The sequence below is a fragment of the Ictidomys tridecemlineatus genome, chromosome 1 (genome assembly GCF_052094955.1).
Source record: "Ictidomys tridecemlineatus isolate mIctTri1 chromosome 1, mIctTri1.hap1, whole genome shotgun sequence".
NCBI classification, from domain to species: domain Eukaryota; kingdom Metazoa; phylum Chordata; class Mammalia; order Rodentia; family Sciuridae; genus Ictidomys; species Ictidomys tridecemlineatus.
Genome location: NC_135477.1, coordinates 191311862 through 191383950, shown reverse-complemented (window position 1 = coordinate 191383950; position 72089 = coordinate 191311862). Strand labels below are relative to the sequence as shown.

General features: G+C 34.5%; 1 long non-coding RNA gene across 2 annotated transcripts; it reads left to right on the top strand.

The window, feature by feature from the left end:
* The first annotated feature begins 39571 nt into the window (after window positions 1–39571).
* On the top strand, window positions 39572–69074 carry LOC144364861 (uncharacterized). 2 transcript variants are annotated; one of them, XR_013422961.1, is made up of 5 exons: window positions 39572–39948; window positions 61520–61644; window positions 62309–62384; window positions 62533–62647; window positions 66047–69074. It is a non-coding gene; the product is annotated as an uncharacterized LOC144364861 (long non-coding RNA). The 2 variants fall into 2 exon arrangements; XR_013422962.1 differs by lacking the exon at window positions 66047–69074 and adding an exon at window positions 63168–66015.
* The last annotated feature ends 3015 nt before the right edge of the window (window positions 69075–72089 follow it).

Below are 72089 nucleotides of genomic sequence, written 5' to 3'. Positions count from 1 at the left end.
GTTTAGCACAGTGCCTAGTAAATAGCAGAAGCTCAATGAAAATTTAGTACAAGCTCAATGAATATTTACCAACTAATAAACTGCCTCTCCACTTGGGTTGCCAAATTAAGATTATTGGACTGACGCTCTGGACACTTTCTCGGTTTCACAACTCTGTATGATTTTTTTGCCTCCTAAATTTAATCCCAAGCAATAGATTTCACATATTACTTCATCTCTATTCCAACCACTAGTTTGCTAGTTCAAGATTTCACTGCCTCTCTCTTATGCTAACATTAATTCTGTTCTCTCCATTTTCATTCTCTCTTTTCCCAATCTCTTCTAAACACTGCTGCCAGATAAAATATTCCAAAGGCACAGAATTTACTCTGCCATTTTCTTAGGTAGACATTTTAAAATCTTTTTCACATCCAAAGAATAGAGTTCAATCTTCTTTGTATTCAAGGGCTTCTGTAATGCAGTCTCAGTCACCTCATTTTAGGACTTCGAGGTTATCTATTAATCTTCCCAATTTCGTGCAATTGCATAGAACACATATAGTTTGGGAAAGTGGATAATTTCCTTCTCCAAGATTATAACTGAACTTGATATTTTTTTCTAATACAACTCAGGTTAATTCTATCCCTCCTGGTAACAAGTCCTGGCACATGAATGTATTATTTGTCTTCTGAAATAAATATTTGAGAATTCATTCATTTTAAAAAGGAGTCTGGTTTCAGGAAGATTGAAAGCTTTCTGTGTAATATAATCACATTCGCCCTTGGGTCTCTGCTACTCACTGAGAAAATTACACAGCTCCACTTTTAGTAGACACTCTTAATCCAAGTTGTTCATATCCCATAGGTTTACATGATTCATAAATTTCTTGAATAACCCTTGACTTTAGACTCAGTATTTTTGTTGAATCCACTCCCTCTCATTCAGCTTCCCCAGATCTTTAAAGATTTTCAAGACACTCGCTGTAGCAAAGCAGCACTTAATTGTAGCTATCAATCCACTATCCAAGATTTTACCTCATTTTTCAATTATATCTTGTTGCAAGTTAGACATATGGTGAATCTCTATGGAAACAAATACACTAACACAGTTTTCCAGTTGTCTTACACAGAGCAAAACAATGTAGCCAATAGATATACATAACAAACTTCTGACTTTCATAACTTATTGCTTTCATTCATTAATTTTATTAGCTCAAAATTTTATTTGAAATTTATAAATCATTTTAGGTCTTTTATGCTCTTATACTTTCTTCTTAGACTTTATTTTTTTTTAATTGTAGATGGACACAATACATTTATTTATTTATTTATTTTTATGTGGTGCTGAGGATCGAACACAGTGCCTGACACATGGTAGGCAAGTGCTCTACCACTGAGCTCCAGCTCCAGCCCCTTCTTAGACTTTTTAATCCTCTTGGAAGATATGTTCACTCAACAGAGAGAAGATGATATGAAGATGCACAACATGCAAGTGATTTTAGTTAAGAGATAATGGTAGCCACAACTACATCATTGTATTTGTAAGTTAATTGTAGCAGGTTTTCCCATTCAGCTTAAAATTCTGAGTAAAATTTGTGAGTTATTTTGGTAAATATGGACATTTAGCTTGGAACAGAGAGGGGGCAGCTGGAGGGTTGAAACAAGGTTAGAGATGTAAAGGTTTGGGATGGGGGAGGAGGCATTGATTCAAATAGGCTTTTCTAGGCCATAGTAGGATAGTAAGTGGTTTTCTTTTTACTCTGAGGACTTGGAAAATCATCACATGATTTTGAACACAGGTGTAGTATGTTCTTTCTACTCTATGGAGAATAGATTGGCATGGCCAAAAGCAGAGCAAGGGGATCAGGAAGAAAGGTCTTGCAAGGATTTAGGCATGATAGAATTCACAGTGGCCTGGACCACGCTAGCAGGAGAGCAGATGTAAGAATGGGTCTGTTTTTAAATAATATTTTGAACGTATGGTTTCAAATTGGTGGTGGACTATCTGTGGGATCAGGAGAAAATTAAAAGGATAAAAAAATGATTCTAAAGATTTGAAGTGGAAGAACTGGAGGAATCAGGTGGAATTTTTAAGAATGCATGTAGCAGAGATTGGAGGGATATTTAGTGCTCAATTTTGAACAAGTTAACTGGTGTGATATGTAAAAGCCTGATTGGAATGAATTCAAGAGGAAATTGGAGAGGGGAAAAAAAAAGTCTAGCAGTAAGTACAACTAATTCTTCTGAGAAATTTTGCTGAAAAAGGAGCAGAAAGGTATAGAGCTGCTATGGAGAGGGCAGAAGTAAAAGAAAGAAGCTACTTTTCTAAGATAGGAGAAATAAGAACATTATACACTGGTGAAATGTTCCAATAGAAGAGGAAACACTGATGTTACTGGAGAATCAGGAAAGGATTACTCAGGAGATATTTTCAGGTAGATAAAGAGGAGATGGGCAGTTGAGCAAAAATGGAGGAACTGATCATAGCTAAGCAGGAGAGTTCACTGATAGTAACAAAGAGAAAGGCAAAGGATGTGGGTACTGGTACTAGTGGGTGATTATATATGATACTGGGAATTTGAGGGAAATGTCTGATCACCTTTTTTTTTTTTTTCTTTTAGAAGTAAAAAAGTATGGCTGTGAGCTGAGGATAAATGTGAGAAGTTTCAAAAAGAGGTCTGAATCATCCTTCTAGAAACGTGGATGCCCATGTGGTTTAAGAACTAGAATGTGCTCAGGGGTAATAGTGAGGAACCCTTGGTTTAGTGGTCATAGATTTGAAGTGAGGCCAGACAGTGAGATTCTGTTTTTCAACAGTCCTGTCTACCTGTGTGGATTCAGGCAGGAAGTAGGTGGGTAAGAGTGGGAGGAAGTTTCCTGTGTTACAGAATTTGAGGTTTATTCTTAGAGTAATATTCATATCCAGAGGGCTTTTTGAGAGAGAGTGAAGCACATTTAGAGATGGATGTGATGAGTAGAGTCTTCCTAAAATAGTGGTCAATGTGAATGGTCTTATCAGGAGGAAAAATAACAATATTGATTTTAGGAGCCTGTTAATAATAGCTATTTTATCCCCAAATTGTTCCAAGCAGTTTCATTCCCTTTCTGCTTTTGGATTTGCACAGGTAGTTTTTTCTCTTTGTCTGACTTTATCTCAGTTCATTACTTTTTGTTTACATTTAATAAAACCAGAGAATGATTTTATACAGTGTAATGTATTTCAATGGTGTTACAATTCTGTGACAGTATTTTGTTTTTATAGTGCCATGTTACATCCCATTGAGATGGGCTTAGCTCAAAATAATGTTTGCACAAGCAGAGGCTTGTGGCTTCAGGTCTTGCTTACTACCACACAATAAAAATTTAGGTATTTCATTCAGAGAAGCAGTATGTTTTAAAATGCAAACTAGGCATTCATTTTAATCACAAGTGGTTTTGAAAATACCAATTTTGCTTATTAGTACCGTATTATATTGTAGTAAGAAGCAGGGCTGTGGGAAAAACAATGAGGTCACAAAGACCCTCACAAATGAGATTAGTCCCCATGTAGAGAGGGTGGAGGGATCTTGTCCATTCAGTCCATCATGTGAGAATGCACAAAGAAGACACTTTCTATAAGCAGGGGCAACCCTTTCTGGAAACCTAATCTTCTGGTACCTTGGTGGTGGATTTCCTAACCTCTGGAACTGTAAGTGATAAATTCCCATTGTTTATAAATTACTCAGTGTAAAATACTCCCTTTAAGTAACCTGAACAGATTAAAACATTCTGGGGTCTGAATCATCAACAAAATTGTCAAATAGGCTAAAAATGATATGTTTTCCTTTTCCTATATGTTTATACAACACTTACTTAGAATTACTATGTTCAAGTATTTGTGATGTGGAACATAAAAATTAGACTGCTCTCAAATATTAAAATTCATTGGGAGAGAAAACTGCCCACAGAAACAATGCAAGGGAGTAAACTGAGACAAAGGGGAGTAACTTGCTGAGTTTGGGTAAAGTGCAGAATTGGAATGTGGGTGTGGAGTCAGGGAGGTTGTTTGCTTAAAATTCCATCAAATAAACACAATTATACTAGAACTCATCCAAACTCACTGGACATAGGCTATATATTTATTCTCAATTTTATATATTTAGTATTAATTATTAACTAGACTCTTTTGGACCCCATGGAATTAATTTTGAATAAACCCTAAATAGAAGGAATAATCAGTCCTAGGAGAAAAAAACATGTAATTAAGACTAAGGCAATTCACTTGAATCCACATGCCTTTTAGTTGACAAATATAAATTGGAATAGTCTCAATAGATCAGCATCTCTTGAAAATGGACTCTTTCCTGAAAAATATTTACATAAAAAGTACCTTTCATACTAATCCCAGTGTCTTTACTTTTCTCTATTCCAGTTCACTACCCAATGCAGAAGTGGTTATCAATACAAATCTGATTCTATCACTCCTCACTTAACATTTTGAAACAACTTCCAATATTAATAAGATAGCTTCAGGGCTGGAGTTGTGGCTCAGTGGTAGAGTGCTTGCCTAGCATGCATGAGGCACCAGGTTCGATCCTCTACACCACATAAAAATAAAGATATTGTGTCCACCTAAAACTAAAAAATATTTTTAAAAAAGATAGCTTCAAAACACACTTATAATAGGGCATCATGGTCTTTCAAGTCTTATTTCTTATGCTTTTCTCAAGGAATAAATGTCCTCTTCCCTCTCTGGCCCATTGTGTATGGCACCTTGATTTCATGATTCCACAATAGAATGAATATCCGTGCCTAATCTTACCTCAATACCATCTCTACTACTGCTGCTGTGTTACTCCTACTCCTACTCCTCCTCCTCCTCCGAATACTACTACTAATACTACAGCACAAAGACACACACACACTCCATTCAGTATAACATCTCATTTCATTAAAATGTTAACATCTCTCAGAAATATTACCTGACCTCCCATTTTGGATCAAGCTCTGTTTTTCAGATGTGTTCCTATTGTGCCGTATTCATCCATTTTTTACTATATTGAAAATGCCTTTTATACTTCCCTTTTCCTTATAAGATTTCAACTTACTGTTTTTTTTTGTGACCAAGTACTGTGTCTTTTTTACTATTGTTTTCTCAGTGATTATCATAGTACTTAGTTCCTTCAATTATTTCTTGATGATTCAAACCCCAGGATGGTTTCCAGTGTTACAATAATTTTTGCAGAGTTCAGTTGAAAGGATTTGATGATCATCCTCTCTTATACCATGACACTTTTCTTGCCTCTAGAAAACTAAACTTTAAGTTATGATTGCCTACTCTATTTTTTTAAACAGCAATACACACTGTAATAATTTCTGTACTATTCAGGACACATTAAAATATGCTTCAATAAAAATCCCCAATATCAGTGGTTTATACCTTAAAAAAAAAAAAAGGTTTATTTCTCACATTGTACATTGTCTGTTGAGAGTCAGTAGAAAGCTTTGCTCTGCTAACCTTACTCAGAAATGCAGAATGATGGAGAATCCTTTATCTGGAATGCAGCTAGTTGCTCAGGAAGTGGAAAGGGGTTTTAGTAAATCATATGCTCTCACTTTGGTAGTGACCCACAAATATTTCACATGTATTTCATTGGCCATAGAAAATTGCACAGCTACATTTAACTTTACAAGGATGAAGAAGTGATATCCTAGATGGTTCAGAAAGGGAAGGACCAGGAATAAAACCCACAGTTTCAATAAGTATCATAACAATTAAACCAGAGTAGATAATACCATGGTAGAAAGATTAATTTTACTCTATATTTAATTTCAACTTCAAGCTGGGATATCTTTTGATCTCATGATGATGAAATCTATCCCCCAAATTCTTTATAAAACAAAAACAAATAAGAAGGAGGTACAGTCATTTGATTCTATGAAGCATTCAAATTTGCCACCCAGAATATATTTTATATTTTGAAACAATATTTAATCATGTCCAAAGGCTAACAATCTGCTTGTTTATAATAAAATAAATTTAAACTGCATGTCATTTAGGGAAAATGGATTTTTCCAGTTTGTATTTTTAAAGAATTTTCATTTGGTATTCTTTCCTACACCCTGTGGGGATTCAATTATTTTAATGCTCATATCTATGTGTAGTACATACTTTTTAAAAAGGAAGTTTCAATTTTTATATTTACACAAAATCTCAAAGTATTTATATGCTAAATTTACGTAAACATAAATAAATAAAACTCAGAATATATTTTTGGAATATGTTGGGCAATCTGGCATATTTCTTTTTTTCTTGTTAATGGAGTTTGGTTTTTTGAAAATAGTAAATTTAAGCAATTATTTTCTAATTATATATTAACATTGGAAAAAATGGAATCAGGTTCTTGAATGAAAATCATTAAAAATGGCATGATAAGTTAGAAATTGCATTTTTATGAATTAGAAATTACATTTTTATCTAGAAATATCTAATTAGTTATAAGTATATGCAATAAAATTTAAGATGTGAATACAAATTATTTCCTTTAATTTTGACTCACTGTCTTTGTAAAAAATAGAGAAAATATTTATTTTGTTTATTGCTAAAAATTTCTTACATAATCATTGTTCATGTAATAATAATTGTTCAGAACATACATTTACTAAGAGATCATCAAGACTTTTTTCAAAGAAGTATCTTCAGCATAATGAATTTTACTTATCAAGCACATATAGTTCCCTAACTATTTTGGACCTTATGTCTGTGTTAGTCTGCTTGGGATGCTAATACCATAGACTGTGTGACTTAAACAACAGAATTGTTTTCTTACAGTTCTGGAAAAATCAAGATTTCCATATCTGATGAGTTTTCTTCCTGGCTGGTAGACTCCCAACCCCTCCCTGTACCTCACATGACCTTTCCCCTGTAGTAATCCTGGGCAGCAGCAGGGGTGAGAGAGGAGAGTCAAAATTTCAGAGAAAGACAAAGATTTGAAAGATTAGAAAGATTTCTCTAATTATAAATTCATCAATCCAGCATAAGGCCCCCACCCTCCTGACTTAATCTGACCCACTTTGTCTCACAAATCATATTCATTAAGGATTAATGCATATGATTAATGAATTTGAGAAGACATAGACATTCATTCCACAGCATGGCCCAAAAATATAAAAGAAATGGGCACATTTAATAAAATCTTGGTTTATCTACTGTAGATAAAAATCCATTAATTCAACAAATAAGTCCCTCGAATATGTTCTATAATAGGTAGTGAGGAAGTCAGCAAAATAAAAAAATCCAAGTACATAAATCATATTGTATGTTAGAATATGATATATTCTAAAGAGAAAATACATTATGGAGAATAGTTCGGCAAGATAGTAAGAGTGCAGTATTGAATAGAGGGTCTACAACCCATTGTGGCATTGACTCATCTAAATGTTTTATTTGTTCCACTACTAACATGCATTGTGTCCATTTTTAAGCCATTATGAAGTTTATTGTTGATTTGTGTGAGTTTATCACAAATAAAAAGTGGGTAAGGAATTACATCTGTAAAGAAAATGGAAAAAACAGAATTAATTTTAGAGTAGTTAAAATGTATTCATAGTAAATTTACAGTGTAAACTGCTAGTATAATTTTAGTTACTAAATGACTATGCTCAGGTTTGCAATATTTTGTTCAGCAAAATGCTAATTAATAATGGTTTGGAGGAACAATATCAGAAACTTATTCAAGTCACAAAATACCTAAGGTGGGGTCAAAGAAAATGATTTTTTTTTTGCTAAATTTTAAATGGGGGACAATTCATCTTTAAAATTAATTTGAACAGTTTTTATTTTACTTGTTTTATATTTTATAAAACTATGGTGTGCAGTGTGATAATTCAATAAATAAAATGTATAATGATCAAATAAAGGTAGTTGACATTTCCATCTCAAGCATTTTTTAAAACATTTTTTATTAGTCAAAAGCAGTGGTGCATGACCATTATCCAAATGACTCAGGAGACCCAGGTTGTAGGATCACAAGATCTGGACCAGCCACTACAACTTAGTTTCACAATAAAAAATGGTAATGGGACTGACAGACTCAGAAAACTTCAAGGGTCAAATGTTTTCTCTCATATACATAATTTAGAGAAAATTGGAGAAAAAAGTGGGGGATCAGATATCACAAATGTATAGGGAAGATCACTGATGAGTGAAATAGAAGGAGATTGAGAGGGAGGGAAGATGGATGGAAAAAGGGAAGAAAAGCATACTGAGTTTTTCTCTACATCATTACATCATTGCCAGAATTTGTTACCTTTTTGTCTTTTTAATAACTGTAATTCTAATGAGTGAAATGATATATCATTGTGGTTTTAAATTCCATTTCCTTGATAGCCAAGGAAGTTGAGCATTTTTATTACTGTTCCATATTCTTCTTCCCTCTTGAAACTATGGTTGTGAATAGGGTTGAATAAAATAGTATATGTGGGACTAGGAGTGTATATCAGTTGTAGAACATTTGTCTAGCATACTGGACTAGAGGCTCTGGATTCGATCCCCAGCACTGGGAAACACACTCACACACAGAGACACTCTCTCTCTCTCTCTCTCTCTCTCTCTCTCTCTCTCTCTCTCTCTCTCTCACACACACACACACACACACACACACACACACACACACACACATACACACACACATTTAAGCAAACAATGTTGAAGTATCATCATACTCCTCAGATCACAGGTGAACTTCAAAATTGGTCCTAGGGAAAACACAACCAGAAAATACCTTCCAAAATGAGTTTGAATAAGGAGTCTATTATATTAGGAATTTGTCCTTCTTTCATTCTTTATTTATTGACTCAGTACCTTCTTACATCCTTTTCACATTCATTCTTCCCCCTTCCCACCCCTCCCCATTCAAAATATTTGTTTTGAGCTTAGGCTCACTGACTTCATGAGAAACCACTTTTATAATTTTATCCCTCCCCCCATTGTAAAGTTTTTTTTTTCTTTTGGTAAGCTTCAGAAATGACAATTATTAAGTTATAGCCCCTTATTCAATCCACCTTTTGCTCTTTCCTTAAAATGCATCTTCATTGATGAGTCACATTCTCCTATTCCTTTCAACCCATTAATCATTACATCATTTCTATCATGTAATTACACATGCTGCCTTCATTTAGTTACTGGAAGAAGAATCATAAAATTAGTGAATTTCTCTTGAAAATGATAACTGAGATTATGTCCATTTTTAGTGTGATTTCTTGGGTATTTTCTCTTATTGTGTTATTACATACAAAGAGAATGTATCAACCATTTTAACCCATTATTTTATAAAATAAACATCTTGACTGCATCGTTTCTTTACACAGCATCTCTTAACTGACCATTTATAAAGACTTCACAATTCTATTTTATTTTATTTACTCATTTATTTATTTGCAGTGCTGAGGATCAAACCCAGAAACTTGTGCATCAGGATCAGATTTCAAATACAATATACAAAAAATATGATATAGCTATAATAATGAGAACAAATATATTTTGCTAGACAAAATACATTTTTTAAGTTGATACCCAAGGAAACTAATAATGAACAATAACATAAGCTGTGGTTTGAAAAACTATCCAGGATATTTGCAGCATTAGTTAAGTTTCAGATTGCTAAAATGCAGAAGATATCAAGAAGTTGTTTTAATTTCTTCCAAAGAGATAATATTCTTGGTTATAAGTCTGTTAACTAATGTATCTTTTTGTTCCTTTCTTATTAAAATATTTTCTAATTAGATTTGCTTTAATTATAAATAGAAAATAAAGTAAAGCAGAAATAGAGCATCTTTGTTAAATATGACCTTGTTGTCATTTATTGTAAATACAAACACATAATCATTCAAAGTATCTGGTAATTAAAATTTCTATAGTATTAGAAACATAATCCTACAGGTAAGATGTGGTCATCTTATTTATTGCTACATATCTGAATATTGTTCCAATATTCATTCTGAATAATGCAATTAAAACAGGATAAGTTGAAAAAAATCTCAGCTTTATTTATTAATAGTTGCATTGTGGTATTCTGGTTTGGACATTAGTTCTGGGAATCAACATTTTCCTTGTTTAAATTTATGTTCCTACTACTCAATTTTAAGGAGACTTGGGTAATGCATTGAGCCTATTGGTTTTTCAATATCCTTTCCTGTGTGAAAATGATAGTAATGTGTACCTTACAGAACTATAATAAGAATATGGCATGCTTTGGATATTTTAAGTCTAGATAGAAGTGTAGGATGTAGGTTAAGTATAAGAAAAGAGACTAGGAATGTGAGTTACTTGTAGAAAATAAAAGATCTTATTTGCCAAAGTAGAAATACAGATTTTAGGATTGGCTGAATACCCCTTGCTACATAATAATAGTAGGAGTACTGTGATCATTTTGCATTTTAGGATATGATCCTTAATAATGAATGGCAATGGTCTTGAGGAAAAATGATAAGGGATGGCATCTCATGTGATGAAAATGGAGGAAAAGATGAAATTAGGAAATATACTATATAGGAAACAGTTTTGGGAAGAGGTTAAGTAGACAACCTTTGGAATTAAATATGCTGGATGATTTTCCTGCTGGGTCGCTAATACCTGTTGATCTCTGTGTCCATTAGTTAAAGTAAAACGTACTTCCTTCATGTATAAAATGTAGATATTAATAAAAATTTTTTCATAAGGCTATGGTAAAAATGAAATGAGATAATGCATTTATGATGTTTAGTAAAATGCACAGTGCTTATAATTGTGCAGTAAACTACTAACCAATTGGTGTTATTATTAGAATCAAAATAACTGTATTTTCTGATTGAAGAAGATGAGAAAGGAGCTTAGGAAAATTCATGTTTATGACATTAACAGTTAAAGTGGAGTTGACATAAAGCCTATCAATCATTTATCTTTGTTTGTTTATCATATAATTTATATCTTTGTTTTCCTTTTTGGTGTGGGGAGAGGAAGGTTGTGGAGATCAGTCTGAGGGCCTTGTGCATGTTAAGCTCTACCACTAAGCTGTACCTGAGACACACATGTTTCTTAAACAACCACTATGTGTGATTCGCTGAACAACAACAAAAATAATCAATCCATATTCCATATATTTTAACCAGCATAGCAGGCACTAGGAACTATGATATGACTGTATGTGATATCCTGTGGATAAAATCTGAGGAGTCACTGCTTCTGCCTCAGATGCTCATGAAGCAGACAGGTGCTATGTCTGCCATACTACAATGTGAGTGGGATGGATAGAGTGCTTTCTTTGAAGTAAACCAATATTATATCTAAGGTTACATAATGAAAGTTCTGTTGTGTCATAAGTATGTCTATCTTCTCATTGGTTAGGTCCAGTGATCAATTGGATACAGAAAGAATTTCCTTATGATTAAAACCAAAAATATTTCTTTCTTAAATGGAAATTGAAAATTAATTTAAATCTTAAAAGCAAGTAAATACATTTAAATAGTTATGTTTCTATTTCCTTTCATGAGCTTGAAAAATAATAATAATAAAAATATTCTAGAGCAAGGATCTCAAAAGAGATGCATAATCCCACCAAATTTCTTGAGAGGATTTTAGGATGAAGAGAAATCCACATCCTACAACCTCACTAAGCAAAAGAAAAAAAAATGTTTCATAATGTATGATCTGACAAGAAATTCACAGTGATAAACATATGCCTGACCTTTTAAAGTCCTAGAGGTCTTTCAATGTTTAATATTAAAGAGAGAGAAAAAATATCACAAGGGAAAACAATAGAGAATGACCTTCTGATCACAGAAAGAAAAGGAATATGAAATGTTCACACACTGAAAAACACATAAGAAATCACTCTTGTGTATTTCTAGTTATTTTCATGGGCTAAATGTTGGAAGTTTGGATTTTTAAAAAAGACATGTTTCTGATGTTAAAATCCTTTGAAATAACTACCAGCAGTTTCTCTTCATACACTCTCAAAAATACTAGATTATCATTCTTTCAATGTTTGCAAATTTAGGAGGAAACAAACGATGTTACACATTCATTTAATTTTTGTTTATTTGATTTTTATTTCATTTGAATTTTTATATGCTTATTTCTTTTTTGTTTCCTCTTTTAGGATTATCTATTATATAAAATTTTATCTATTGGAAATAGTACTTTATAGATTAATGGTTAAAACACTTTGTAACATCTTGCAAATATTTTTATGTTTTTCATACCTGATTTATTTTTATCTGATCAAATTACAGTGGTGGTAATACTGTCACCTGTATATGTTCATCAGAAGATAAAAAAAAAAATTCAGTGTGAAGGTCCAAGTGAGGCACTATATAATTTTACTCATTTTCATTTTGAATTGAGTGTTCTTTGCCACAAATATATCAAAGAAGAAAATCTAAGATATAAATTCTACCAATGGACAAAAACTAGACATGCAATTCTTCTTCTCATATGATTAGACTAGAGTTTTATCTTTTTTTAGAAATCCTGATTAAATTGGTTAAACTACTTACACCCAATTCATCTGCTGTAGGATATGATGATTTTTCTTGGAATACTAAAAATATGTCTGCAATAATTTTTGTTTTTTGCAACTTCTTTTCAAATTATCCTCAATATGAAACTTAATAATTCATAAGTTAACCATGCCACTGTTCATAAATGATGTTGCTCAGCTAATTGGAATTCTTTAGAGGGATATTAATCTTCTTTCTCAAGCTTGTACTCCCTGGTATAAAAAAAATTATACAACTGTGTGCTATAAAGCAATACCCTGGACTTTTAGAAAGCTAGAACTCTGGGAATTAAGTTAACTACACAAAATCAGGACTTCAAGAAACAGTAGTTTCAAACAAGAGAACAAATATAATTTTGATGCCTAAATAGGTATCTTGCTTGATATTTCCTTAAGGTAGAAGAGAGTCTCTTGGTCAGTGCTCTATTTTATTTTACAGATATTTTCATCTGCGAAGGTAATGTTAGCAGCAGACAATGAAATGTGTGTGTGTGTGTGTGTTGTGTGTGTGTGTGTGTGTGTGAGAGAGAGAGAGAGAGAGAGAGAGAGAGAAAATGCATATGGATTAAGTATGTTGAACATATAAAATGCAGTTTAGGGAGTTGAACAAGAAGTGTCTTAACTCCATTCCAAATCATAGCTACTTTCTGCTAAATCTCCATGTCCCCATTCAAAATATTATTAAAAATGCATAACCTATTATTGTTCTATCATTTTATATAGATATTAAAAAGAAGTTATCAGCCATTCACAATACACTGCAATATTGCACAAAATTCTAATGTATTTCTTGTTCTTCAGTATACCTAAATTAATTAAATTAATTAGTTTATAATTCATTCATTTTTCTCTTATCAGAAAAAAAGAACACAAAATTACACCAGGAGTTTTTGTTTGTTTGTTTGTTTGAACTCAGGGGCTCTAAACCGCTGATACATATCCCCAGCCCAATGCTTTTGTATCTTATTAGAGAGAGGGTCTCTCTGAGTTGCTTAGCGCCTCACTGTTGCTGAGGCTGGCTTTGAACTCTTGATCCTCCTACCTCAGCCTCCCGAGCAGCTGGGATTACAGGTGCATTGCCTACCCAGTTTATGCCAAGAGTTTTTCCTGATAAAATATCATACCTGTTGAAGTTAAAGTTTGTAAACTACAATATTATATAAAAATACTATATCATTGTTCTTATTGAAATGACAAGAAATTTTACATCAGTATTATAAGAAAGAAAAGCCTAATAAAGGTAAATAATTGGAACAGGCACTTTTAAGAAACAGAATCAATAAATGCTTGGGACTGCAGGCAACTCCAATCAATTCATCACAGTTGTGAATTGCCACAAGCACTCAAGCTAAAAACAGGATACTGCCAGGATTACAAACCTGATAGAGATGAGAGATCAGATGAGGGACAAGGACTGTACCACAGAAATTCTCTCCAAACTGAAATCACTGATTTTAAAGTACAACATATCCTTCCATCCTTTTGTCCTGCCTTCCTCCTTCTTCTTTTCCTTTCTCTTCATCCTCTTCCTCCTCCTCCTTCTGCATCCCTCTGCCCCCCTTCATTTACAATGATACCAGATCATCAATTTCTCCATTAAATGGTTAGTGATTTTACAAGTTTTCAAGCAGGGAAACATTATTTTTAAAATGGTAAATAAAACAAAGAGGAAGAGGTAGGTAGTCTCCAAAACAGTAGGCACTTAAGTGGCAGGGATGCAATAATTTATTGAATTGTATACTCTTCTGGAGTTTTATATCTTAAAATCCTACTAAAGAACAGGCAAAATATAGACAAAGATACCTGATGCATAGGTTTTGTAATTTTTTTTCTTTCTATAAGTAACATAAACATATTTAATAGTAATTAGAAATTGAAAAAAGAATAAAATCACAATTTTCTAACTTGAAATACTTTCCTCACCACTGTATTATTTTTTACTTTTGTTATTTTTTTTTTTTGAGAGAGAGAAAGAGAAAGAGAGAGAGAATCTTTTTTTTTTTTTTTTTTTGTAGATGGACACAACACAATGCCTTTATTTTCATGTGGTGCTAAGAATCGAACCCAGGTCCTGTCCATGCTAGGCGAGCGTTCTACCGCTGAGCCACAATCCCAACCCCACTTTTGTTATTTTTTAATTGCTATAATCATTGAGTATGTCCAATTTGGGTTTTGACATTTGTATTTAATAGAACAATTATCTATAAGGGTGATTTCAGAGGCAACATTTGAAATACATAATATTCCTTCCTGTGCATATATGACCCTTTATAACTTGCATTTTATTTGTTAGAATAATCCTTCATTGAACATCTGTAGGCATATAACTTTCTGTGTAATTTAGATTATGTTCAGAAAAACAGAGTTAATAGAAAAAAATATAAATATATCATTGCATTGGAGGAATACTGAAATTGCTCTCTGATAATGCTATGCTGATTTTGAAAGCCAATAACAGTGATTGGCACTCATTACATGCTTTCCAGCATTAATATTGTAAGGGTCTGGCGGAGCATCGGAGGGAGAGACCACACAAGAGACCAGCTTCATGCAACTGCAGGGGGAAGTTTTATTGAACCAGCATGCTGGGGCTCAAGGCTCACTCAGGAAGGGAGAGCAGCCCAGAGCCCAGAGCAGAGGTCAAGCAGAGCTAAGTACACTTTTTGGAGAGGGTGGGGGGCTTTGCATACATCAGAACAAACATCTTGAGGCACGGGAAAATTGAACAACAACCCTGAGCCATGATTAGTACATCTATTGGCGGGAACAGTCTGGGCAGAGGTGATTGGTCACCCCTGAGTGGGGTACACATTTAAACTGATTGGTTTTGTGGCCTGGATGCTTACGTCTGAGCTATTTGGAGCCCTTAGCTAATAAACAACCAGGGAATCAATGGAAATATTTGCTGGGCAGTTCAGGTATTGTTCTAACAGCTACAGAGATTACAGGTTCTGGGGGTAGCCGAGGAATTTTAACAATACCTGGCCTATTATTATTATTTTTAGCCCAAGCCTTTCAATTTAGAAACCTTACAATCCCCAGTCTTTTACACTTTAACTCAGACTCTTGCAGCTTAGAGTCAGCTTAGAAATTTTACCTTTACAATATGATTTTTGAAAATTATTATTTAGTAAATGCCTATTTGTATCTGTTACCATGAGAAAGTCTGACCTTCTTTCTATATGATGTCCTAGTACTTTCTGGAATTTGATTCTGTTACAGCGCAAGGCCATTCATGGAGCTGAAGCCACCAAGGATGTCTTTTCTCACTGATGCTTGCAATCATGCTGAAAAGAATTCAAACACCTTGCACGTAGTAGCAGGTATGATTTTATTATAAGAAACTGGAAAAGGGAAAAAGAATTCACTATCCAAGGTGAGAATGAGTCTTCTCAGAGGGGAAAGGGAAAAGGGATAGTGCTGGTCTCCTGTCCTTTGATTTTATTGGTGCTACTGAGAAAGACTTCAGAGTTCCTACCAGATCCACCTCTTGACTTCTGACTGACTGTATTGCACCAGACTTTTTAATTCCCAATTTTACATGATCTTAGCCCGTGAGGGGACATTTTACTATTAAAATGATGTGTCAAAGATACAAGGCTATTCTGAGTCACCTTGGCATGTGCTAACTGGTTCTAACTGGAACTTTTTCTTACAGATTTTATAGTTCGGGGACTTTCCTTCTAATTATCTTTTCTTTTTGAGTCCTGGAATCTGGTTTATTTAGAGGTCACAAAATTTACCCCCCTTCAGGGTAACTTACGTTCTAATCGGCAGTGAGGAGCCTTTTGGGCCTGCATTTCTCATGCAGGTAACAGGATGTTTGCAGAGCAGTATAACATATACTCTTGACTTAAGCCAGGAAGGGCTGCAGATAAATTGGTTTCTAAAAGAAAGCATGTTTGTTTGTTATCTATCATTTCCATCTCTTCTTTTGTACTTCTTCATTTTTTGTATTTCTTTATCATCTATTAGAGATGCAATGTTTTTCTTATAAATTCAGGTGTAATACATGCACACACACACACTCTCTTTATCTCATATATTTCACAAATATTTTCCAGATTAATTTCTTTTATGTATTCATTATGTCTTACTTATACAATATATTTTTAAAAGTTCTTACTCAGGATCTTCAATGTTTCTTTTAATATTTCTTCTAGATTAGTAACATTTTGTGTTCCAGGGGAGGTGAAATATTTTTCTTTTTGATTTGCATGATTTTACCAATCTCTTGCACAGTGCCTGGTAGGTAGAAAAAATGCATAATAAACAAATAAGGTTTAGATAGGCAGGACACCTCTCATTTCTCTTATTTAAAGTTATAAAGATGAAATATCCATTTTTTCATGTTTTTCTTTCATTTTAAATTTGAAACTAAATCATCAAACTTGAAATTTTTAGTTATTTAAACTGATGCCAGATCAAATATAAAATTTGAGTATTTATACTTTCACACAACCAAATTTCTGAGACATTTAACTGGTCTTTATGTAAAGGTAAAATTTCCAAGCTGATTCTAAGCCGCAGAGCCTGAGTTAAAATGTAAAAGACCAGGCATCCTAAAGTTTCCAAAGTGCAGGGATTGGGTTAAAAAGTAAAAGACAATTGTTACAATCATACAAGTCTATTGTTACAATTCCTCTGCTATCCCCGGAACTTGTAATCCCTGTAAAGTTGTTAGAACAATGAGGGAACTGCCCAGTAAATGTCTCCATTGATTCCCTGGTTGATTAATAGCTAAGGGCTCTAGGTAGCATGACACGTACGCATCTAGGCCCCAGAACCAATCAGTTTAAATGTATACCCCACTTAGAAATGACCAATCATCTCTGCCTAAATTGTTCCCGCCAATGTATGTACTAATCATGTTTCAGAATTGTTGTTCAATTTTCCCGCGCCTTATGATGATTTGTTCTGATGCCTGCAAAGCCCCCCACCCTCTCCAAAAAGTGTACTTAAGCTCCACCTGACCTCCGCTCTGGGCTCTGAGCCGCTCTCCCTTCTTGAGTGAGCACAGAGTCCCAGCGCGCTGGAACAGGATCCTCAATAAACTTCCCCCCTGCGATTGCATGAAGTGAGTCTCTTGTGTGGTTTCTCCCCTCCGTCGCTCCGCTGCACCCCAACATTTATTTATTCATAAATAAATAAAGAATAAGTATTTTTCATCTTCTTCAAGAGTGAGGGAGGGGTGTGCTGAAATTTTGCCTGAGGATTTTATAACAAATTTCCTAGCCTTTCTGAGGGTTTGTAGAGTATCTTTTTGATGAGATTTTCTAATTGACTTTTACTAAAGTATAAAAGAGCTATATATATTTTATAATAGTGAATTCACCTTCCTAAAATTTTCTTAGTAGTTCATATAGGCTTTAATAGAATCTTAAATATTCTTGGTAGTCATATTAGCTGTAAACAAGATTACATATTAGATTTTCAATATTAGATTAGATTTTCAATATCTTATACATTATTAGATTTCAATATCTTATACATAATTAACTTTTGTTTTATGCAGTTTTTTGGAACATAGTCAGTTTTATTTATTTATCTATTTATTTATTTGTTTATTTTGGTACTGAGGATTGAACTCAGGGGCACTCGACCACTAATCCACATACATCTCTCTTTTGTATTTTATTTAGAAACAGACTTTCACTGCACTGTTTAGTACCTTGCTTTTGCTGAAGCTGGCTTTGAACTTGCAATGTTCCTTCCTCAGCCTCCAGAGAGGCAAGGATTACAGGTGTGTGCCATCACTCAGGGTCATAGCCTTAATTTTAATAGAACATTCCAAATTCACACTATTAAGCATGGATTTTCTTATACAATCTGGAAAGTTAATAACATTCATTGTTATCCTTATTTTATATGAATCTCTCACCAGGAATGGCTTTCAATTTTATTAAAATCAAGCTCTATATTGATTCTATATCATGTAACACCAGCGAGCCATTAAGATGATGGAGATTTCTTAATGACTGACTACTGTGTCTAGATTATGTCAGTTAAGTTAAGCTGTGTGTAATAATTAAGATGATGAGGATTCCTTATTGGTTGACTGCTGTATCTAGTTTGTTAATTAAGTTAAGCTGTGTGTAATTAGTTGGGTATATATACTTCTCTGTCCCATAATAAAGTGGCTCCCTGCCGCGACCCCTCGCCAGCAAGGAGGACACGACACAGGATTCTTCTTTCAGCAGTTTATTCAGGCCTTTAATTATGTGTCTCTGGAAGCTTCTCTCTACTACTACTACTACTACTACTACTACTACTGCTACTGCTACTACTCCTACTGCTACTACTACACCCAAGCGCCCCAGCCTTGATAAAGTACATCAAGCCCCAATGCACAACTGCCACGTGGACCTTTCTCATAGGGTGTTTACAGCAACGTGCCAACTCTCCCAAAACAAGGAGTTGCTTATCACAGGCCACGGCGCCATCTTGTAATGGCGGCCACAGTTCACAGAAATGGCTCACCACAGTTCCCCCTTTTTGTTTTACTAAGACAATACAGGCGAGAGTAGAGGTCCTATCCCACTGTGCAGAAGTGGCTGCATAGTATGGCTCAGCCCTAGGGGGGCCCTTCCCTGGATCTGACTCCATATCAGCCGACGCCTTTTTTCGTGGGACAGGGCGTGGACGTCCAACCCGCATGCAATAGGACATGCTCTCCTTGAGGTCCACTGTAGGATCACTCAAGTGCAGTGCCTTGCCTTGCATCCTGTATCGTGACGATGGTGAACATAAGGGGGTAGCTGGGACTACCTCTGTAGGACAACCACAAATAAGATGGTGACACCCTGAGAGAAAGGCACGGGCTTTAAAGCCATAGTTAAAGACCAGTGTGGAAACCCTTCTGCGTGCAATGGCAGCAAGACCTGCAGAGTGCAAGGGCTTTCCAGCACTAGAAGAAAGACAAAAGAAGGACATGTCGAACCCAGTGCAATGTTAGAATAACTTGGGGTGCAATGACCATGTCAAAGGCACTAGTGTGGAAACCCATCTGCGTGCAATGGCAGCAAGGCCTGCAGAGTGCAAGGGCTTTCCAACACTAGAAGAAAGACAAAAGAAGGACATGTCGAACCCAGTGCAATGTTAGAATAACTTGGGGTGCAACGACCATGTCAAAGATTTACTGCTTAAGCTGCGCAAGCCAGACCTGAGGCGAGTTGCCATTTTCTAAAGCAGCAAGAGCTTGGACGAGCATTGCCTTGTCCTGAGCATTGTGGGCCTTGAGACGACAGGGAAGCCACAAACAAAGAATCACACCAAAGCAACATACTGCCCCCAAATGCTTACTCCCACCCACTCTTTAAAAAAGGAAAAAGCAGAAGATATCCAATTAGTGAATTGACCCAAAGTCACGGGATCAACACGGGTGTTATTCAAGACAGCTATCTGAGTCAGTTGAGACTGGATCATGTCTTCCACCGCCATGGACCAATTCTCAGCCAAATAGTCACCGATGATGCGGGAAGCATTCCTGGAATCATTAAATCTGACAGAGGTTATACACAAATGCGCACGTTGGTCAATGCAACCCAAAAGTACCAGGTCAGACAAGTCTTCTCTCTGAGCTTGAAGTATATCTATTCTTTGTTTAGCAGCTAAAATCCCTGACAAAATATGTTGGTTAATTTTATTTTGAGATTCGAGTATGGTGGAAGTTTGTTGAATAACATTATTAATAGTGGCAGCAGTTTGCACCTGGCTGGCCATGGCTACTCCAGCCGTAACTGCTGCAGCAGCAGCAAGGCCTGCATTAGTTAATGGCCCACCTATCTCTCTACAGACTTTCATCCAAGCCTCTATGCCTTTGTTTTTATAAGGAGTAATAGCTGCCTTACATTCTTTAGTACACTGTTCAAAGACCAATTGTTTAATCAAGGGCATGGCTCTATCGAGATCGCCAAAAATTTTTCCTGCAGCATCCACCATCCTAGCAACAAAGTCTGAGATCTGTATTGACTGTTCTCCAAACTTGAGAATGAAAAGTCCTCCCGGAGCCTTGGACTCCTCCCACGTACGGGGGGCAGAGCAATGGGTGGATCTATGGGTGGAACATCAGGTATGGAGCCCTCCTCTAGGTTCTCAACTTCCTCCCCAGAACTGGATTTATTACCCTTCTCACAGCAGGCTTTTACATCTGTTGTTTCCCATTTTTTCTTTTTTATCTTACTATTATGTAATTGTTGTAATAACTTGTCCAATTCCTCAGAACTGTCCGAGCTACTTGTGTCCTTGGGAGTTTTTAACTCAGTCAAGTCCGGATAGAGCCTTCTCCTCTGTTTAACTTCAGACTCCCTTGTCTGTTCACCACTCTTACTCCTAATACTTTCTGCTACCTCGCTATGTGACCCCTCCGATTTTTCTTCATGCAATTGCTCAAGAACGGCCTGACCCTCGCTCACAGCTTTCTGGCATTTACCATCCATTATGCACCCCCTCACTAATTTCCAAAGCAGAATGGTACCGCCCTTTAAAGTTCCTTGTTTGTAAGCGAAATCCAGATCTTTCCCTAATTTGTCCCAACTGGGAATCGTGAGACTCCCTGAAAAAGCAAACCAAGGAGCTACAGAGTCAGTCTCTTCTAAAAACCTCTGTAATGTGCTCCGCTTCACTTTAAGTCCCTTGGAACGCAGTAACCCGTCCAAGGCCAGCAAAATTGGGCTTGAGGAAGTAGCACCCATACTGTTCCAAGCAGTATTAAGAAAGTGAAAATACAAAACCCTGCTCTCTCCTTATTTACAGAGGAGCGTCTTATATATTATTTTTTCGCCACTCTCTCTTTATCTACAGAGGAGCGTCTTATTTTATTATTTTTTCCCCCACTCTCTCTTTAATTACCGAGGAGCGCCCCGCTTTCATTTGCGGATTCCCATTTTACCTGGGAACTTACCGGTGCACCACCCTGACTGCTGAAAGTTCTGGATCCTGGGTCCGAGGAGGTGTTCCCCGTCCGGGCCACCAACTGCCGCGACCCCTCGCCAGCAATGAGGACACGACACAGGATTCTTCTTTCAGCAGTTTATTCAGGCCTTTAATTATGTGTCTCTGGAAGCTTCTCTGTACTACTACTACTACTACTACTACTACTACTACTACTACTGCTACTACTCCTACTGCTACTACTACACCCAAGCGCCCCAGCCTTGATAAAGCACATCAAGCCCCAATGCACAACTGCCACGTGGACCTTTCTCATAGGGTGTTTACAGCAATGTGCCAACTCTCCCAAAACAAGGAGTTGCTTATCACAGGCCACAGCGCTTATCAGCGCCATCTTGTAATGGCGGCCACAGTTCACAGAAATGGCTCACCACAGCTCCCGCTGTATCAAACTTCACAAGTTGCTTGTCACCCCCCCACCCCCTTCCCACCCCCGGTTATTTTGCTCAGCCAGACTGCAGCAAATACTTAGGCCGTATTTTGTTTATCCATTCAGCAACTCTATGTCTTCTGATTAGAGAATTGAATTAATTTATATTTCAAGCAATTGATAAGTAAAAACAATATTGCTGTTTTGTTAATTGTTCTCTGATTGTATTACAGGTCCTTTCTTTCTTTCTACTGTAGTTTTTTATTTTTGGTTACCATAGGCTTATGTAAAACATTTTATAGTTATAACAAGGCATCTTAAAACTAATAGCACTTCAATTTTGATTGCATAAAATAACTACACTTTTTATTCCAGCCCACTATTTTTTGATGTCACAGTTTACATCATTATATATTTCTCTTAATAAAGTAATGCAGCTATTTTTATTTATTACAGTTTTGCCTTTCAACTTTTATTAAAGATATAAATGATTTATACTATCAGTATAGCATTAAAATTTCTGTGTTTAACTTTTTCTAACTTTTACCAGTGAGTTATATACTCTTTTATGTTTTCATATGTTTTGTGCTAATAATTAACATGCTTTTCTTTCAGGATGAAGAACTGCATTTTGCATTTTATTTATTTTATTTTATTTATTTTTTCAGTGCTGGAAATTTAACCAAAAGCATTTTGTATGGATAGATTTGAGAGTGATAAGCTCTCTCAGCTTCTATTGTTCCTGAAAAATCTTTCTCTTTCCATTTCTGAGCAACACCTGTGCCAAGTATAGTATTCTTAGTTGCAGGTTTTATTTTCCCCCCTTCAGCACTTTGAGTATATTATATGTTTAAAAAGTTTATGTTAAAATGTTTATGATTGATTTCTTGCACTACACCCAAATAGAACCAACCAAATCAGAATGGATTCAATATTGTTAAATACCTCATAATGAAACTGGTCTTTGAAATGGGAATATTTTCTCTTTTGATTCTGTTCCATAAATATTATAAGCATTCATTCCTTTTTATGCTTTTTTGTACTCTGATAATATTTTTTCAAACAATCTTCACATTTACAGGTTCTTCTGCTTGAAAAATATTCTATTAGTGTTTTCTCTTATATTTTTCATATTGTTCATTATATTTTTCATCTTTAGAATTACTTTTAGATTTCATAGTAATTTCAATCTCCATTAAATTTTTCACTTCTTAGTTGTTTTCCTGATTTCATTACATTGTTTCTCTATATTTATGAATTTCATATGAATTTCATCGAGCTTAAAACAATTATTTGAATACTTTGTTAAGTAGTTCATATATTTCCATTTGAAGGGGTCGATGTAGATACTGAGAGATTATGTTCCTTTTTTTTGGTGCTATAATTCCTTGTTTTTATGTCTTTTATTGTTTCACACTGATATCAATTTGGTGAAGCATTTACCTCTCTTTTTATTGTACAAAGACTTTTCCCCTATTGCAGTAGGGAAGGGGCACTTGCTCAATGAATTGTAATTGTTTTGTCCCTAGTAAAGGTACCAGTATTTTGGTTTCCGGTGCAGCTCCATAAGCTGAGTTGTTGAGTAACAACAAACATTATAAAGCTATTCACTGAATAATGCTATGAATATCTACAGTAGTAGTGATTATTACTGGGCTCTTCAGTGGTGATGCCCACTAAGATCCTTTTAATCCATTTTTCTCTTACCAGAGATGTTGTGATTGAGGGGATTCCTCTTGAAACTGGGTCTGGCAAATGGATTTTTGGCAGTGGCATTGGTGTCTAATGAATGGTGCTTGTGAAGCAGGCACAGAGCTGAATTTTGAGCCTGGGAATGAATGGAAGGTCTACATCTCTGGGATTCAGGGCTGTGGAGGTAACTCTTGCCTGGGGTGTTGGCATCATTTCTGCTGTATTCATCATAGGAAGGAGGATACCAATGCTTATGAAACAGCCTGTGTACGCGAGAGTAGGATCATAGGTAAGCACAGAGTTAGAGTGACTCTGAAGTTGGGCTGAACAGGAGCCCAGAGAATGGACAGACACAGTAAAGGTTTGGCTCAGAGTCTGAAATACAATTACAAACTTGTTTCGTATGGTGATGGCTTTTGGGTCCAAGACATAGGAAAGCCCAAGGCAGTTACAGAGCTGGTGTTTAAAACTTGGACACTCTAATTAGTGCCAAAGATGTGAGTTCAGGACACATGACAGATTGTGAGAGATAGTTGCTCCTTCTTTCAAGTGACTGAAGAGCAGTTACTTCTTAAAGGGCAGGGGTGTACAGCTATGTTTCCTTCTCTGGGATTCCCTTATGAGTCAGGAGTCAGAAGATACTTGTGTCTCCTGTAGAGAAAGTCAGTTAGGATTATTTTGGTTTCTATCACATAGTTGAGAATGATACTGATAGCTTCTGCCTTCCTTCTTTCTTAGTTCATGCAAAACTCCTGACATTTCAAGTAGCAATCTCTAGCAATCTTTTCTAAATGAATATCCTGATGCCCTCTCTTTTCTTTCCTTTAATTAATTTATCTTTACTTTTTTGCTACATATTTTCTTTCTTTTTTTTTTTTTAAAGAGAGAGTGACAGAGGAGAGAGAGAGAGAGAGTTTTTTTTTAATATTTATTTTTTAGTTCTCGGCGGACACAACATCTTTGTTGGTATGTGGTGCTGAGGATCGAACCCGGGTCGCACGCATGGCAGGCAAGCGCGCTACCGCTTGAGCCACATCCCCAGCCCCTTGCTACATATTTTCAATGGCTCTTGAGACCTCTAGATTATTTTGATTTGTGAATAGTTCTCTGCAATTTTTGTGTGTGGGAGAATGAAAAGTAATATATCTGTCTCTGGCTTCTTAGTGATACCATCAATATTTTGTTATATTTATATTAATAAATATAATACTAATATGTTACTTTTACTGTGTACTGGCAATGTGATATGGATATGTTAGCTGAGGACTTGGAATTCTCTTACTACACTCCCATTTTTCCATTATAAGCACATTATAATCTGTCAATAGATGATCAATATTTATATTGCTGTGAGACTATATGGAGTATTCACTATTGTAAAATAGTCTGCAATAATCACATTTTTAAAAGATTTTCCTTTCCTTAAATTTTTTAGAATATCACTATTTCCTTCTATATATTCCAATATGACTTGAAAAGGATCACACACATCAATCTTTGTCCATCTCTTCCTCCTTCCTTCCTTTCTTTTCCTCTTCTCCTTTCTTTCTTCTCTCCGTCTTTCTTTTTGTTTCTTGGAACATTTTTTCCTTCAAGTTCTAGTTGGATGTTTTGACCCTCAGGACTAAAAAAAAATATATATTTTTTTATTTGTTTAATTAATAAAAATACATGTGCTGATAGTTTCCTAAGAAAAAATCAGTATGGAAGATAAATTCTTTTAATTTGACTGTCTCTATATTACTTTTGTTCTTCTCTAACAGCTGATTTAATAACTTGAAAATAATTTTCCTCCACATTTCAAAAGCTTCATCTCACTGATCCCTGGCTGCCAAATAAAATTTCTGTTGAAAATCTTGCTCTGTCTGAATAGTACGTGCTCTGTGTCTCTCAGGATTTCTGACTTTTAGTAAGGATTTAGAATTATCTTGTTTTTATAAATTATTAAAATATATCTATGGTAAGAAAACTGAGCCCTTTTTAAATCTTTGCTGGTAGTTTTTAACCCTCATTCTGTCTCCTTCTTCTTATGTGTCACACATAAGTAAGCCAACAAGAAAGCCTGAGTGCTTCTTTCTTGGGTGCCTTGAGGAGATTTAGAATACACAAGTTCCACTCAAGCATGTGATACTCAACCTACTTTGTGACAGTAAAGAACCAGACCAGTCTTCCTTCTGTTTTCTCAAGTCATGTCAGACCTGTTTGAGAGTTCTTCCCTGCTCTCTGCAGAGATTGTGTAAGTGATGAAGTTTTTCAAGCCATCTTGGTGTATATATGGCAATATTCATACCAAATCTTGGTCATTTTCCTTTCCCACTTTTGCAGGGTGAGAATGACTTTTACTATTATCTTCTGTTCTATTCTCATGGTACTTATAGATTCATATAAAAATTCTACCATCATTTCCTTTAGTACCCCAACTCTAATTATTAAATCATGCTTCATTACCATATTTCCTTTTCCCCTATATCAATGTTTTATTGCTTATTCTTTCATAGTCCCTCTGATGTTAAGTCACTTTTGTACTGACACTTTATTCAGATTTGTTTGTTTATTAACATAATTTAAAAATTGATTTCTTTCTGCTTCAGTCTCAGCTGAGAGTCCAAAAGATAGGAACAAAATAATATGTGTGATATCTTTTCTTTCATTGCTAGAACAATTTTATATGATTTCACTGGGGGTAGCTACAAAACTGGATTTTTCATATAAAAGGTCATAAAAGGCATGAGTCCAAAAGGTGGTCTGATATAATTTTAGAGAGGACCCCATTCAAAGTGGGCATCATGCATCAGTCTTGAAATATACATGGAGGGAGGCTTGCAGAGTGGTGTGGGGTGCAGAGCTGAGGGGGGCAGGCAGCTAACTGGCAGGTGGAATGGCTTTTTCCTTATTTTCTGTAGTTTAGTTGTTCTCAATGGGAGGGTCTCTTGGAACTCTTGGGAATCTATAAAAGCACAATATGATAAAGCATTCAGTATTTGAACACTGGCCAGAGCACACCAGCATCAAAATATGACCGTGGTAGCAAGTAAAGTTCTCTCTATCCTTTATGTCTCTTCCTGCTGCCCAGTTTTATTAGCTTCTAGCATTTTTTTTTTATTTTTTATTTTTTGCAGTTTTTTAAAAAGACTTCCTCCCTTCTACAGAGTTCATGTTCAATCCATAGAAAACATACCGCTGGAGAACATGCACTAAGGTAGTAGCTTAATATGACAGTGGTATCCTTCTGTGAACTCTACTGTTAAGCAGGTGATCCTGTCCAAGCCTTTCATTCTCACTCACATCCAACAAAATCCAGCCTGTTTGCCCTGTCAGGTTCCTTAGGACACATAGCAAGCTGTTAGAATAATTTCCTAACACCTCTTCACTTGGCATGAGATATGGGGTTAGGGAAAATAGTCCTTCCCCATAATGCAGAGAAAAAAATACTTAAGTGTCGCGACCCCTCGCCAGCAAGGGAAACATGACATAGGATTCTTCTTTCAGCAGTTTATTCAGGACCCTTGAAGCATGATAAGAAAACAGGAAAAAGCTCTAGCGGTTGGTCTGCCCTGGCTTAAGTACCCAGCCCCGCCAATGAACTAGCACCACGTGGAAAAGTCTAATAGGTACAGCGCAGTGGAAGCAGGCCAGAGCCCAGCCCCTCAGCCTTACAAGGAGTTGTTTACCTCTAACAACTCTAACTGCTAAAGAAGCAGAAGCAGGAAACCAGCGCCATTTTCAGGGTGCGGTCGCCAGCTCCCAACACTTAAGCATTTTATATAATTTCTCAAAATAATCCCCTCCTTGGTGCTGAGGAAACTTATAGTTATATGGCACATTTTTAAGTGATCCACAGACCTCTTTTCTTACCTTGACAATTTTATTCTTTTATTACGAGAGTTAGAGTTATGAATGATGACAGCAGTTGTTTATAATACATTGTTTGCAATTTGTGCATAATGCTGATCTGTGTCATTCAGAGACGTCAGGGTGGCTGCTTAGTATAATATTGTCGATTTTGGGAACTTTAAATGAAACCAAATCAGAAACTGCCATTTTATCATTGTATTACATTTGTTTATTTCTGATTTATTTATCACATATATGAGTTCAAGTAAGTTAAAAATAGATCAAAAAAAGGGGAAAAAGAGTAGGAATATAAAAAACTTAAGCTCTGAATGAGGCTAATACTAAAATGTATTCCATAAAAGCCTATATGGTCTCTCTGGATAAGCCAAACATGGCTCTGAGCCATATCATAATTAAAATCATAGAAGTATTAAATTTGTTTAATACTCTGTCTTAACTAAGCTTTATAAAGGCAGGTTGTTGTTCATACTTTTTTGTGTGTGTTTCTGCTTTCCAATTTTGTTTTTTTCCACTGAAATAACTCTAGAATAGAGGTTTTGTGTAGTGTATGACATATGCTAAAAAACTATTGAATGAAAAAATAGGTAAATAAGTTTGCTTTTAAGACTTCTGTTTTTGTTTTTACGGTGGCAGCACAAATTCCTGATTGGGTAGATGTATTACAAATATGTTCTCCCAATCTGTTCTTTATCTTTCGACACTATTTACAGAAATTTTTTGTCAGATTGAATTTTTTTTATTAAATTGAGGTAAAATTCATACAAAATAAAATTCAGCAATTTTCAATGCACAATTTGATAGGTTTGGATATGTGTACATTATTGTTCAGCCAACATCCCAGTTGAGATGATGAATATTTTAATCAATTCCTCCCAAAGTGCTCTTTTCTCATTATTTTAATGATAGGTTGTGTTAACATTAGAGCATTTCATAAGGAATTTCTTGTATTCCAAACAGAGTCTTTCTTGTCGTCATTGTGTAGCAGTAGTACAATTCCCCCTTGTCAATAAGGATCAATCACACCTGAGAACAGAGTAACCCTCTTCTTTGCCTGTTGATTCAAAGGTATAAGGAGGCTAATGTCCAGGTGGAAGTCCTAATTTCCAGTTCAGTGGAATTATTGTAGATTTTCCTGATGAAGCATTTCTTCTTTTGAAAGTAACACCACAAGACTAGTAAAGCCTAAGGTGATAGGAATAAGAAAGCATAATTTTGCTAGTGAATCACAAGAGATAATAGTGATGTGGTGGATAGTAGATAGCAGTGGCCATATCTACTCTTAAATCCTGGACCCACAAATCTTAGCTACATTGAATGCAGAGTTAAAGTATATACATATTCCCTGCCCCATAAGGTATCTCCACCTATCTTGAATTGTAATTGAGTCTTCAAAAGGGCGTTTTATTATTCTGGTAAGCCAGCTACTTCAGGATGAAAGGAGATATGGTAAGATCAATGCATTCAATGAGCATGAACATTTGAATGCTACATGGAATACCATAATGGAGAATGGGGTAGTCTTTAAGTCCACAGATGGTCAGTCATTTTGGCCAAAGCATTGCATGCATGGAAAGCAAAGCTATATCCCAAGAATAAAGCAATATTCGTTCCATAATGAAAGCTGTCCAATATAATCAACCTGTCACAAGGCAGTTGGCTGATTCCCCAGGGAATGGTGCCACAGGGAGGACTCAATAGTGAACCTGATGCTGGTAGATTAAGCAGTCAGTAGTGCATACAGTCAAAATGGCCTTGTCAAGTTTAAGCTCATGTTGTTTAACCCATGGATACATCTATTTCTAACAATAGGACACATTTGTTCATAAATTTATTTAAGAATGGCCAGAGAGACTAGAAAAGTGGTTGACTGGCATTTGAAGAACTGGTCATATATTCATTTGATTCCAAAAATCCTCCATTCCCATGTGTACTCTTGGATGGTCTTTCAGATTGTAAAAGCTTTCCTATTATTTTGCTATTTAGAAACCTCTTTTTCAATGCCTCTTCCCTTGCAGCCAATTTGTCAATCAGAGTCCATCCAAGTACCTTGCCATCTAGCAAAACCATTTGACCACAGCTCATGAATCACTATAGAATTTTATGTCTGGCTATTTCTCCTTCTAGGCAATAGGAACAACCAGGTGCATTGCTCAAAGTTCAAACCATGACAAAAACTACCCTCACGTTGGTCCTTTAGGCATGGACACAAAACAGTGTGTGCTGCAACCATCTGCTTTAAGTTCATGTCTAATATCCACCTTTTACACAGAACAACCTGTTAAGCAAGCCTTAAGGTTTTTGTTTTTTTTCGTTTTGAGTACTGTGGATTGAACCAAGGGATGTTCTACCACTGAGCTACATCCCAGATCTTATTTATTTATTTATTTATTTATTTTTATATATTTTTTATTTTGAGCCAGGACCTTGCTAAGTTTCTTAGAGTCTCACTAAATTGTTAAGGCTGGCCTAGAACTTATGGTCTTCTTGCTTCAGCCTCCCAAGTTGCTGGGATTATAGATGTGCACAAATGCAGGATATTTTACTTTTCCCCCCACTTTACTGGTTATAGGAAACTTCCCATGAAGAATTTTCTCTTTGAGGTACAATATTATTAATATAAATGGAAAATTTCTTATCCTAGAGAAAACTTTTCTTTCTTTTTCTCTCCCCACCCTTAGACTTAACCATATAATAGGTTTACAATTTCAAGTACATTGCTAGTTAAATTAATCATATCACAAATGAAAAACTAGGCTTAGTGCTAAATTTAACTAGCACAGATTTTCTCAACAGAAGCACAATTAATATACTCTCATGAGTTTCTTAAAATTTGGTCTTAAACTAGAGCAGTATACATTTCAAATAGAAAATGTTAATTCAGGTAAATATGAAAAGATAATTTTTTGTTATTCAAGGATATCCTGTGATTTGTAGGATGTTTATTATCACCACTGGTCTTAACTCATTAGATGGCTGTAATATTTCCCAGTTGTAAAAATTAAAAATGTATGCAGGCATTGTCACATATTTCCAGTAGACAGAATTATCCCAAACTATATATTACCTTATTATTATTCATGATATTGAATATAAGATACTCACCTCTTAATGACTTAATGACTAATTGAAAAGTTAAAAACCCAAAGCAAAAACCTAGGTATCACATCCTCTCTTTGCTTTATAAAATATAGAATTCCTCATTCCCTCCACATTTAGATATTCAAATCAATTTTCCAGATGTGACACCAATACACAACCTATAATCATGATCTTGAAATCGTGAACAAACTGGAATCTGATCAAATGAGCCATGATTTTTAGTACTTACCATGTTATCATTAATTAATTAAAGGTTGCTATCTTTTTTACTCCAAAATTTAGAGGAAATAATGATAATATAAATCATATAGCACATTAAGATTACTTGTTGTTTATTTCTGTCCATGGTTTAAAAATTTCTTGGTGGAAACAAACAAAAATCTTTCTCATTTTTGTTGCTTGATTCAAATTTGCCCTTCTTGCAATCAATATTAAATATTCAACAAACACTCCTGAATAAATCCATCATGAATTTAGAGCATAAATAATTTTAAAGTACTTTCTATTCTTATTTTCCCACTAGATAAGTAAAAGCACAATACAAATTGCTGTGATGACATTGACAGTAATTTAGTCACTGTCATAGCTAATTCTACATTTCAGTAGGACTCAGTGAAATATTCTTAGCATTCAGAGTAACTGAGTTAAACTTTTGGCTAACTAAAAGGTGTGCTGCATTATTGCCCATCTCCATGCTAATTTTAAAGGGTCAGTTTGTGATAGTGGAGTGGTTTTCCTAATTTGCAAGTTATATGTTTTTGTAATAAAAACTAGAAGTCATTCTTGCACTGTAGTGAGCATAACTTTAATCTGGAGAGTGACACAGAAATATTATTTGATAACTTGTCAGATATAAATAAAAAATAAGAAAATTTATAAAGTATGAATTGCATGTCCAAGATTGTTTCCAGTACCCTTTCTCCATTTCCTCATTGTTCTGTAAATTATTCTATTGAGCAATTTTATGGTATTATTTCTTCTCCAGTCCCTCCATTGCATATCTCTTGCCTGGATGTTTTATTCTTCCTTCATTAGCAATATGCATTAGATTTCAAATGTATGCTTCATCTTTTAGTTCAGATTTTATTAATGCCTCAAGCAAATATTAGAAGAAAATATAAGTAGAGATATGAGCTCCCCGAGTCACATTCTGAAATATCTAAGGTCCCACAAGGAAAAATTTAAAAATTGGGGGGGATGAAAAAATTGAACTATAACTAGTTGACATTCTAGAAGAATGCAGCAGTGTCATTTACATTAGGTTGACATAAATAATAAATCTTAACACATGTTATTTCCTTTTGAATAGAAAATACTAACTAATGTATGGACTAATTTTGAATGTTTACTGGTACAAAATAAAATATGAATGAAATTATTGTAATATGGTAGAAAGATACTTGGCTAGGCACCTTAAAATATTTCATGGGCTAACCTCATTCCGATTTTTCTTTTATTAAATTTTTTTTATTAAACTTTATTTTATGTATTTTATTATTTTATGCCGTGTTGAGGGTCGAACCCAGGGCCTTGCACGTGCTAGGCGAGCATTCTAAGCCTGAGCCACATCCCAGCCCCACTAATTCTGATTTTTCTTAAGATCAGTTTTATCATATGTGAACAATAGTAAATAATATTAGAATAAATATTCACTCAGTGTTAAAGAATAGGAAATTGAGAAAAGCAACTATTCTATTAAATACTTTGTTTTAAATTTTATCCTAATCTCCAGATTGGGGCTTTGCAGTATGCACACTGCTCAACTTCTGTCTAAAATTCTTATCTAGGTGAAGAATAGAAAAATGATGAAAAGTGGAAATACTTTCCGGCTCTTTGACAAATTAGAATTTGGGGAGATTTTAATTGTGTATGTTACAATGTGCAAATGGAACTTCATATAATAATGGGAAGTAAATTTTAGTGCCTATTAAGAAAAAAAAAATGCTGACTGCTGATTGCCTTGGGGGAGTGTCCGCTGTGGGGGATGGGACTGTACCACTTCCTTCCCTGTCTAAACTCCCATACTCAGCCCGGGGGTCAGTGCGGGCTTGGCTGGTGGGATTCCACCTGATCGCAGCCGAGCCTCTCCCTGCTTGCTGATTAATCGCTTCCCTGGGGCGCCACACCTTCTGTAGCTGCAGGGCAGGCCGCACGAATCAGTGGGCCTGGATCTCTGGGGTCCCACAGTTGGCAATTGGGATCCCAGGCACTCTGTCCTTTGGATTTTTCCTGCTTGCCCCTCCCCCAGCTCTAGCTAGACAGGTTTCCTTTTGGCTGCAGATGGGTAGGGGGGTTGACGAATGGGGGGAGAGAAAGGAAGAGGGAAGGGAAAACATATGGAAATGGTAGGAGACCTTCAGTGATACACAAAATTATAAGAGGTCATGAGGGGCAAGGGGGTGGGGGGAAAAAAAGGGGAGAGAATTGAACAACAGCAGAGGAGGTAGAGAGGGAAGATGGGAGGGGAGGGGAGGGGAGGGGGGATAGTAGGGGATAGGAAAGGTAGCAGAATACAACAGTCACTAATATGCCATTATGTAAAAATGTGAGTATGTAACAGAAGTGAGTCTGTATTATGTATTTGGGGAGTTCAAAACCCAATTGAGTCGAATGTATGAAAGATGATATGTCTTGAGCTCTGTAATGTTTTGAACAATCAATAAAAAAAAAAAAAAAGAAAAAAAAAAGCATAGTAGTAAGCAAAAGAGTTCAGTTTAAATGACTTACCATAAAGAATTACAGTGTGGAAAAACTGTTTCTTTATATAAAGACAGTGATAATTCTTTGTCAGATATAAGAATAAAATTTGTAAATTATAGAACATTACTATTTTCTGGTAAAATGACTATATGCTGTGTGTAGTTATAAAAATAGGAAATATTATGTGTATATATGTATATGCATATAAATATACTTTTGTATATCACTACAACCACATGCACATAATAAGCATTACATATTATCATTATATGTACCTAGTATAGATGATACTTAGTAAATGCTATATTTCATATAAATAAAGAAGTATATGTTTTAAAATATCTTTAGAGGAGTAAAACAGAATCTTCAAAAAATATCAAATTTTATTACGTTTTCCATCTTATTTTAGAGTACATGATGTGAAGATCCAAAAGGAAAAAATGATAACTGAAGGTCAAATAACTTGGGCCTGAGTGAGAACTGCCAAGTTTACAAATTCTCAGAACCTTTGGGGGCTACTCATCTCCATGTGCCAGTTAAAATGTGACTGGTTATTTATAGATAATCTCTAAATTTGAATAGACTTTAAGTTGGTTTTCAATTGGCAGGAGATTTCTCAATTAAGCTTCTTGATTTAATTTTGGATATATAAATGCTTGCTGTGAATTTGGACACATTCTTGGCTTCAGACAAATCCACAAACCCAATGAAACCAAGGCTTTAATCAAGAGAATAGAAGGAAACTTTGAAATGCTAAACAATGAAATGGAACTGAAGGAATTTCACTCATTTCTCTTTTTCTTTTCTCTTTACTATATAACTTTGAACTGATTTGAAATCCCCTGGAGTGCTACTTCAGCTGAAGAGTTCAGTAGGATATAAACTCCCCAACTTCACAGAAATGTGAAAAGGTAGTATTTTTTTCACTTTCAGAACTGTCCTGATCTACATCTTTTAGAGCTTATGCAGCTTTTGTCTATCCAGGAAATTTTTATTTATATGCATGGCTTTAATTTCATACACTAAAATAAACGGATGAAAACAGAAACAAGAGAGGGCCCACTAATAAGGCAGGCAGAGGAATTTTACAAGGATGATTAAATGGTATGTCTTCTATTCATTAGTATAAGTATCACTATTGTGATTTAAATGCAGGATTTTAGGATCACTATCTCTAACTTACCATATCATTTTAGACCTTTCCTATGTGAATTTTATTATGCCAAAATAAAAAAGAAATAGGCAAATAGAGTATGGAAAAGAAAAATCAATAACTTGACCTTTGTTTACAAGGGTTTTTTTGTTTGATCAACATTGTAAGAAAAAGATTCTTTTAGTATAATACTAGAACAATTCATCAATGATTAAGGGGTCAAGTGAGATATCTATTTTGAAAGATACAGAAGAATCCTATAAATTGCTTATGGAAGTCACTTTAGGCTTGCTTAATTCAGAGATTTGATAGATTTTTTAAAATTTTAAGATTACATTGGGCATTTTAGAGAACTACATTTCAATACCAAAGAAGGGAAATACTTCAGTTTGCATCATAGTGCTTAGATTCTGCAGAGGATACCATAAAATAAGAAAAAGAAAAGCACACAAAGGAACAACTTCAAAAGAACAAGCCAGGGCAGTGATTCATACATATTTAACACTCCATGTGTTTGAGTGTTTGTTGAAGCCTTTATTCCCTTATGATGCATTTTTATTAAGTGAGGCAGAGAGAGAAAGAAAAGCGGAATTCATAGAATTGCATGGAAGAATAAAAATGAGCTCACCATCACTGCAACTAACATGTCATTTTCGTGGGAAATGCTAATCAGCTTAACTCTCTTTGATTCTTTACCTTGTTCCCACCTGGGCTGTTCCTCCCATTCCCTGGACATTCCCATTAAACATGATCCTGGTCCTAGCTTAACATTACTTCTGCTTCTCCAGAATGTCACAGACGCCTGCTGAATGAAGGCCCTTTTAGAATGTCCTGTCTCTGCCTCACAGCCTCTTTAGTTTCCTCCACTAAGTCATTATTACTACTTTTTGTTTAAGGAAAGTGATTCCTCCTCCTTTCTTTCAAAACATAATTTATCCTCTTCACTATTTACCTACTCCATATTCTATATCTTCTTCTCTTCAATTTTTTTTCTTTGAATAAATAAGCTTCCTAAGGCTTCAAGTTACTGTCTTATTTCTCTCTTTCCCCCACCATCAAAGCAAATTTTAAAAATACACAATCATTATTTGTTCCCCCACTTGTCACTCATTTGTTATTCCTTTAAATTTTATATATGCTCACTCATCTCATATATTTTTATTAAGCCAAATCTTCATTTTGTTTGGGGAAAAAAATTGTTCATCTCTGTTTCTTGTTTGCAAGTAGCAGGTAACAGTTATGCTCAAATTAAGCAGAGAAGTAATTTCTTGGAAGAACACCAGGTCACACAAAGAATTGATGAGAAGACTAATAACATAATTCAAAAGTTAAGCAGGAAAAACTCTTAGAACTCAATAATAAAAAGCTTAATTTTTTAAAATTGTCAAATAATGTGAAAAGACATTTCTCTAAGGAATATATACAAATGGCCAATAAGCACAAATAAGAGTCTCCATATGATTGTCATCAGAAAGGTAAGCAAAACTACAAAAAAATCTCTTCAATACTCATTGGGATGGCTATAATAAAAAAGACGTTATAAAATGTGCTGGTAAGAATGTGGAGAAAATGGAATGTTCATACATCACTGCTGAGAATGTAAAATGATGTAGCTATTTGGAAAACAGCCTTAGAGTTCCTAAGTGTCCTTTGATGGATGAATAAAGAAAAAAGTGTTGAAAATATGCAATGGAATACTAGTCAGTCCGACAAAAGAAGAAAATATTGTCATTTGTGTCAGCATGGACAAATCTGGAGGACATTATACCAAACAAAATAAAACAAGTGTAGAAATGCATATACTGCAGGATCTTACTTAAAAGTAAAATCTAAGAGTCAAACTTGGAAGCAGAAAGTAGAATAGTGGTTTCCAGGCTGGGAACTGATGAGAGAGAGAGATAGGCATGTTAAAGGCCACAGAACTTTAATTTTTACAACACAAGTAAATTATGGAGATCTATTGTACAGCATAATGTTAATAATCAACAATAATGTAAACTTGAAAATTGCTGAGATTATATCTTAGATGTTATCACCACAAAAAAATAAGTGTGCGAGTTGATGGATATGTTAATTAACTGGGTTTAATCATTTTAAATATATTATACTATAAACATATTGTACATCATAAATATTTTTGTCAATTATACTTTTATGAATCTAGAGGGAAGTACAATCTATTAAGCCAAACAATAAAAAAAAAAGCTCAACCTGTAGTTACCGTGTATACCCAACAATTCCACTCCTACATAGCCAAGAGCAAGGGAAATGTGAACACATCAAAATATACATATGAGTGTTCATAAATTATAGCATTATTTATAATAACCAAAAGGTTAAAACAACCCAAATATCCAATAACAATTGAAAGAATATTGTCATATAATATTCAGCAATAAAAAGAAGCAATATATTAATATATGCTCCTACATGGATGAACCTTGAAAACACCATGCTAAGTGAAATAAGCTACTTCCAAAGAATCAAGCAGCACCTTATTTTGTTTGTATGAGTGTCCAGAATAGGCAAATCGGTAGATACAGAAAGAAAATTACCAGTTGCTTGTAGGGATGTCAGAGTTGACTGCTAATAGACACAAAGTTACTATCTGGGTGATGAAACTGCTTTAAAATTAAATTATGGTGACAGTGGCCACCTGTAAATATATTAAAAAATTACTGAATTATGTAGTTTAAATGAATACAATTTATATTGAACGAATGATGTCTCAATATGATTTTTCTTTTCTTAATTTCATTCAGGAACAAAGGAAAAATTTTCAAGATTATCCATAAGACCAGTGAGTTTTCCATGGTGCCAATGATCAAGCCACACTTGGGTGCACGCTATCTCTTCCACCAGTGAGCAAAGACACTGGGTATTGGTAGGGGCATGAGACTTTAGCTCTCCTAGCTTCTTTGTGATGTCTCCTTCAGACTACTTCCCTAAGCAGGAACATTTGTTTGTTTAAATTTAAAAGAAGTCTCTGAGGTGTAGAGTCAAGGAGTATGCGAGAACCAGTATTTGAATTTTTGTGTAGAATTTTTGTGTAAAACAAAAATGTCCTTTCCTTTTATACAGAGGGAATTTAGATACTGGGCAGCCACCAAATGACAAATGCTACTCACATTCTCTTAAAAAAATCTTTGGACTCTCTAAATTAACCTTAATCTGAACACTGGAATACTTAAGACTGCACTCTTTCAACCAATATGATTGGTTGAATTTTCTCTTGATTTCTATAAAGGAGACACTCTTCTCTCAGACCTGGAAAATAATGTTAATTTTCTATATTTTTTTTACTTTGCATTTTGCCCCATAATCAACATTGTAACATTGTTTTAACCTCTCTAAATAAACCCTGCCAAATTTAAATATAATTATTATTACTGCTATTTTGCTGTTGGTCAGCTTTTCATTGCTGTGACCAAAATATCCAACAAGAACAACTTGGGGGAGAAAATTTTTACTTTGGTTCATGGTTTCAAAGATTTAATTCATGTTCAGTCAAATCCATTGTTTTAGGTCCAAGGTGAGACAGATCATCATGAAAGAAGGGTGTGTTAAAGGAACACTGCTCCATTCCATGGCAGTCAGAAAGCAGAGAGTGGGAAGAGAGAAAGGGACTAAAGGAAGAAGAACCTTTCCAGGCATGCCTCCAGTGATACACCTCCTCCTGTCCTGCCCCATGTGCCTGCAGATACCATCCAGTCCATTCAAACTAGGATGGACTGATCAGGTTACAGCTCTCATGTATCACCTCTGAACATTAACATGGGAGCTCTGGGAGAACAATTTATATCCAAACCGTAACATACTTCTAACTAGTTTGACCCTGACAATTTGGCACTTAACTTATTATTCCATCAGGAATGTTCTATGAAGAACAATCCTCTCACAAGCCACTGCCAGATCAATCTTCTCAAAGAAAAGCCCAGGTCAAGTTATTGTTCTGTTCAAAACTTTCAGTGGTAAAACATGAACTATACCATGACATGTGTTGAAAGCCCTTAAAATTTTACTGAATCTATCTTTCCAGAATAATTTCCTAATTTCTCAGTCAGATAAAAGATATGTTGACAAAATGTATTTTCCTCTTCACCAATGTGAATTATACAATTCAGTTGCTTTTAATAATTTTGGAAAACAATAGGGATTAAAAAAATAGCATCATTCCTATAATGCTGAAAATATTACTAGTTCTTTTTACTAGAAAAGCGATAAAACGAGCTTAAATATGGATGCATTGGTGAAATTCTATTGAGAATCTGGTAAAAATTACTCCTTCAATTTTGTAAGTTATCTTCCCAATCTTGTAAAGAGGCATAAAATTATTCAATATGCTGTAATTTTTAGGAATAGTTGTTCTGAGATACAAGTTATAGGAAAAATCAGCCGTAATAAATCAGATTTAGGCAATTTTTCCTAGAAATATCTTCTTCACTATTAACCACTACCACAAAATAAATGTAATTTCTCTCTTATTTATTTATGTACTTGAAGGTCACTAAACTTCACATACCAAAAGTGTACAGTTTTATCACTTTTAACATATGCATGCACACCTGAGAAACTATCACCACAGTTAGAATACAAAACATTTCCATTTCTCTACTCTTCTCTTGCCCCTTCATAATTAGTGCCTCTTGTACTCCCATATCTTATCTGCTTTCTGTCACTATAAATTAGTTTGTTTCTATGATCTGAATGTTCATGTTCACCTACAATTATATGTTTAAATCCTAAGCCCCAAGGTGATAGTATTAGGAGGTAGAGTATTTGGGGAGATCATTAGAACCTGAGGGCAGAGACCTGATTAGTGGAATTGGTGCCAAGAAAGCTCTTTGGCCCCTTCACTATGTGAAGACACAGCAAAGCCTCTGTCTTCCATATGTATATATCTGTCTATCTCTATCTATCTATCTATCTATCTATCTATCTATCTATCTATCTATCTATCAGAGGTCACTATACTCCTGTTCTGCCAGTACCTTGATCTTGGACTTCCCAGACTTCAGAATTGAGAGAAATAAATTTCTACTGTTTATAAACCAGTCTGATCATGGAGTTCTGTTAAAGCAGTCTGAATGGGCTGAAATATTTATTCTCTGGAATTTTATACAAATATATTTATAAAACATGTACTCCCCTGACTTCTGTTTTATCTTGCTTTTGGCCTGTTCGTTTGATATATATATATATATATATATATATATATATATATATATATATATATATATATATATATTTTTTTTTTTTTTAGCCTGGCTTCTTTCACTTACCATAATGGTTTGAACTTTTTCCACATTTATATGTTAACTGCTGTTTTGTTCAATAACTATATCACTACATGTTTATTTGTTCATATATTGTTGGACATTGGATTATTTATAGTTTTTATTTAAAATAGAGCTGTGATGAACATTTGTAAGAAGTCTGTGTGGCATTTGACAATCCTATAAACTATGTGATAGGATCCCACTGGCTCTTCAATTTCCTGTTTGTTTAATTGTTTGTTTTTATTTTTCACATTCTTCTGGGTATGAAATGGTATCTCAATGTGATTTGGATTCATGTCCCTAAAGACATGATGATGAAGACTACATTATCTCCACAAGCCATTTATATACTCTTGTAAGTATTAAACTCTTTTGCCTATTTTTAAAAATTTGTACTGTATCTTTTTATTATTTAATTTTAAGTGTTCTTTCAATTTATTTCTAATTTATGTTTTGTGAATATTTTCCTTTATTTTGTATTTTGCCATTTCATTTTCTTACTGGTATCTTTAGATGAATAACTTTTAAATTTTGGTGAAGTAAAAATTATGTATATTATTAAGTTTATATTTATTGCTGTTGCTTTCTGTCTAACCATCTAAAGTTTGCAAAATTTTTCTTTGATAATTTTCTCTAGCAAATGAAAGCTTTAGGTATTATATTTTTATATAAGATATATTATTATATGATTCATTTTGTGTAAATTCTTGTGTATAATATATGATATAATTACTATTTATTTATTTTTTCATTTGGAACCCAATTGATATATTTATTGAATTGTCTAGGGTTCAATGTTCTATTGATCTATGTGTCACTTTTCTCATTTTCCACACAGTCTTGATTGCTCTTACAGTATATGCTGTGAAATCAGGCACAGTAAGACCTTCTACATTGTTCTTTATAAAATTTTTTTAATGATTTTACATTTTTTGGTGCCCTTATGCAATTTATTTTTATCTGTGTATTTTTTGGTAAATTATTTTATTTTTTAATATTTTTTATTTATATATGACAGTGGAATGCATTACAATTCTTATTCCACATATAGAGCACACTTATTGTTGTTTGTCTTCATAATAACTGCCAATCTGACAACTGAGATGAAATCTTAGAGTAGTTTTGATTTGCATTTCTCTAATTGCTAATGATGATGAACATGTTTTCATATATTTGTTGATTGATTGTATATCATCTTCTGAGAAGTGTCTGTTCAGTTCCTTGGCCCATTTATTGATTGGGTTATTTTTTATTATTATTATTATTATGTTGGTGCTTAGCTTTTTGAGTTCTTTATATACCCTAGAGATTAGTGCTCTAAAAGAGAATAAAATCATGGCATTTGCAGGTAAATGAATGGAGTTAGAGAAGATAATGCTAAGTGAAGTTAGCCAATACCAAAAAAACAAATGCTGAATGTTTTCTCTGATATTAGGAGGCTGATTCATGGTGGGTTGGGGATCATAGGAGGAACAGACTAACTCTAGATAGGGCCGGGTAGGAGGGGAAGGGAGTGGGTATGATTTTACATTTCTAGGCAAATTTAAGATCAAATTGTAGACTTTAAAAAAATGCTCTAAAGTATATTGTATCCCCCTTTATTTTATTGTCATAAAATTATGTACCTTATTGTTAACTCTCTTATAATGTGATGGGAATTCATATTTGGAAGATGAGCAAATGTTTGGTGATTCAATATTTAGATGATGGTCAATCTAAGTATGTTACTGCACCAGAAAAGATCTTGTGTTACCTGACACAGAGCACTGGATTCAGTGCTTACTGACTATTATAATGATGTAGCATTTATACATTTAGGAAATAGGGAGACCAGCCATGCTTTAACATCATTGAAATACTTGCTGAGTGTGATGGGTGTGTTGGCCTGTGACCTGGAATTATTATTGCATATTTTTTGGAGACTCCCTATATTCTGGCCTTAATTTAATTTCCCTCTTGTATGCTTCATTTTTTTCAATACCTGGCTTTTTAATTTTTTTCTTTTTTCTTTTACTTATTTAGCATCATTCTAAGTCTTGTCTACTCCTAATCCTTTTTAGTGTGAATGATTCCTTACAATGATATTCGGCATTGAGCCATGGAATCTACTGTATGTGTACTCCATCAGAATAATATCAGTAGGTTTATCTATATTTTATAGAGATTTTCTGATACAGTTGTAATGTATATCAAACAGAAGTTCACACTGATGCATTTTTAGGTGAGAATTTTTTCAAAAATAGGTTCATATTTTAATTATTTACTGGAGTATTTTTTGCTTCCCCAAGAAGCAAGCTCACCATGAAATAATGTACATATTCAAATTCATTAATTAATGCATGTTTAACTCTCCTAATTCTTAGGAAATTTTTATCTTAATCTTACCATTTCATATTGTACATAAATTTCTTCCAGATTTTTATGGGTGTATTTTGACAGTCTTAGATTTTGTGATCAATAAGGATGGCATATGTATTCACAAAAGAGAACAAAAAAAGTAGCAGTGACTTTTTTAATGCTTTAAAAAAACAAATGAAATTAAATATGCTTTCAAATTTTACATAATTTTTTATACAAGTAAATTACATTAGTGTATAAAAGAGTACAAGAACTTTTTAGAGGACATATGGCTTTTTCTACATGTTCATATATATGTCCAGCCCAGTGCCTTCCAATTTTATATTGGTTATATATTATTTATGTTTTATGTCTTTATCCAAAGTTTTGGTTACAATCTGTGAAATTTCAGGAAAAAATTTCAAAGAAACTTATACCATTTTTTTTGCTTCGATATATATATTTTCATTGTTTAATGTATAACCAGTGGGACAATAGGCCTAGAATAAAAAATAGAAAACATTTCCTGGAGGTAGAGTACAAATAAAGCCTGTTGTGAGAATTATTAGAAATACAGAAAATAGGTATCTTCTACTAAAAACATTATTGTTTTTATACTTTTAGGTTATTAAGCTACATAGCTCACAGGAATAATCTAATAATATAAGTTCTTGGGTAACTTGACACTTTATCTATTGCATGTACCAAATTATTATCTACTTTTATCATCTGTTTCACATTTTTTTACTTAATGATATTATATTCTTTAGTGTGAAACAAGTTTTAAATACCAGACATTTTATAAGACATATTTTAACATGAAAAACATCATTGGTTTTTCTTACTAATACATTTTCAGTAAATAATGTATGACTTCATTGACATGGCAAGAAAATATATGAGGACATATCAATTATATGCGTTCAGTTTTATGCTTACTATGGAATGGGGAAACAGGATCTACAGTTTTCTTAGTGTGGTTTTTATCAGCTCAGAGAAGTGATAATGAGTTCATGTATGGATGTAATTTGAAGTTAACATAAAAGGAAAGATATTATAGTAATTTGATATAAGTAGAGCTATTTACTTTGGTGTTTTTGTAAAGTTGACATAATATTTTCACATTCTTCTTGGATATAATATGGTAATTCTCTCTCTCTCTCCCTCTCTCGCTCTCTCTCTCTCCACACACACACATGCACACAAACTCGCATATACACTGCATAATAATTAAATCAGGGTAATAGTATTTCTGCTTCCAAAAACATTTGTCACTTTTAAGTTTTAAGAAATTTCAGACTCATTTTTGTTTTAGCAACCATTACCTTTCCCTAATTATATCTTTTTTCTGACTTTGAAAACTTAGCAGGTACTAACCAGTATAGAAGTGAGCTACCAAAGAAATTTTGTTATTTTTTAAGAGATTCATTTTTCTTTTTATATATCAGTGTAAAATCATGATCTGTAATTATAACACATAAACTCAGTATTATTATAAGTCACAATCTAGGAAGAAAGGAAAATACTAATAATATCTCTTGAAACTTTTGCAAAAGAAAATTTGTGAAACTCTTATTTCTAGCCAAGATAGAATAAGAGGACCAGAGTAATACACACTTTCCTAAAAAAACTAAAACACTTGAAAAAAATACATAGAGCTTTATGTTAAAATTTACCAATTTGGGTATTTAAAATATATACAAGTTTTATTTGGTCAATTATCTGTCAATAAAACTGTTATCATTTGGAAGTAATATGTCTCCCCAAAGCTCATGTATGACACAAGACAATAAGGTTTAGGAGAGAAATCATTGGGTTGTGAGAGCCTTAGCCCAATCACTGAATTAATTCCCTGACAGGATTAACTAAAGGCTGTCTGGGCAGGGCTGGAGGAGGCAGGCATTGGGAAAGTTCTTGTGGTATGTGTTTGTATCTGGTGGAGTCTCTCTCTGCTTACTGATCATCATATGAGCTGCTTGGCCACACTCTTCCTCCATGATGTTATGCTTCACCTCAAGCCCTGAGGAATGTAGCCTGCTGTGCATGGACTGAGACCTGTAAAACTGTGAGCCCCCAAATATACTTTCCTTCCTTTAAATTTGTTCTGGTTGGGTCTTTTAGGCACCACCGTGAAAAAGCTGACTAAAACAAAGACTATTCTAAAAAATATGTGTGATATAACTCTAAATTTACCCTACACTATTAGATATAGTTACTTACCCCGCTGAATTCTCAGTCTAGCAGGAGATTTGTTGAAGCAAGCTCTCTGTCAGAGTGGCTGAGTGGCCGAGCAGCTCCAGGGGCAGGTGAAGCATGGACATTGAGTAGAGGCAGACTATGGCCTCCCAGAGCACTCCTTGCTGCCCTGTACCTGAGGCACAGTGAGCCAGGGTTGAGGTAAGCCAGAGCCCACTAACCTGTCACCCGTTGGTGGCCTGCCCAGTGTAGACGCTTGCTGCTTGCTGCACACAGCACTGTAGCTCTGAACTCCTACGCATCCACCATCCCCTGACCTCAACCTCCTTTGAAAGTAGGATTGCAGGCAAGCTAGGAAAAAAGGAAGTGGGGCAGACCAGAATAGAAGTTGGGACTCAGGGGTTAACCAATAGCATTAGTACTTTTCGAAATCATGATTAGCATAAATTTGGGCCAATGACATTAATATATTTCCAAACCCTGATTAACACAAATAGCATTGGCCTAAGTGCTATACCAACCCTTCCAGACTAGCACACTCAAGAAGCAGCCCCTCTTGGATCTCTTGTCCTGTGAGAATTCTGCTTCTATTCACACTTGAATAAATCCTACTCTTAAAATTACTCATCCTTGTCTGTGCATTTCAGTCTTCAAATCCACAACACAAGAACCTAGAAAGAACAGATTATTGGTGAGCTGCTGGGGGCTGCCGAAACACTGAAGGATGTGGCCCACTGTTAGAAACTGCCACTTGGTCCTTAGCTATAGCTTATGCAGATATGGCCAGCCAGCAGAAATGGAGAATCTAGTTTCATTTCAAATTCTGATTTTATTGTCATCTAATTTGGGGGACATGGGTACAATTATACAAAATTCTATTTTGATCTTTTCTAATTCAATAATAACATACACTGTATTACTCTAAATACAAATGGTTAAAATAATTTCCCAATTTCTCAAACTGGTTAGGAAATTGTCAAAAATCATATTAAGCATTTATCATTGTTTAGTATTATTTCATTCTTGTTAGACTTAAGCATTAACTATGTTAAGGTTCAAATTATAAAAAGTTCAGTTCAAATAAATTTTGAAGCACCTTCTCTCAGATGCATTCATACCTCTCAATTATTTTGACTGTAAATGAGACTAGAGAAAATTACTTGACTGACTTATCAATTTTTTTTTAAATTTTTCCTTCTTTACTTAGTGTATTTAGGAGTGGAATGTATTACTGTATCTCCATACTTATTAAACAGCCAAAAGAATGAATAGCTGGTTTCCTGTGCTTTCCCATTCCTATTCCCTTCCCCTAGTTATCCTCTTCTACTTCACTGATAATCTCCATATATTTATCTTAGTGCCATCTTTATTTTCCTTGTTATGTTCTAACTTTCAAAAATGAGAGAAAACTTTTAATCCTTGATTTTCTGAGGCTGGTTTTCTTCATTTAGCACAGTGTTTCTTCCATTTTCAATAATAGCATTATCATGTATCAGTACTTACTATTATTATTCATCTTGAAATTCAAAATAGAAAAAATGTGAAGGTGATTTTGATATTAAAATATGACCATCAGCAATATTAGTTTTTTTGTCTTGTTTACCATTATGGACAGCATATTGTTTTTCTGTAGAATTTTGATAGATGATCATGATTCTTAATTTTATATCCATAATTTATTAGTGACTTTTTAATGGATTACACTGAATTTTCTGGAGAAGCAATTATTTTGCCTATAACAAATTTTGATTGATTTTTCTAAAATTTATTTTTATTACATCTATTTTACTGAGGGGCTGAAATTTTTAGAAGAAGCTAACTGTTGACAGAACTCAAAGTGTCTTATTTTTGAATTTTTTATGAGTGTGTCAGTGTTTCAACATTAGTTGCTGTGTTTCTCATAAAGAGAAACATCCTAAGGATTATGCTTACAAACTAATGAGGCAGCATATTCAAGTTTAAATCATGATCAAGTTTCTTAAACATTCTGATTCATTTTCCTCTAATAGAGGAGTGTTAAAATGAAAAAGATTGAAGAATAGATGAAAAGAACCGAGGAATACTATTTGGTCCATATTAAGAACTTAGTAAATGTAAACTATTTTTATTGCATTATTTTTCTAAAATCTTTGGGTTTGTGGTCACCCTTTCTCCTATGTGATATATATTTTTTAGTATCTCTCCTATCTTTGGAAAAACAAATAGCACTTTTTTCCATTTCAGGTTCTCCTCTAAATACTATCTGTCATCAATGTCATCCCAACTTTCTAAAACACTTGCCTACAATTTTCATCTCCAAAACTTCCTCACATTTCTTTCACTATTCATTCACTTCTGGAGCCTCTGTTTAAAGATAATTGTTCTTTTGTTTTTAGTTAATATATGTAAACTTAAATTTATACATATTAATGGTGTGCCATTTATGTTTTGATGCATGTGTAGGTTGCATAGTGCTAAAAGAGGTTCAACCTACCTATTGTATCAAACAGCTATAATTTCTTGGTGGTGAAAACTTTCAAAACCTTTTCTTCTAGCTTTTTGGAATGTACAATGCATTATTGTTACCTACATTCACACCACTGTGCAACAGGACCCCAGAATGCCTATTTTTCCATAAACTTAGAAGCTGTTAATTAGCCTTTGTCCATCCCTTCAACCAGTCTCCTACTGGGAAACCTCGGGTACCTGGGTACCTACCATTCTACCCTCAAGATTAACTTTTTAGATTCCACATGATTAGTATCATGTGATATTTGTCTTTCTGTGAGGCAGCCATTTTGTAGATGATGCTAATGATCTTTCCATCCAGGTTCAGTGGGTCCTTTTTGCCATTCTTTCACTTGATACAAGCAATAGTTTTAGTACAGTTGAAGATTTTTGCCTTCTTGCATCACTTTTCTCTTTCAGTTTCTTTGTTGTTTCCTACTTAGAGCTTTGGTCATACATCTCAGTCTCTCTCTCTCTCTCTCTCTCTCTCTCTCTCTCTCTCTCTCTCTCTCTCTCTCTCTCCCTCCCTCTCTCTCTTTCTCTCTTTCCCTGGATACTTGATGTCTATATACTCTAAGACTGTGGGCTAGGTTCTGTTTCATTTATAAATTTGTTTTACTGACCTCATTCAATCACACTGCTTAATATTTTATCCATTTGCTGTGTCAGAAAAAACCTGGTTAGGTCAAGAGGTTCAAATTCATCTAGGCTATTGCTGTAAGTCCAAAGATCTAGAGTATCTCTGTAGAGGCATCCCTCCTCCAGAGAAAATCTAATTAAGCTTCTCCAGAGATGCTCACTATAATTGTTCTTAGACTATCAACAAGAATTTCTGCAAAAGACTTTGGAAGAGGGGGTGAGGGTTATGTTTGCAAAAGCAGAGTGCAATAAGAAATAATAACTCAAGGCCTTCGCAGGCAGAGGCGTTTGCATTTCCAATGATTGTAGTTATATCCTTGTAAAGTCCTTTATAATCCAAAAGATAAAAGTAAATGGTGAATTTGGTCCTTGGAGACCAGCTAGTGGGAAAAGGGGAGGGAAAGTCTCACTTTCCCAGGCACTGATTTTATAGAAAGGTCCTTGGGGGTTATTTTTGTAAAACCTGGCCTGAGTTGGGTGCCCAGAAAGTAGGAAAAAAAAACAAACTACTTTTATGTGAACTCTGCAGATTGTGAGCCTCTGAGCCCCTTTCCCTACACACTGGGTACAAATTTCGAAAATTTTCTGAACTCCTGGTTCAGAGGGATTGATTGATTGTGGCGAAAGCCCCACTCTGAGTCTGAATGCAGCCAATAAAATTGCTTCCTGCTAATTCCTGGATGCCTCCTCTGTCCTACATCTTGGCTGGTTTGGCTTACACTTTCATAGAAACAAGTAGACAAATTTTAGTTGATATGTTCCGCAGTAAGGAAAATTCTTAGCCAGTTAGACAAATAGAAAATGTAGGTCTTAGAATGGTTTATGCTTTGTCTTTGGGGACACAGGTGCACAACCTCAGCTTCATTAGTGTTTTTGTCTTCCCAGTGGAGCATGCCTAGATTGCCTTTCCCTCACCCAACCTGATATACCAAAGTAAGCAGGTCGTACATCCCAAAAGGCTGATCTTGAAGTTCCCACCAGTATCAAAGGCCAAAACAAAAGGAAAAATATTTTCATGTAGTTATCCTTTCAAAGTTTACAATCCTCCACAATCTGCCTGATTTGCTGTACTGTCCAGGATTGTCTAGAGGCTGTTTTTATATTTTATCTAAAGTATCAGATGGAGTATCAGTTGCTCTGTCAGTACAGCACAGCTATCCTTGGGCAGCCTGGGTAGGGAGCTGGTTGAGAAGGTTTACCAATGTCCTTTTCCCTCCCCACGTATATAATTCAAGAGAATTAATAGGAGGACTTTCTGGCCTAGATCTTCCTCGTATATATTGAGCCTAACAAATTTCTTCTGTCCCCTATGGTGTATGTTTACTCTCTGCTATAGAAAAATTGTGCTTCTTAGCCTTAATAGGCTTCTGACTGTAGATGCACAATTTAAGCTGATATTGTAGTTTTATGTTTAATTACAGAGGTGTTTACCTTTTGCAAGTCCTGTATTTGTTCAGCTTACTATTTTGTATTTTATTTGTTATTGCTGAATCCTGGGAACAAAAGGGACTCCTCAAAGTTTAAAGCTACAAAGCCACCTTGAAAAGAAATATCAAATTACATCTCAACATCATCTAATCCATACAAGGTCTAACATTGTACATTATAAAACAAAATGTGTTTGTTGAAGTTATCAGCAAAAGCCTTCTACATAAATTTGAAATTTACTAAAAAGTGTTAAGAAATCATTTTCATTGCGAATAATTTCTTGCTTTTCAGTGTATTCAAAGAACTATAATTCTGCATTTTAAAATTCTATATAAGCAATTCAAATGAGGTTCAGTTTGCATTGCCTTTATTTGCAGAGGACTTTGTAAAGTGAAATAAACTATCATTCTCATAGGTTCTGACATTTTGCTTTATTAGTGCCAAGGAAAAATCTACTTTAACTTGGTAAGACATCGCTGGAAGGCCTGAACTGCTATTTTCAAAGAAAATTAATACCTCTGAATCATCAGCACAGTGTGCTTTTCAGCCATCTTTGCTATGCACTGATTCTTGCTCTTTCCAGATTTATCTGGATCTCTGACCTTTCGAAAAATATATATCTTATCGGATTCATGTGTTGGAATTGATTCCCACGTGCCCTCTGATATGACTCTTTCTCCTTGTAGTTGGTCCTTCTTTTTGGAGCTGCATATTTAGAGGCTGAATATACTCTGCATATTCCAGATGACCTTGCCATGATCTATCCCTCAGTCTGTCATTCCTCTCTTCCTTTACTGCCCCAGGTCTTTATTCTCTGGCAACTGTTACTAGTTGTAATACTACGCTGATTGTTAGCCTGAAAACATTGGAAGGATAGAATCAGGTCTGAATTTTTGAGTGGGTTTTCACCACCACTGATCACAATAACTGTTGTATAGTAAAGTCACACTAGTATTTCTTGAATTAAATATTAGACCTTAGAAATTACTTTCTAAATTTCTCATTTACATTTCATCCCCTCCATTCTGTCTTGTCTAATGTCAAATTGCAGATTCTGCTACCTCACTATGCCTGCCTCATTACAATGTAGTTACTTTTTTATATGTTTCTCCTTGCTATCAAATTTCTGCTGTCCTGGGCCTGGGGTTGTGGGAGAGCACTTGCCTAGCACATGTGAGACACTGGGGTTGATCCTCAGCACCACATTAAAAAAATATGATAATAAATCAATAAATAATTTTTTGTGTCCATCTACAACTAAAAGTATATTTTTAAAAACTCTGCTGTCTCTACATCTGTCACAGTGTCTGGAAAATAGTAGTTGCTCAAGAAACAACTATTGAGACCTGCATGGGGTCTCAGGCCCAGGACTAGAACCTCCTCCACTGACCTGCAAATCCACCCTGGAACCCAGGCCCAGGCCATTGCCATAGCCCTTGCAATGGAGTAGCCTCCTCCTTGCAACAACAGGGAGTAGAAGCAGCTGCATCTCTGCACATGCATCCCAAAGCCAGTATAATGCTCACCCTTTTAGCCCCATCTCTGAAAGTGGTTGCATTCATCTTGGGATACCTCCACTGCTATCTCAAGTTACCTCCCCTATTGCTGCCACCAACTTTTGTTGTAGTAGCATCCACCATGGGACACTGGAAGGGTCTGAAAGCCCAAGACCAAGGTGAGGTACAGATAATCTGCATGGATAGTACAAAATTATAGTGTAAAACCTGTAGTATCTCAGATCTGAGCTGTAAGAAAGGAATACACATACGCAATATGAAAAAACAAGGGAAGAAAGTGCCCCAAACAAACCAGGATACTACAATAACAGAATCCGTGACATCACAGTTGATGAAATGTCAGAGAAGGAGTATAGAATAAACATAAGTAAAATTATCTGTGAGTTAAAGAATGACTTACATGAGCAAATACGGGCAAAAGTTAATCACTCCAAAAAAAAAAAATAAGAGAGCAAATACAGGCAACCATTGATCACACAAAGAGTTAAGGGAGCAAATACAGGTAGCAAAACATTACTTCAAGAAAAAGAGATTCTGGAAAATAAAAAAAAGAGCAATCAGGAATCCTTGAAATGAAGGAAACAATAACATAAAAACTCAATATAAAGCATCACCAACAATCTAGGTCACTGGGAAGACAGAACATCAGATAATGAAGACAAAGTATATAATCAGGAAGAAAAGTTGACCACACAGTAAAGATGGTAAGAAACCATGTACAGAAAAATCTAAGAATTATGGGATAACATCAAAAGGCCAAATATAAGATTTATTGGTATAGAGGAAGGCACAGAGATTCAAAACAAAGGAATGCACAATCTCTTCAATGAGATAATATTAAAAAATTTTCCAAATATGAAGAATAAATTGAAAAATCACATACAAGAGGCCTACAGGACACCAAATGTAAACAAATTACAACAGATCTATACCAAGACACATTATAATGAAAATGCCTAGCATAAAGAATAATGATATAATCTTAAATGCCCAAAGAGAGAGAAATCAGATCACATATGGGGGGAGACTGATTTGTATCTCAGCAGATTTTCTACCTAGACCCTCAAAGCCAGAGATCCTGGAACAACATATACTAAACTCTGAAAGAAAATGGATACCAACCAAGAATCTTATAACCAACAAAGTTAAGCTTCAGATTTGATGATGAAATAAAAACATTTTATGATATACAAAAGTTAAAAGAATTTACAGTGAAAAAGTCTGCACTGCAGAACATCCTCAGCAAAATATTCCAGAAGGAGAAAATGAAAAACAACAATGAAAACCAAAAAAGGGAGGAACTACACTAACAGAAAGGCCAATCAAAGGAGAAACCAAGTCAAGTTAAAAACCAAAAATAATCAAAAATGTCTGGGAATACAAATTATATTTCAATAATAACCCTGAATGTGAATGGCCCAAACTCATCAATTAAAAGAAATAGATTGACAGATTGGATTTTAAAAAAACCCAACAATATGCTGCCTTCAAGAGACTCATCTCACAGAAAAAGACATCCACAGACTGAAGGTAAAAGGGTTGGAAAAAAACGTACCACTCACATAGACCACAAAAACAAACAAGGGTTTCCAGATAAAGTGGACGTCAAACCAGTGGTATTGAAAAGAGATAAAGAAGAACACTTTATACTGCTTAAGGGATCCATACATCAACAAGACATAACAATCACAAATATCTATGCCCCAAACAATGGGGCATCTATGTATATCAAACAAACCCTTCTCAACTACAAGAACCAAACAGACTACAAGAACCAAATACTGGGTGATATTAATACACTTCTCTCACCACTGGATAGATTTTCCAAATAAAAACTAAACGAAAACTCAATGGAACTCAATAATCAATCAATAATTTGGACTTAACAGACATACATAGAATATTCCATGCAGAAATGAGTGAAGATACTTTCTTCTCAGTAGCACATGGATCGTTCACTAAAATAGACCATATGTTATGCCACAAAGCAAGTCTTAACAAATACATTAAAATAGAGATATCACCTTGCATTCTCTCTGACTATAATGGAATCAAATTAGAAATCAATGATAAAATTAAAAAGAGAAACTAGTCCAACACCTGGAGACTAAACAATACACTATTGAATGACTCATGGTTAAAAGAATACATCAGGGAGGAGATAAAAAAGTTCTTGAAGGTAAATGAGTACTCTGATACAACTTACCAAAATCTCTGGGATACCATGAAGGCAGTGCTAAGAGGAAAGTTCATTGCATTAAGATCATTCATTTAAAAAAAAAAGAAAAAGTCAACAATTAAACAACTGACCATTAACATCTCAAAGCCCTAGAAAAAGAAGAACAAACCAACACCCAAAGTATTAGAAGATAGGAAATAATTTAAATCAGGCTGGAAATCAATGGAATTTAAACAAAAGAAACAACTAAAAAAAATTGCCAAATCATAAAGCTTTTTCTTTGAAAAAATAAATAAAACTGACAAACACTTAGCCACTTTAATGAACAGGAGGGAGAAAACCAAAATCACTAAAATTTGTGATGAAAAATGAACTATCACAACAGACACTATTGAAATACAGAAGATAATTAAAAATTATTTTGAAAATTCATACTCCAGTAAAATGGAAAACCTCAAAGATACCAACAAACTTTTAGAGGCATGATTGACCCAGATTGTGTCAAGAGGACATACACAATTGAAACAGATCAATTTCAAGCAAGGAAACAGAAGATGTCATTTAAAGCCTACCAATCAAGAAAAGATCAGGACCAGACGGATTCACAGCTGAGTTCTACAGGACCTACAAAGAAGAATTAATACCAATATTCCTCAAATTATTTCATAAAATAGATAAGAAAGGAACCCTTCCAAACTCATCCTACTAAGCTAGTATAATCCTGATACTAAAACCAGGCAGAGACATATCAAGGAAAGAAAAATTTATACCAAAATTCCTGATGAACATTGGTGCAAAAATTCTCAATAAAATTCTGGCAAATTGGATACAAAAACATGTTTAAAAATAGTGCACCATAATGAAGTGGGATTTGTTCTAGAGATGCAAGGTTTGTTCAACACACAGAAATCAATAAATATAATTGATCACATCAATAGACTTAAAGATACAAATCATATGATTATATCAATGAGGCAGAGAAAGCATTTGACAAAATACAGCACCCTTTCAGTTCAAAATACTAGAATAACTAGGGATAGAAAGAACATATATTAACAAAAACTATCTATTCTAAAACTATCTATGCTAAACCCAAGACCAACATCATTCTAAATGGAGAAAAATTAGAAGCATTCCCTCTAAAAATTGGAACAAGATAGGGGTGCACTCTTTCACCACTTCTATTTAACATACTCCTTGAAACTCTAGCCAGAGCAATTAGACAAAAGAAATTAAAGGGATACAAATACGAAATACTATCATTATTTGATGACAACATGATTCTATACTTAGAGGATCCCAAAAACTCCATCAGAAAACTTCTAGAATCAATTAATGAAAAGTAGTATAATATAAAGTCAGTATGCATAAATCAAAAGTATTTCTACATATCAGTGGTAAATCCTCTGAATGAGAAATTAGGAAAACTACCCCATTCACAGTAGCCTAAAAAAAATAGAATACTTGGGAATCAATTTAACAAAAGAGGTGAACAATCTCTACAATGAAAACTATAAAACACTAAAAAAAGACATTGAAGAAGACCTTAGAAGATGGAAAGATCTCCCATGCTCTTGGATAGGCAAAATTAATATTGTTAATTTTGGCCATATACCCAAAGCATTATACAGATTCAATGTGATTCCAATTAAAATCCCATTGTCATCCTGAATAGAAACAGAAAAAAAAAACCATAAAATTATTTTGTAAAAATAAGAAACCCAGAATAGCCAGAGCAATCCTTAGCAAGAAGAGCGAAGAAGGAGGCATCACAATATCAGACCTTAAACTATACTACAAAGCTATAGTAACAAAAATGGTAAGCATGGTATTGGCACCAAAATAGACATGTAGACCAATGGTACAGAATAGAAGACACAGAGACAAACCCACATTAATACAGTTAATTAATACAGTTAATTATCTTATACTAGACAAAGGTGCCAAATACATAATTGCTGGGAAAACTGGAAATCCATCTGCAGCAAAATGAAAATAAACTCCTGTCTCTCATCATGCACAACTAAAACCAAAGTGGATCAAAGACCTAGGAAGTAGTCCAGAGACCCTGAACTTAATAGAGAAAAAAATAGACCCAAATCTTCATCATATCAAATTAGTCCCTGACTTCCTTAACAAGACTCCTAAAGCGCAAGAAATAAAATCAAGAATTAATAAATGGATGGACTCAAAGTAAGTAGCTTCTTCTCAGCAAAAGAAACAATAAGATGCAAAGAGAGCCTACATTTGGGAAGAAAATTTTTTACCCTTCAAACATCAGATAGAGCACTAATCTCCAGAGCATATAAAGAACTCAAAAAACCTAACACCAAAAAAACCAAAAAACCCAATCAACAAATGGGCTGAACAGACACTGCTCAGAAGAAGATATACATTCAACCTCCAAATACAGGAAAAAAAATGTTCAACACCTCTTGTAATTAGAGAAATGTAAATCAAAACTACTCTGAGATTTCATTTCATGCCAGTCAGAATGGCAGTTATCAAGAATATAGACAACAATAAATGTTGACGAGGATGTGGGGAAAAAGGCAAACTCATACATTGTTGGTGGGACTGCAAATTGGTGCAACCAGTCTGGAGAGCAGGATGGAGATTCCTTAGAAAACTTGGAATGAAACCACCATTTGACCAAGGTATCCCACTCCTTGGTCTATACCCAAAGGACTTAAAATCAGCACACTATACTAATCCAGACACATCAGTGTTTTTAGCAGCTCAATTCACAATAGCTAAACTGTGGAAGCAACCTAGATGTCCTTCAATAAATGAATGGATAAGGAAAGTGTGGTATATATACATAATGGAATACTACTAAGCATTAAAGAGAATAAAATTAACACATTTTCAGGTAAATGAAGGGAAGTAGAGAACATCATGCTGAGTGAATTAAGCCAATCCCAAAACCAAAGGCCGAATCTTCTGTCTGATAAATGAATGCTGATCCATAATAGGTGCGGGGGATGGGGAAAACAGAGGAACTTTTATTGGGAGAAGGGGAGGAAGGGGTATGGAGGCAGGAAAGATGGTGGAATGGGATGGACATCATTCCCTAGGTACACGTATGACTGCACATGTGGTGCAATGTTACATCATGTACAACCAGAGAAATGAAAAGTTGTGCTGCATTGTGTACAATAAATTAAAATGTATTTTGATGTCATATACAACTAATTAAAATAAATTAATCAATTAATTAAAAATTAAATGATTATTGAACTCCTCTGTTGAATTATTTATTAATGTTTTGAAATCAGACAGATCTAAAAATTGAAGGAGAAATTGTGAACATGACAGTGGTGAGTTTTATAATATAAAAATTTAGATTACAGTGTACTTGAATGGAGGAAACAGCTTTTAAATTTTATTTTCATAGGGTTTAGAACACCTAGTGAAAACAGAATTTATCATGGAATTGAATTGAACAAATTGGTAATGGTCAAGAACTGAAGCAACTATTGGTGAAAGAAAAACTAGTCAGTTTTGGATTTTTTAAAAATCTCAAAGTTGTAAGTTAGAGCTTATTAGATTTTTAAATATAGTTGATCATATTGAATGTCATTACCCTTCTACTTGACCATGATATTCCCAGACTTTGTAAATATTTTACTTGTTATTGCTGCTTACTTTTCTCTTTAAGGAGCATACAACTCATGTTTCTATTCCCATAAAGCTTTCCTTAATACATATTTTCTGTTTCTTCTATACATTTTACTAGCTATTACTACTTAACAGTGGAGCAGAAGTAATATGCTTTGTTATTGAGGCACTTAAAAGCCAAAAGTTGAAGCTGGATTTCCTGAGTTGGAATCCCAGCTGCTCTTCTTACTGGCCAAGTTACTTTGGACAAGTTTCTTAGCTTTTCCGTGCTTTACTTTTCTATTCTGTAAAATGGAGTTAACAAATAATTCCAGCCTCACCAATTGCTGTTGTAGTATGAGAAGTAAGTGGGTTAACATTTACAAATTATTTTTGACCATGCCTGAAGCACACTTAAATGCTATGTAAGTGTTAATATGTTGTCTCTATTTATTACACTTCAAAACTCTATTTTTCAGTTAGTTAAACTCTGGTTACTTTATCTTAAAATTAGGATGAAAAATCTGTTTCATAGATGATCATAAGGCTATGATAAGCAGAGTAGTGAGGAATCACGTAAGGTCACGGTGAACAGCATAACTGCTGGAGCCAGACACCTGAATCTGCATGACAGTTCTGTCATTTGTGGTCTGTGTCACTTGGAACTACTTCCTTAAAAACACTAACATCTTACACCCTCAACTTTCCCCCTGTAGGTTGAACATAATATAGCAATCCTGCAGTAGAGTTATTCTGAGAATAAAATAAGCAAATGTATATGAAAAAGTGACTATGTTAGCTATTTTTACTATTAAATGTTCAACCTAATAAATCATCATGTATTTCAATATATTAGTTTTAATGCAAGTTGAGTTATTCTCTTGGATTTCAAACTCGTAGTTTATTTGTTCATTCTTTCTTTTTAGAGAATCCTCATTTGTATTCAAGCTAACACTTATTCTATGTATAAACTTTTGTAAGTCCTATTGACTTGCCTTGTACCCATCTGTTAAATAATATCTCTATGTCAGTGAATCATTCTTGATTATGTTTATCTGTAAATATCAAAAAAATATCCTACTAAACTGAGGCTTAAATAAATTTGAGATGTATTTTATTATCCTGCAGCTGTAAGACTTGGTCTAGCACCTCAGGGATTCCATGGCAAACATCATGTGATATTCTGAGCTTCATAGTGATATGCAGTAAATAAGGAGAAAGAGGGCTAGAATTAAAATTGACCAAGTCTACCGCCATGGGAACAGACTGACCTCACAAAGTCTTTATGCTCAAATGAGTTAAGGCGTATAAACTTCTTTTTAAAATTTTTGAAAGAGAATTGCAAGAAAAATAGAGGCAATCATTGTATTTCCATGGTGTCTAATTCCCAGTGTGTTGAACTTGATTTCTCCCAAAAACAGAATAGGTAATTTAAAACATTGGATAATTTTCTGCTCACAAGTTCAAACATATTCATTTCCCTCAAAACACGGTCGCAGTGTAAATTAATTTTTAATAAATTATTTTGTTACCATTTACTATTAACCATAAATATTTGCCCTTATGATCATAGAAAAACACTTCTTACTGTGAGTGCATGCACTCGTTCATTCAATATAATAAAATCCTGCCTTAAAATAGCAACTGGGATTCAGAAAACCCCATCTTATAGATCCAGAATACCATTTTCAAGTTTAACAATATGATCTGTCTAAAAGAATCTAACAAAGATTTTGATCCCAACTGTGGTTTGGAACATGTGTGTACCCTACCATAAATATCTATGGAAATAATTACTGTTCTTGTGACTGAGTTGGAAGATTTGGAACAGTGACGATGATTTTAGTGAATTTGTGGTTAGTCAGTGTCTCCCCCACCCCAGAGAGAACCAGCTGGAAGCCATAGTGGGAGGACAAGGGACATATTTAGTGAGATAAGGTCAGTCTCTGACTTCCTGTGGCTAGTCCTTCATTTCACCCTTGCTTCCATTCCTATCCTTCCTTCAAAGGAAGAGCTTGACCACATCTTAAGGGGAATGAGGACCATGTGAGTTTATCTTACTAGGGGGCTTTACTCTAAGTCCTTTCTTACTCCTTATTTATGTGGTATACACTGTTTAGAACCAGGAGAATATTGGATAATAAACAAATAAGTATATCATTATTAATTTGGATAGGTAATATAACAGAAATCAATGTATCCCGTGATACAAAAAAAAAAAAAATGATACCAACAGAATTGTAGGAAAAAGGCTTGGTGAGGAAGTTACATTTAAGATAAGAAGTGACGAGAGGGTCTATCAGACTCCTTGGAGCAAAAGTGGTATAATCCAAGTAGCCAGGTACTAAGAATTTTTAAGTAAAGGAATGATTTAAGAAGAATGGGCACAGTGTGAGAAAAACAGATTTAAAGAAGACCTCTAGACAAAACAAATTTAAAAGAATTTGAGTAAAGAATGATTTTCAAATTGGGCAGTGCTCAGAGTCAGAAGAGTCTCAGCTGCAGCAATACAGGCAGCAAGAGCTTTCATGCTGAAGAAAGAGGAAGAAAATGTATTTGATTGGGTTAGAGTACAAAGACCTAGCTAAGGTTTAGTTGGTGGTTTCTAACTGGTAGTCTCTAGTTTCTGTGTAAGTATGAACTATTTATCTGTGCTGAAATGTCATTAGTGTACACAAATGTATCTTGATAACATGTTAATCAAAACTTTTAGAGTCTCTAGTTTTCATTTTATAGTTCTGTGTGTTTTTATAGGCTTTGTTATGCTTACATGGGAACTTAAAACATGGGAGCTATATTAATCTAATGTGCTTCCAATTAGTATCTTTTAAAAAAATTTTTAAATTTATTTATTTTTGCATTACAATTCTTAATACACCATTATACCATAATTTATCATATCTCTAATTATATATAAGGTATGTTGACACCAAATTCACATCTTCATACATGTATTTTGTATAATGATGAGGGTCTCCTTTCACCATCCATGCTATTCCCCTTCTCCCTTCCTTTCCCTCCAACCTCTATTCCCCATCTAGAGGTAATCTTCCTCTCTTGCTCTCCCTTCCAACCCCATTTTGAGTCACTCCCCTTAGATCAGAGAAGACATTCAGCATTTGTTTTTTTGGGATTGGCTAACTTCACTTAGCATAATCTTCTCTAATGTCATCCATTTCCCTGCAAATGCCATAATCGTATTCATTTTTATTGCTGAGTAATATTCCATTGTGCATAAATGCCACATTTTTTTTTATCCATTCATCCATTGAAGGACATCTAGGTTGGCTCCACAGTTTAGCTATTGTGAATTGTGCTGCTATAAACATTGATGTGGCTGTGTCCCTGTAATATTCTGTCCTATTAGCATCTTTTAAAAAAACATTCATAAAGAATAGTGAAACACTCTAGATCTAATAACAGTGCAACAGTGTGTGTGTGTGTGTGTGTGTGTGTGTGTGTGTGTGTGTGTGTGTGTGTGTGTCTGGGGTGGGCAGTTGGCCAGCTCTTGAAGAATTGAGGCAAAGGAATAATTATAGCCACCTCTTAAAGAGTTGATGAAAAGGAGTAATTATTGCACAATCAGGCTGGAGAGGAGCTGCCTTATAAAATGTCTATATATTGTGGAGGAGAAGTTCCTTTGTAATGTGTTCAAATGGTCATATGTTCTTGTAAACTTAAAATACTTCTTTTTAAAAATATAATCATTTTTTTCTCTGACTTTCCCATTACATATTATTTCATTTGGAGTAACAATGGACATTATTTGGGTCCAGCCAAAGTGATTTTTGATTTGGAATATTCGAGTTTGGAGAGCTGTAGAGTTTGTAAATTAGATAATTTAATGTCCTTCTTTAGACATTAAATTATATTTAGTCTTGCATGTGTTATAACAATCAAAAAACTTTCCACCTCTCACTTATTGACTGATACTGGCTTAATTATATAAAAATCAAAGTCCAGAGGTTTTATCGTCATGTAGACATATCCTGTAGTACTAAGCACTGGAAATATAGGAGCAGTGGCACATAAAGTAGCAGAGTTCAAGTGTACATAACCAGAAGCTAGTTTGTAGAAAATTCTTTCAACATTCAGACATGTCAAAATTTCAAGCAAAGGAATGTGTCTCTTTGATGCCTCCTCAAAATGAAAATTCCTTTGAGTAATATATTTAAAAATGCAGAGGGTAAAGTACAAAAAAATAAATAAAAACCACACTTCTTCTTTCATGTTGGAAATCATACAAAATATAATTTGCCAGCCTTACTTTGTAGAGCACCAGACTGTAAACAGTAAAACAAATATCACTGTGTAAATTATGACACATATTTTACAAATACCACTATCAATATTTTTTAAACCACATTTAAAGGCAGAAAAAATCAACTTTCTATTCTTTAAATGGAAAATAAAAGCAAGAAATCAATGTCTCATGCAGAGCTAATTAAAGAGTATGCATCCAAGTAATAATCAAGAGATGTGTCAGTGTTAAGCAATACTACATTTTTTCCCCTAGATTTTGTATTATGTATCATTGGTCTAATTTTAGTTGACTATTCATTCCTGTGCTTTCTCTTTTCACTATAAATATTTACTTTTGTATCAAATTTGTGTTTATAAGTTTGTCTTCTTTTTCTTAAAAACTCCACAGAACTTAAACCTATCTTAGAATAAGCAGAGGTATTTCTGAATACTTATCTTCAGTGTGAAGGATATTAGGAAGACATAACAGGCTTCCAATGACTTACCTCATTTGTCCTTAACTAACCCATCTCAAGCTGGTAGCATGAGCAGAACCATTTCTGGGAAGATACAGCTTGCTTTTTCATTAGAAAATGCCAACAGTCTGCCATGATCAATTACACTCATTAATTCTCAGGAAGTGAGAGTCTAACGTGTGAGAGAAAAGTGATCACTGCTAATGACTGTCTTGAAAACAGAGTTCAATGATATCCTGCAAGTAAATTAGATAACAATTTGTTCTAATATTCTCTTTGAGTAAAAACACCCATAAAATATACACTAAAGGTGACAATTGCAAAGATCATTTAATGTAATAAATCATTACTAAATAATAAGCACATTCATTGTATGTATTTCACTTTCAGAAGCCTTCTCAATTGTTAATAAATGTTAGTAATATTATGTGAGAGCATATATAATTATTAAAATATTTGATAAACCATATTTAAATGAATAATTTTTATTTCCTATCTATGTTAATACCAAATACATTACTTTGGAAAAACATAAAAAATACTTATATTAAATGTAAAAAAAGTTTTAAAAGGATGATATATCTGTTCTTCAAACTCTAGACACATTGTAGATAATCTGTTATTTATCATCTAAACCTTTGCAGATATTTTGATAAATAGTTAGGTTTCCTCCTGGCAGACAGAGTAATATTTCATAAACTTGAAAGTTATCCTCTCACTGATATGCTTAAATTCTTCCTAGACTTCTCAATGGTTTCATAAGAAAAATCCAAACCTATTCTCGGCTGTGGTATATTTCACAGTGGGTCTCCCATTTCTCATTAGGCTCCAGCTTATTTCTATGACTAGACCCACCCTGTTCTAAGCAGAGGCTTTCATCCATGTGTGAGGAACACTTGCAGTCAAAGTGACTTTTTTAAAGAAATCACTTTCTGACCAACATAGCAGAGGTTAGTTATTTCTACCTTATGATTTCTCTAACAATATGTATGAAAAAAATATTTTTTAAATATTTGTTTTCTGCTGAAGTAGAGGTTACTCTATTGGGGGAAAGATCCAGTCCATCACATTTATATTCCCATGTGCACTAATAGGTGCATAATAGGTATATAAAATGGATTAATATATTCTTTTTTTTGGCAGATATGATTATTTTCCCATTTCAATTATAGAATTGAATTAAAATGGGTTATTCAATATCTGATTGGAATTATTTCCTGACAGACGCTGTGAACAGAGCTGAAATCTATATCATTGTGTTCTACTTTGGCAATAGGTGTAGGCAGAAGAACCTACATGAGCAAAGATGTATTACTCAGACATTGTAGGGCACATTCAGAAATAGAGTAGGCATTCCAGGGTGGCGAGAGAATAAGTGAGAGACCATTGCTTGGGAGTCAGACCTGAAGGAGAGGTTGAGGCCATAGTAATGGGGGCTTTCAAAGCTGTGAACTTTAGATGTTTTAGTTTCATGTTTCAGCTAATGTTCCCACTAATATTTTTTTTTTTTGAGAGAGAGAGGGGGGCGGGGAGAGAGAGAGAGAGAGAGAGAGAGAGAGAGAGAGAGAGAGAGAGAGAGAGAGAGAGAGAAATTTTTTAATATTTATTTTTCAGTTTTTGGTGGACACAACATCTTTATTTTATTTTTATGTGGTGCTGAGGATCGAACCCAGAGCCCTGTGCATTCCAGGTGAGTGTGCTACCACTTGAGCCACATCCCCAGCCCACTAATAATTTTTTAAATGTCATCATTGAAACTTTTTTTAAGACAAACATTACTTCAAACATTATGTGGCTTTGAGTAAATAAATAAATAAAAGTCTCTTGAAATGTCTCAGTGACAAAGTGTAGATGGAGAGGAGAGAGGCCAAGAGAGACTGCAGAGGAGAGTTCTGCAAAATGTGGCAGGAGAAGGAAGGAAGAGGAAAGAAAGGAGAAAACAGGAGCCAAGAGGTAAGAGGGGAAAGGTGAGCCGCATTGGAAATAAATCTTTTACAGAGCAAAAGATGAAAAGAAATATACAACTCTGCTTATTCTATATGCACTTTACTGTCTCCCACTCTCTTCCCAGATCATACATAGTTTTTCAGTAATAGAACAATTCAGGTTCTAAATATCATCCATGAAAAGTACCCTGTATACTTTCAGATATACTTTTGAATTATTATTTAAAAGTTTCAGTTAGTTTGATAATCAAGAGGCTTTTCAATGGAAAATGACCCTTCAGTGACAGAGAACATCTGATTTTTTTTTACTTTATACTTGCTTCAAGACACTTTAAGAAGAAGAATTTTTAAAACTGAATTATTCCTTTTTTTTAAACCTGGAGCTTTTATAGATAAACATTACATTAATTTTGGATAAAATAATACACTTATGTATATATATGAAAGTTCTACATTTTTTTAAAGAGAGAGAGAGAGAGAGAGAGAGAGAGAGAGAGAGAATTTTAATATTTATTTATTTTTTTTAGTTTTCAGTGGACAACATCTTTGTTTGTATGTGGGGCTGAGGAATCGAACCTGGGCTGCACGCATGCCAGGCGAGCGTGCTACCGCTGGAGCCACATCCCCAGCCCAAAAGTTCTACATTTTAACCCTAATGATAAATGTAATGTCTTAATTTACAACTAGTAAAATGAGACATTTGACCTGTCAAATTGGAATTGATTAATATATGTGTTTCTTTCCTCAAGAAACTTATTTTTAAATGAAGATATCATAATATAATTTCATCTCTTTTCATTGTCTTAAAATCCTGGACTTGCTTCTTGTAAAGGGACCTCTATAAGTCCTAGAGGTATAACATTCTCTTTGTTCCAATAGTTTCTATTCCACTGGTCAATAAGCAGTTTGGCATTTTTCTGAACAGCATTTTTGTTTCATTGTTCTCTTGATTGAATGAAATCTGTATGGTAAAAATTGAATTCTCCCTCTGCATGATGTCTATTGCAATTGAGGTCTTGCATTGCTCTAGCTATATTTGGCTATTAAATTTCAGACACATTTTGAATCAAAAATGAAAATTAATACTTCATATCTTTCTCTTTTCTCTTTATATTGACTTTAGTGAAACTATACCTTGCCACACAGAGTATGAAACTCTAAATATCCCTGCACAATGGACTTTATTTATCAGTTATGTTCATAATAATGTAACTTCATTCTGTTTTCAAAATGTCTTCTGACCACTGCCACACAGGAAATATAATTATTATATTTAGGAGACTTTGCTATATTAAAATAATTTCAATCATTTTTAGCAAAATCAAGACAGGTTATTCAAACAACTAATTATACAACTATGCTTATTCTGTATGCACTTAACATGCTGAATTTCCCATTTTGTTTTTGATATTTTCTGTTGAATTTATTGTTTGTAGAAACAAACTTTCAATATCACTGACATCACTTATTGAGGAGAGGGTCTTTTTTTAAATTAATTAAAGGTCAAGAACTATTACTGGATCCTTACTGTGCTTTTACCTTTGGGCTAGTTATGACATAGCATAAGAACTAGATAATTAAGTGTAAGCTCTTGTCTTTAGGACAATATACTTCATAATACATAAATGAACATAAATGTGTATTTTAAAACATTAGTAAACTATTATGGACAAAGAATCATATATGTTAAAAATAAATAAAAGTATAAGAAAATCTATAAACATGTAAACTGATTGTACATAACCTAAATGTATAATGGATGTTGGGGTCTGTGTTGAGGAGTTTAGTCTTAAATTGAAGCTTCATTCAGAAGCAAAAACAACAACAACGATAAAATCTTCATTCAAAGACAATAGTCACTCTTTGATTTACAATGTTTTGTAAAGAAAACTCTCTTGTCCTGCCTTACTTTGTCATTTGCTTCCAAAACTCCTTGCACAATCCATAGTTGGAGCAAAGGAATCAATGCCCCATTGGAACTTGCCGTAGTTTGTATAAGTCTGCCCTGAAGGTTCCTGTGTTAAAGGCTTGGTTTCTGGGATGGTGGTAATGGAAGGTGCTGTGGATCTGTGGAAGGCCAATAGGTCATGGGTGGTACATACCCTCAAGAGGGATTGTGGAACCCTGGTCTTTTACTCATTCACTTTGTTTCTTGCCTCATGAACTTAGTGGTTTGCTCCAACATGGGTTGTCACCATGAATGTGCTGCCTCACCAGCATCAAAGCTGGACCACTTGATTGTGGATAGAAACCTGTAAAACCATGAGAAAAATTTCTCTTTTATAATTCAATTGTCTCAGACATGTCATTATGGTGAAGAAAAGCTGACTAACATATACCTAGTACCTCCCACTCCAGGAGCTAAGATGAACTCTCCTCTCAGAGTGAGCTTCAGACTAAAAGATAAATTCTTGAAAGAAGCCCAAAGTGACTGCTCTATGTGGTATTGTGGTAACAGCCCTCCCAGAATAATGGGCTCCCTAAAGTATAAGGCCACATGGCACTGTCAGCATCTATGTGCTCATGATTAATTGTGTGGTAACTTTGTTGCAACCCTGTAGCTTAGGATACCAAATCAAACTGTATGTTACCATATATGGGAGACAAAGGAGCTAATATGAAAACGAAACTCAGAAAGGGTATACAAAGCAATGCCCCAGCCTCAGGGTTCAGCCTGCATTGAGCCATTGCTGGCACTAATAAGCTCTGCTTCCTGCTAAAAGCCTCAGTGTCCCACCTCTGTGCAACAATCCTGCAACAGTATGAAGAAAAGCATTATTGTAATTCTCCCAGAACTCTACATATAGGGACTTTCTTATGCCCACATATTGAAGACAAATTTCCCCTGAGTCTGGCCACACAGTCATGATTTTCACAATTTCGTTCATTTTTTTTTTTGAAGGACAGATATAAAAAGCTGTCATGGGACCGAAACCGTTAATTCCGTGACTTGCATCAAGTTTTCTCTAAAGAGATGCTTTTCTCCTAACCGCTTTTTTATATGAGACCTAACACTTTACATTCTTATTTTTTGATACGCCTTATTGATTATATAAACCTTAGAGAAAGAGTCCTTCTTGGTTTCCTAATCATCAAACTAAACTTAACAACCATGTTCCTCTAATCATCTGCTCTGATCTATGAGCAGATTGATGCTTTACTGAGCTGATATGAAGAAATGGAAGTGGGGATATAGGGCCAAAGATTTCACAGCAGGGGCTGGAGATGTGGCTCAAGCGGTAACACTCTCGTCTGGCATATACGGGGCACTGGATTCAATCCTCAGCACTACATAAAATAAAATAAAGATGTTGTGTCTGCTGAAAACTGAAAAATAAATATTAAAAAATTCTCTCTTTCTCTCTCTCTCTCTCTCTCTTAAAAAAAAAAAAAAAAAAAAAAAAAGGTTTCACAGCAGAATTGCTTCCCAGGAGGCTCAGGTGGGCAGATGTTACTACTGGATAGTCAAGAATGGAAGTTGACATGGCCAAGAGGATGAGTATCAAAACATACCAACTAGTCATCAAGTGTTGCAAGCTCCTTTTTCACTTGAGTGTATTCAAACAATTATTTTAAGAGTTCCAGATTACTATTCTTCATTCCTTCCACAGTCAGGGCAGATCTATAACAGATTAGAACTATGGTGATATTTTCTTCTTTACTTCTTTAAGACCACAGAGGTCAATGTGAGTAGACTTAAGAGTTAGTGATTGAGGAGTCCAGAAGCACATTGTTCAACATTCAGTAATTCAGACTAGTGATGTTCTACAGAATAATAAAGGATGCCTGAATCCAAATCTCTCCACATATCTTCTAAAATCCATTCAGATCAATAAGGAGAGCAAACAAACTATCCATAATCCATGCTTACAATATAAAATGAAGTTGATTGATACTTGAAGCACTACAGACATCACTGGGAGTATAACAATGAGAGTAATGGCAGCTGCTAAGAGGGAGAAAATATAGAAGAAAAGTGATAAGGAAAAAACGGAGGTTCCAAATAAGATAAATAAAGCAGTGAAGCAGAAACAATTACAAAACAACAATCTAAGATGACTTTTTGGAATAAAAGACATGAGCCTTTATGTAAAATAGGGCTAAAATTCTTAGGTAGATTTTCAAGAATGATGAATTCTGAGAAATACCCTAAGAAAATTGTTATACCTACATAAAAATAAAATTCTTAGTACTTCTCTATTCCCATTTTTCATCCCAGATTTTAATACTGTGTCCATTCCATAAATGCCTGCAGGAAAGAAAGAAGAAAGAGAGGAATGAAAGAAAGGAAAGAGGAAAGAAAGAAAGAATAGTAGGAAGACAAGGGAGAGGCCACAAATGGAAAGAAGGAAGTTCAAAATCTAGTAATCATGTATATCAAGCTTAACCATAGAAATGTTTGTATCATGCCTATTATTTGATAGATGAAAGCATATTTTTCAAGATTCCATCCAGTTTTCTGCAGCCTAATCTTAGTTTGAACTAAAAAGAATTTACTGATTCACTTTAAAAGTCTGTCTAGATGTCAAGGAATATATCTGAAAGGTGGGGACAAACCTGAATATATACAACATTTTTCAATGTGAGAAGACTCCATGAAAGATTGAGCAAAAGTCAGAGTGCTGGCACATGCCTCTAATTCCAGTTCCTTGGGAGGCTGAGGCAAGAGGACCACAGGTTTGAGGCCAGCCTGGGCAAATTAATGAGACCCTGTCTCCAAATCAAATTATAAAAGGGTTGGGAAAGTAGTGCTGTGCTTCCCTAGCATGACTGAGCCCTGGGTTCAATGCTCAGTATCCCAAGAGGGGGAAAAAATGACACAGCAAAGAAAAACTTTCTCTGATCTATGTAATTTTCTGAATTCACCATAAATAACTAAAGTATATTCATTTTATTTCTTTTATAAAATGATTATCAGTGAGTGGCAACACAGTCATGAAGTTTTCAGATTCTTATAATCATTATTCTCTCACAATTTCTATGATGTGTTCAGAATTTCCCAATTAAATAGGTCAAAGATGATTATGATCTGTGATAAGGACACATCACATTGTATGAAACCAGTAGTAGGAAGATCAGAAAATAAAGGCTCCTTAGAGCAACCAGCAGGAATTGAGATCAAATTAAAATGACTTTTTATTAGTCAAAATGTTCAACATTTCTTCTAAGTTTTTAAAATGGAAAATAAAAAACACAAAGTCTGTATTTTTTTTTGCAAGAAAAGCAATAGAAGAAAATAAAAGTATATACAAATAAAAGGAAGGTTACATTACTTGGATTAATAAAAATAGCAGAATAATATTAGGTAGATCAAGGTGACTAAGATATGGCAAAATATTAGGCAAAACCATAATTCATTGCATGATTATTTTAAATTTTCTGAGTTTTACTTTTTTTAATAAAAAGGTAAAATAGATGACTCCCTATTACCATCTTCAGTTCTTTGAATATTAATCCAGAAATCTACCATGAATTTATATTCCATTTTTATACAAAAAGGGCAATGCTATTCTGCTGTTTTTCTCCCACCAAGTAAATTATCATCACCTATAAATCTACATTGTTCTTTTGAATGGTTTTATTATATACCTTTGATCTATATTGGTGAATATTTAGGAAATTTTAATTTGTCATTTGCTTTTCTTGTTCCAAGAAAAAAATCCAAACTGAATATTCTAGTGCTTATATCTTGCTCTGCTTATTTGATTTGTTTCATTTACATAATAAGATTAACTTTCTGTAGAAATATTTCTGAGCTAATGAGAACATGAGGTTAAAATTTAGTAACTCGCCAGTGGCCCATTCAACAAGGACTGGTAAGGACATATCACACTGTATGAAACCAGTAGTAGGAAGATCAAAAAATAAAAGCACCTTGGAGCAAAGCCAGCAGGAATTGAGATCAAATTAAAATGAGTGGGGGTAAAGTCTGAGGCTCCCCAGATTGGACACTAGGATACAGCTGATGTCTCCCCAGGAATTTAGCAACCAATCTAGGAAGCAGAAGGATGCAGGCAATGATTGAGTATTGCACTGAGATTTAAATCAGAGTGGATTATTAGATTAGTTGTCTGGACTGGGAAATTACTTAATACAATTGACTTCCTAGCTAGAAATAATCATGAACTGGTGAGGGTTTTTGTTGTTGTTGTTGTTAATCAAGACTTAGTTTAAATTCAGTGAAGAAATAAAGAGAAGTTCAATTTTTTGCAAAACTCTTGTGGAATTTTCCAACTGTATAAATTTTTCACTGTTATTTACATTCTAGCCTCTTGATTATGACAGCTGTTTGTGTGTGTGTGTGTGTGTGTGTGTGTGTGTGTGTGTGTGTGTGACCCTACTTAGGATGCATATCTTTTCTCATAAAATGTTGTTGGTCTTTTTGTAAGGGCTCTGCACTGAAATATTTTTATCAGTTTTGTTTGTAAGAAAAGGACTTGCCAAGATTGTTGCATGTTCTTTGACATTTTAAAAATTTTAATAAAGAAATTTTAAATAGTCATGTAGTTAAATTTATCAACTATGATTTATGTGATCTGTATCTTTTTAGCAAGTTTTTCTAAAAAAACTTCTTTCATATTCAAATAATCCATTCTAATATCTTAGCCATTTCAAAAAAAAAGTTTAGTTCATTTAGACTTATTTAGCCTGCTCAAATAATAAGATATGTATACAGCTATATTTATAGTTTTAAGATGGTTAGATAAGCCAAGTGTGGTGGTGCACACCTGTAATCCCAGCAGCCCAAGAGGCTAAAGCAGGAAGATCATGAGTTTAAAGCTAAGCTCAACAAAAGCAAGGCACTAACAACAGAGTGAGACCCTGTCTCTAAATACAATACAAATTTGGCTGGGAATGTGTCTCTAGGTTCAATCCCTGGTACTAAAGGGGGCAAAAAAACCCCTAGATAATTATCCCCAAATAATCTGTTGAATAAAGTTTTTTCAGCACAGATTCTAAATGCCACACTCACTATAGACTAAATTTTGTTCTGTTGACTTGACAATATGTAAGCAGGATTATTTGTTTCAGCTTTAGAATTTACTTAAACTGTTATTACAAATCATCAGTACTTTGCTTTCTTAATTCCATTCTTAATTCATATTTAATTTTTCTATATTATTTAGAATACTTAGAATAAACTTTGTCAGCTTTCCTCAATACTATTTCCCCATTTGGATTACAGGATCATATAAATTGAAGGAGATTCAAAATTTCCTAACTGCTCTTTTCCATATAAGAAGAATATACTTACTTACATTTATTCAAGACTTCTTTTATGTGTTTTAGTGAGGTTTGGACATTTTCTTCATCTAAATCCTGGACATTTCTTCAATTTCTTCTTCTTTTTTTGGGAGGGGCACTAAGGATTGAACCTGAGGGTGCTTAACAACTGAGTCGTACCCCCTACCATTTTTTAAAAAATATTTTGTTTAGAGAAAGTGTCTCACTAAATACTTAGGGCCTCGCTAAATTGCTGAGGTTGGTTTTGAACTCATGATCATACTGCCCTAGCCTCCCAAGTGGATGGGATTATAGGTGTGCACCACCACACCCAGCCAATTTTTTTCCTGTACTTTATTTTTGTTATTTTTGTTAATGTACATGCAGTTGTTTCTATTGATTGCTATTTGTTGAATTGAAAACTGACTTCCTATTACACTTTCACTGCACCTGTTTCTTCATTTAATTTCAACACATAGTACTTTAGGACTACTGTAATAATATCTAAAATGGTCATCATTGGCTTTTCCTTGACTTCAGTGACTATGTCTTTGTTCATAGTGTTTTTAGTGAGGTCCTGAGTGCCAAATTCTCAACCTGCTTCAAGTTCAACATTTTAGTACCTGGGAGCTTTCATCATAGTCCGAAAGCATCCTACACAGAACCTTATGGTATCCTTTAATTCTTCTGTACTTGTGCATGTCCTGGTATATTGGACTTTGGATCTCACAAGCCTCTTTAATCACCTATTTCTGTGCATCTTTTTCTTATTGTGAAAGCTCTACCCTGATGCTACAATCTGCCTCCTGTCTCCATCATGTCCTGTTGTTTGATTATTTGACCTATATTTGTTTTTTTTTAGTTATGATTATTGGAAGCAAATGTCATATAATTAATAGAATCTTTATTGTATTTAATATAGCTTTTAAATGGAGATGCAGAAAATACAAAACCAGTAGTTTTAATTATATAAATAAATTTATATAATGTGGAGATATTAAATATCTCCGTTTAAAAAAATCTATCTTGCTTGATTCCAGAACTGGTTTGACTCATTTTGTTTTGACTCACCCACTGTAAAATAAAAAAAAAAAAAGAATCTATTAAGTAATGATAAAAGTATTTTAAATAAAACCAGAGACTCTGCATCTAATAGAAGAAAAAGTAGGTCCTAATCTCCATTGTGTGGGATTAGGCCCCAACCTTCTTTGGCACAGGGCTCCTTTGGCACAAGAATTAAAATCAAGATCAATAAATGGGATGGACTCAAACTAAAAAGTTTCTTCTCAGCAAAAGAAACAATCTGTTAAGGGAATAGAGAGCCTACAGAATGGGAGCAAATTTTTACCACGTGCATGTCAGACAGAGCACTAATATCTAGGATATATAAAGAACTCAAAATGCTAAGCATCAAAAACAAAAATCAATCAATCAAACAAACAAACAAAATAACCCAATCAACAAATGGGCCAAGGACCTGAACAGACACTAATCAGAAGAAGATGTACAATCAATCAACAAACATATGAAAAAATGTTCATCATTTTTAGAAATTAGAGAAATGCAAATCAAAACCACTCTTCCTCCAGTCATAATGGTAGGTATTATGAATACAAACAACTAAGTATTGGCGAGGATGTGGGGAAAAAGGTACATTCATACACTGCCAGTGGGACTTCAAATTGGTTCAGCCAATATGGAAAGCAGTATGGAGATTTCTTGGAAAATTGGGAATGGAAACACCATTTGACCCAGCTATCTATCCCCTTGATCTATACCCAAAGGACTTAAAAACAGCATACTCCAGGGACACAGCCACATCAATGTTTATAGCAGCACAATTCACAATAGCTAAACTGTTGTACCAACCTAGATGCCCTTCAGTAGATGAATGGATAAAAAAAATGTAGCATATATACACAATACAATATTACTCAGCAACAAGAAAGAATAAAATCATGGTATTTGAAGGTAAATGGAAAGAGTTAGAGAAGACAATGCTTAGTAAAGTTAGCCAATCCCAAGAAAACAAATTTCAAATATTTTCTCTTATACAAGGTGGCTGGTTCATAGTGGGATAGGGACGGGGAGCATGGGAGGAATAGGTGAATTCTAGATAGGGCAGGGGGATGGGAGGAATATGGGGTTAGAAATGATGGTGGAATGTGATGGTCATTATTATCCAAAGTACCTGTATAAAGACACAAATTGGTGTGAATATACTT